The 72089-nt window shown below is 40.7% G+C and overlaps 2 protein-coding genes across 13 annotated transcripts; both read left to right on the plus strand.

Moving 5' to 3' along the window:
- Nucleotides 1-5683: 5683 nt before the first annotated feature.
- Nucleotides 5684-20681, plus strand: Cyfip (Cytoplasmic FMR1-interacting protein Sra-1). Of its 4 annotated transcripts, none has more exons than XM_022792488.2 (11): nt 5684-5871; nt 11413-11622; nt 11922-12101; nt 12799-14573; nt 15152-15337; nt 15578-15808; nt 16310-16505; nt 16955-17056; nt 17239-17361; nt 17733-18121; nt 18458-20681. In XM_022792488.2, exons 2-11 carry the CDS (start codon nt 11413-11415, stop codon nt 18888-18890), a joined length of 3825 nt encoding a protein of 1274 aa, XP_022648223.1. In that variant the 5' UTR covers nt 5684-5871; the 3' UTR covers nt 18891-20681. The 4 variants fall into 4 exon arrangements, with proteins under 4 accessions (XP_022648223.1, XP_086838205.1, XP_022648222.1 ...); XM_086982079.1 differs by lacking the exon at nt 5684-5871 and adding an exon at nt 9140-9408; XM_022792487.2 differs by lacking the exon at nt 5684-5871 and adding an exon at nt 9415-10572.
- A 3542-nt stretch (nt 20682-24223) lies between these two features.
- Rap1 (RAS oncogene family member Rap1) lies at nt 24224-59496 on the plus strand. 9 transcript variants are annotated; one of them, XM_086982083.1, is made up of 7 exons: nt 24229-24342; nt 29483-29580; nt 29893-31115; nt 46019-46252; nt 46517-46782; nt 49668-49850; nt 50247-52881. In XM_086982083.1, exons 5-7 carry the CDS (start codon nt 46654-46656, stop codon nt 50493-50495), a joined length of 561 nt encoding a protein of 186 aa, XP_086838209.1. In that variant the 5' UTR covers nt 24229-24342; nt 29483-29580; nt 29893-31115; nt 46019-46252; nt 46517-46653; the 3' UTR covers nt 50496-52881. The 9 variants fall into 9 exon arrangements, 8 of the variants coding, with proteins under 8 accessions (XP_086838212.1, XP_086838209.1, XP_086838210.1 ...); XR_002671444.2 differs by lacking the exon at nt 24229-24342 and adding an exon at nt 54900-59496 and having other exon boundaries at nt 26415-29580; nt 50247-51275; XM_086982084.1 differs by lacking the exon at nt 24229-24342 and adding an exon at nt 39356-39512 and having other exon boundaries at nt 26415-29580.
- Nucleotides 59497-72089: the final 12593 nt, after the last annotated feature.

The raw sequence follows: 72089 nt of genomic DNA on the forward strand, positions 1-72089 counted from the left end.
ATAGTTCGTTGTTTCTTTGTTTACTGGGCCTAGTTTCTATCGATTACGTAATCCTGCCCAATTTAATTTGCAATCTGAATAAACGTTATAAAAACATACAGGTCGTTTTCCGATTAACAACACCTTTACCAAAGATAATAGTACAAGATTGCTCTTAAATATACACCACTATTAGATGTCAAATTCGATCTAAATGAAGAATCAATCAAATCATCAAGCCACAGATGTAGAAGCAGCTGGAAAAGCACTACCAGTCTCCCATAGATGTCTTTCCCAGATGATTCAGTGCTGAGCGATGACATCGGTGGCTTCTCTTTTTTTCAGTTCTTTCGATAAAAATCCCTAAATGTAATATTGTGCAGGAAGAAGGGCTCTTGATGGATGAAGACTGGGCAGTGTTTAATTTCCACAGCTTCGTTAATGATTACTGATTATATGATTACTAAGATGAAGACGTATTAAGAAGAAGACGTAGAATGCAGAATAAAAACGAGTAATCAATCGATATAAGGACGCACATCGACTACGTATATCTGCTACACCACGAAAGTAATCTAAACCTGGCTGGTTTCGAGGTGCAAGTAGGTTTATTAACGTTCAAAACAAATACTTATAAACTGTATTTTAGTGAGGTAAGTAAATAATATAGCCTTAACCAGGTTGCACCGTGTGACCGCTCCTTGCCCAAACGTTGCTGGTAGCACATATATATATAGTAATTCCCTGCTGGGCGATGCCCCACAAAATATAAATGCTCATCAATGTTTGTACTCTGAGTACTACAATATATATACACAATACGTCTCCTAGGATTAGTTCACCAGCGCGTTGGTGACCCCACTTTGTAATAACATCGATCCTTTCTTCAACAACAGAGAAAAGCCTCAATTCCAAGTGCCCTTTACCATTTCGCCGCACCATCTGCGTACGAACCACTAGCGAAAGTCGATAAGCGGCGTTGCACCCAGGCCCACGAAAGCGTAATGTCCTATAAGAAATCAAAGTCGAGAGTTGTCTAGGATTGAAGAACCGAGGATCGCTTTAATGCGGTAAATTGTCGACGCTGACCACCGATGAACAGAACGCCCAAGATTAAAGGAAGAGAATTTCACTGGTATATTCAAGGCGAAAGCAGTTTAGCGGTGGAGGGTTAAATCCGAGAAGAATTGTGCTTATCTTTAACAGGCATCTTACTTGGACAGACGAAGTGGACGAAAAATACGCTCGGCCATGTTCCAGAGGAACGTTCAGAGAGTCGCTCATTTCTTGAATAGCAAAATTGAACATTCAGCGACGTGGCAACGAAACACAGCAATGGCATACACTCTATACTATAAAATAGATGCAGTAATTACTGGTCCTTCCTTCACCCAGGATCTCATGTAGCTTGTATGAATGTTTGCGTAACCGATACTTCAGCAACGGCATGACCTATGTATAGGGCAACTACCATTGGTAATAGTACGAAACAGTAGCGACGGATCGTATATTCAACGGCGGTGTAATAGACAGCACACTTGAAGGGTTACTAATACTGTTTAAGAGTTGCGTGGGCACAAAATTGAGGAGTTTTTTCCTGAATGGCCTCGACGACCACAGTTGCATCATATCTAATTCTTAACGGCTTGTTGGTATGGCCGCGTGCATTTAGGAAAGCGGCATTGAGATTCAACCCTTAATGAAGAGCGGATATTCCGTCCTTTTTTTATACAGATTCGAATGAAACCGATGAGAGCTCATTTCACGATACTGGTGTTTGTTGTAGTCGTAATGCAAAGGTGCTCTAATAGCTATTGATGGGAAGTCTAACCGCCTTCCTAGCCTCATAGTGGCTTCGTGAAGGGATCGCTGACGCAAATATAAAGTATCTACCAACCCCGATCTACGTCAAGAGGTGTAGCCATGTGACATAGTCAGCAGTTTCGCGGTACTGCGGACTGACTTCACTCAATAACGCCCTGACAGACTTGACAAGTCCCTGCCTTGGCCCTTTCCGTTTTGAAATTCGCTTTACAACCTTTCGCTTGGAGCTAGGTTCGGGGCGAGGTAACGGTACACGCGGATTGACCCCGGTCGCTGAAGGTACGAACATACGTGAACAAGTAGACGATGTTGTGCTTTAAGCATGGTGTTAATAAGCAGTCTGCAAGCCAACTGAAATGATAAACTTTAGATAGGTGATTCATAGGATTTAACGCGCATTTACTTATCAAGGAACAGGAAATACGCTTAAATAATATGTAGATACTGCAATATTGACATTTTAAAATTAAGAAAGCAGGGCGCTCAATTAAATCCTATTGTAGTCTATATTGTATAGTATAATCAAATACATGATATCGTTTACAAAAGGCGCCTGCTTATTGCGCTGACTACGTACCCTTCTAAAACGCGTCCTTCTGTGTTGTAATTCCGGTAGTGATTCAACGAATTAATCAGGAGACCGTCTCGATCTCAATAAAATCTTTTATTTACTGAAAAGGCTTGTTTCTTTTATCCGCTATCGAACTAATGAAAAAGATCAACAACGATATGACTAGAGATTTACGGAATAAAAAAGTCATACTAACTACGGTTTTGGTTAGGAAGACTTCCGTTACTCTAATGAGGAGCAAATATTTATTTAAAATTAGAAGAAATCGAATACTGCAATGAAATGCAAAATAATTTTCATCTTCTCGAATATGGAAAACTTCAACATTATTTAGTATCTAGATTTAAGCCCACTCCGCGAAATAAGCCATGTGTTATCTGTTTTACTTAGTTTTGACTTTGTATGTTTCTCAAAGGAAATACCGCGCGTGACCAAAAGACACACTAAAAAGCGATGCAAAGGTGTTAACGGTTTTTAAGCAAAAATTAAAAAAAACAATGTTCTATGTTTTATTCAATATGGTCGATATTACTGAACTAAATATGCACTTATTTGATCTACAGTTTCCTGCCACCTTTCTGGTAACGCTATCCTATCATTATAAAACTTCGTTTTCTTTGGATGAAAAATTGTAACAAATGCTTTTTGAGTATTTCTATCAGTACTAAATTAACACTATCCAGGGATTTCTGCCAAGACCGGAACAATGGCAGTCTGATGGCGCAAGATCTGGCTTATACGGCGGATACGTTCAATTCTCACCGAGGCTTATTCAATTTTTGCCAGATAAGTAAAGATGTATGTGGTCAGAGATAGAAGATGATGCTTCTTCTGTTTACTGGAAATAGCCAATTTTTTCAAAGCTTGTTCTAATCTTATTAGTTAATGACAACAGAGGTCACAATTAATCGTCTTTTCCAGGCGGAAACACCTCATAGTGCGTGATTCCTTTTCGATTCCGTCAAACACGTAGCATCGCCCTTCTTGGCATCAGTCCGGACTGATGCCAGACATCGTGAAGCATTTCTTGTCCCTGATCATAATTTTTTCGCTCATTATTGTCATATGTAAAACACTTTTTCTACGCGTGATAAACCAGTTTCAAAAAATTTCGCATACGGAAATAGCCGAGTAAATCTTGTTGCAAACATTGAGCTTTTCTTTGTTGTCAGCTTTTGTCAAGTGGTTTCGATATTAATAATCTAATCGACGTTTAGTTCCTTGGCAGTGTTATGGCTGTCCACGTGTCGGTCTTGCTCAACTTTCGCAATAACTTCATCAGCTCCTTTCGTAACTTGTCGACCATTTTTTTTTATTTCGAAGTTTACAGAGCAGAATGATCTTTGGTTTGTTTTTCTTGATGAGGCATACCTTTCGATTGTTTAGAAATGAACATGTCTTCTCATGTACCTTATAAATAAGAAACGTTGTCATCTGATTTAAATTTCCAACGGACTTGGAGTGTATAGCAATTGCTTATTTTTTTAATTTTATTTTATTTAATGATGTACTTTCGGATGTATCACTTAGACAAAGTTGCTTAATATAGCAAAGCAGTCCAACGATATATATATAGCCACTGTATATATGGACGTACGAACTAGTCCGATAAGCATTCTGCGCTAATTCTAGCATAGTTTTTAAAGCGTTGGGAGTACCTTCTGTACGATTTGCAATAGGCTTAATGTTAAAATAAAGCATTTAGATGGCAAATTCGTGTTAAGAGATCGGTACGCGACTTTTATTGATTTTACACAGCACAAGCACAAATAACGAGTACTTGTTAAATTTACTTCATTTACGATAGCGTTTGTCCTGTGCTCGACTCCGATCTGGATGGATATGAACGTTAACAAACGTGCATTGTGAAACAGTGGTTATCATTTCATCGAACTGGATTAAACCAATAATTAACACTGGTGCGTAGAATTCTTATATGTTCTAGCTTTCGAAGATGAGATATTTTATGAAAAGGGAAGATCTATCGTTATAATTAACCATGTACATACATAGTGGGTTCCTGAATACCAGTATTAAATCCGATTAAGCTATTTAAGGTTTCGCTTGAATTATTTAATCGTTTGTTGCGTTCGTTTTTAGAATATTTCTAAAGGTCATGCAATCTTGTTCCATTTCCACGTAATTAAAAATGGTCCGTCATTGCTTCAGAGATGTTTTCATAGCCTCGCCGTATGTCTGACAACACGTGAAGTATATATAACCATATTCTATCTATAAACTGAATGACCAAAAAAAATTGGTCATTTATTTTAGTACACATTGATTAAGAGCATAGCAAGGCCTCTCGGTGGCTCAAAAGTTATTTCTCTGCGTGTTTCGATGCATAACAGCAGACTTTCGCAATTATAAATAAATTAAATAGAACAATAATAATAGAAATAAACGGTTAACTTTATACTGAATGTCTCATTGACTGGTTAAATAAAATTATCTTTTATGATGGTTGCAAACGGAAAGTGCCATCGCTATACTATCTTATTCATTAGGGCTACTAGCAATAAAGAACAATTATACGGCAAATATGGGGGAGAGATTAACTCAATTGATTGATTACGTTTCTAGAAAGGTGAAAAGCACAGATGAAAAGAACGTACTGAGAAGAAAAGGGTCATTCAGAGTAGATTGATCCAACTCATATTTTGTATTTGTAAAGTAAGCTTTTCGCACAGGAATAGAGTTATGTGCATTACACTTAACAATAACGGAAACTAGCGATTTCTAGCATTTGCGGCTAAATATTCAGTAATAAAAACTACTCTGTCAAAACACATTAAGTTAGTGTGATGAGTTAGCTCTTATTTGTACTTCTTATTATGTTTGTCATTAGCGTCCTATATTTTATGTTCTCCAGTGCCCTTTCTGTGACAGCTATAGTCATGGTGGTATTCTAGGATGCTGATTTCATTGGAGATCAGTTGGTATATATATATATATATATACATTGGACAACTCGTTAGTAATGGACGCAGGTCAAAGGGATTTTGATAACATAGTAATATTACTCAATTTTTTAATGTTTTTACGAAAAAAGAAATCTAGCGACTTGACAAATGATTCCACCGATGAGTGTTCCAAGTTTTTAGTCTGGTCCTGGCGGTGAACATTGTTTCAGAGTGTCTTGGTAGGCTGCTCAAGCCCTGTCGTCCCACAAAACCAATTCAAATCCATGCTCATTATGTCACAGCCGGTGAGTGCGGAGCAGTGCGACTTCCTCCGTGCGATAATGAGGTTTATAAGCATGGGAATACGCCGCCTTCCGTCGCTTTCGAAGGTGCGGAATCTGGACAAATAGTAGTACTATGTGAATGTAACAACTGCTTGTGCCAGCGATGAGGATTGTGTGTGTGTGTGTGTGAATGTATGCATTTGCTATACATTTATTGTGCCATAAGAAAAATTCTATTTTTCACGAAGTTGACGTTCGAATAGATTTCTGAGGGAGCTCAATCAGCCTCTGCGACGGCGCAGCCTTCGAGGTCAGTCTTTGTTGAGGGTAGCTATACTATTAACCTCCTCAGGAGCATGTGCCAATGCTGACATTTCGAAACCAGATTCAGTGAAGTGTCAAGATGGGACTTTCTTTATCGCCCCTGTTTATCTATGCATAAAGAGCCGACATATAAAACATCAGCCAAACAAAGTTCTTTGCGAGTCATTTCTTTTTTTCTTAGAATGTGCATATCGAGAATAGGCTAAGTATCACCGCATACAATCTCGATGCTTCTTACTTTCCAGAACGTTGCAGAAATAAACCCAATAAAATTCACCCAAATCGATTAAATGACAAAATGGTTTTCACACTTAAAATAGTAGATGGAAATAGATCCGGAAATAATGCAGACCCGGTCAGATGTCGCCTATCAGCTGCTAGTACATTTGTATAGCTAACCGTTGCTACCTTAGCAGTTACTTTCATATATTTAACAAATAGAATAAACAGCAAGGGAAAACGAATAGAATAGAAATAGCAAAATACAAGCGTGACACAGAGCAGGTAGTTGGCGTCGGTTGCACAATATTATATAATATCAGCTTGTCTTTAGCGCTTTGTTATTCGAAAGCCGTTAATGCATTTAACGATGGTTTAGTCGATGAGTTTGAAGGTTGGACCTAAATTAGGCAGACACGTCTTGCTAGGCCATCTATTATTTCATTTAATATTGCTATCTATGAATCTTTATAGATTAACATATTTACAATTATGGATTATGAATGGTCCTTGAATATGAAAGACCTTACATATCTAATTAGTTCAATTGCGGTTCTCGATCAGTTAGCCATCAATTTAAATTCTGTGAGTATATTTTACACTAACAATAATGAATACTAAAATAAAAGAACTAAAACTAACTGTATTTTTTAACCGCGAAAAAACGTCGTCTTCGTTCGATTTTAGAAAGTATGCAACAAATTCTCGCTTACACTGTTCACCACAAATTACAAAAGAAATATCATATCTTTATTACTTGAATATGTGGAGTTGTTGGAAAATTATATAATTAGCCTGTATCTTTTCATTTTGTTGTAAACTTTCGAGGTATCAAACTTAAGCCGATAATCAAATTGTCTGTGTGAAATGTATGAATATTGTATATTCTAGGAAAGATAACCTCCATTCATTAGCGATATGCTGATAATTTGAGCACATTTGTCTCTATCGCACACTAAATCCAATGTCTAGATAAAGGATGAAGTGCAAGCCCTAACAATCCAAACAAGGTGCACTGAATCACTCCTGTTGTTTCCTTCTGTGCTTTCGTCGGTCCGTGATTTTCGAGTGATAGATATCATAACTTCAGCATACTCTCCTTTGTGCGTAGCGAAGTAAAGACAAATACATTTGGTATGTTGTCCATATTCGTTTTTGAAAAAAAAAATGTTTTCGGTAGGCGTTGGTGGCTTCTTAGAGCCAAATTACACAAAATTGCCCAACAAGTTTGATGCTTTTTATTGCATCGACTTTAACAAACCTTCATTACATTATACAAGACAATTGCAATCGTTATCTTCATTTATCAAGAGACACTCAGGTAAACTCCTTTTCATATATATTCCAGTCGTTCGGAGTTCGTAAGTTTGTGTTCAGATATTATCCCGCTAATAGCAGGTCATTAAAAAGTTCCTAAGGCCAGCATCGTGCTCAAACCAGACGATGAGGCGCCGATTGTTGTGGTATTGGACTGGCTAGTATTTTTTTTTTACATTCATTAAAGAAAACAACTTTTCTACACCTTTGAAATCAGCACAATGTATCGGCGGAAAAATGTTGAAAATACTAAACTTTAACCACATCTTCAATCTAAATGGATAGCAAACTTCTACGTTATAGCCTTTTTCGCCCTGGGTGCCTCAGTTTGGCATATAACTTTTAATAATCGGACTGCAGCATCTCCAGTTCTATTTGCGACACCGTGCCCAACCCCATCCACTTTATCGAGACAAATTAGTCATGTACGACTTGCATTGATCACACAACCAATCACAACTTCTGTTAAAAAGAAAAAACTTGGTTGGAAGGTGCCCCTGGAACCGTTAATAACAACTGGAAAAACGTCAACACGAATCATATCGTCAGCATTTACAGCGACATCTATAAGAGCAACATCCTTACAATAATTATATCATCGGCAGAATGAACGATTGCTATTATGAAGTTTCCAGTATTTACTGATCTGCTTGGCCATTGGCACCAGCTTAGCACGGTGACACGTTCGCTGCAATCACCGTCAGTGCGGTTGTTACTTAATGGACATTCTCGTGTTACAACCTTCATCGAATCGTTGCCGGGGGACTGGTGGGCGGCTTAGTCGCATATAGTGTTTGTCTCTAATGGCCACCGTCACAGGCAGCGGCAACAGTAACAAATAAAGTAAATTAACCAGCAATTCCCGTTTGTAGCAGCCGCAGCAACCAGGATGTCATTTGCCCGTGCCTGTTTTGCTATTAAACACATCCTATTTTACGTTTTACACGTTTGCTAGAGGCACTTACAATTATTATAAAGGTAATATCGAATAGCAGCCGGCTATTGCCAAATAGACATAACTTTATACGTTCCTCCACAATATAGTTTAAAGAGAGTTCTCCATGAATGCAGTTTTCACAAAAATAAAAAATTGCATATTCAAGTATGACGCTGATGGTCGTCTTGGTGATTCTAAACGGTGGTGCAACATAGATTTTGAACGAAACAAGTTGCTGGTTTCAGTTTAGCATGATTAGCTTAATCAACATTACGCTTTACGTGGAAAAACATGACCTGCCTTCTAGGCACAAACGTTTTGGCCGAATTCCTAAGTGAGACCCTAGCGACTCACAAAAAACTAGTCCGATCCGTGTGTTGTAAGGAATTGCTTTGTATCGGTCAAGTCTCTTAATGAACAGTCTGAAATAAACTGGTCGTATTTCTTAAACGGGAATAGGTTTCAATAACCTTGTAGTGCCAGCGACATGCTGCCTACTCCCTTCCTGCTGGTGATATTCGCTGTCGCCGGTCCATAGCTGCTTCAGCTGTAATAGAAGAAACGTGTGCGATTCTTCATTTGGCTTGCCACTGATTGAATGTGGTTAGAGCGTTAACAAACTTTAATCCTGCAGCGCCAGCTAACGAACGCGGTGTCAATTACGGACGAATCATCCGGGCAGGACACGTAAGAGGAAGAGAAATGGAGAGTGAAAAGCGAGCTGGACACTGTTGTGACTCATATGAGCGCCCAGCGACGTGTACGTAGATCGCGAATGTGCTTGTTCAGTGAGCCAGCGTGCTGTGTATGCGCCTCTAAAAAAGAGTTCGTCGTCATTGCTGCATTCCGTTACATGAACTAGAACAGTACGCGAGAGAACTGTCTCTATTTTTGCGGTGAAGTAATCACCCTCGGAAGCCGGCGCTGGCCCATCATCACACTCGCCACGTCAGGGAACGTACGCGTTCACCAACCAACCACCATTAGCCCCAAAAAGGGACTAGCACGAGCCAAGCCGAATTTAATAGTGCAGTATAGCCACAAGCCGCCGTAAGCAGCTATATGTCTACTGTTAATTGGAGTTTCCTGAGGATGAGTAGCGGCTGCATGTAACGCTTGCTAAAGCACTGATCGGTCCCCATTAGCAAACGATTAATGCCAGCGTTGCAATCCCCACAAATTAGCTTAGAGGTTATGCTTATATATGATGTCGGTTCGAGTGAGCTCATCCAGACAGACCCATATTATTACGGATGTGTTTTGGGCGCGCTTGGTTGGTATTCGATGTGGCTTCGTTTAATAAATGACTTCGGGACGATACGATCTACTGTTAACCTTGTAACTCCCTATGTCAGCTTCTAAATGAAAAAAGAAAGGAAACAAAGAGTTTGACTTAGTGAAAAATTTGTTCACTTGAAAAGTGCCCGCTATATTTTTTGTGGTTTTTTATGCAGCTAACAACGTTCATTATCTGAATCTTGGTGTTTGTTGTTTTACTATGTGTGTGCTGCTACGAACATCAAAAATTTTTCGATGCGTCCCTGAGCTACTAGCATAGACTGGTTGTGCGTCTGAAAAATTCGTGCTGAAACCGGCATGTCTTCATTTAATCCCCCTGGCCGAACTTCGCCTCCACCTCCTACTCCGCCACCCCCGCTAATTGATGTTAGAGACCTGTTAATTAACGCCCTGGATTTTCTACCGAAATTCCCACCTACGTCAGGCAATCCCTCTCGTAACAAGGATGCGTCTTGCTCTTTGCTTCCCCTACCTTCTTCAAATGATGTGTCAGATGTTGAAACAGAAGCTATACTAAGAACTGATGAAACATCTTTAACTATTAAGCCAAACAGAAAAGGCCCTTACAGCGGAACGATAGGAAACAGTAGCACCGCCACCGATAGTACTGCTCCGGGAGTATCTATCGAAGTGGAGGACCCTGCCTACGATGCAGTATATGATGGTGCTGGTCAGAGAGCTGCCAATCTCGTAGAGCTCGTTAGTGCTCCTGCAGACTTTGAAGACTCGCTTGGATTGCCATCTGACAACGTCCCGATAACACCAGCCTGGGGCAGGGGCAGTGAATATGATCAAACAGACACAAACGATGATAATAGTGAAGGACCTTTATCGATGTTTCTTCGACAAGATGCTCCGACTGAACACTTATATTGCGAGCTTTCGCCGAGACATGAGTCTAGATCTAGCGTCAAGGTGACCCAGCTTAACAGTTCAATATATCCCTATTTTATCGAACATTTAATCAATCGACGTTGCTGTATAGTACATACAAAGTTCACTACTTATTTATTTTACAAAATAGAGTAAGCAGAAAACAGCATACTGAACACCTTGAAAATTGCCGATGAGTTAAAAATAAAACTTCTTCAGTCTTTGTGGCGTGATACCAGCAAACCTAGAAATCTGTTCTTTAAACGAAATTTAAAAGAAAAATGTTCTTTAAACAATCAGGGTCTGTTTTTAATTATAGAAACCTGTACGAATGTGTGAATTTCATCGATCATCATTTGTGCTAATATATGTGTGTATTATACATAAGAGGTTACGCTTAATGGGCAGATTGATTTGAGCTAAGGCAGTGCTTAATTTAGGTCTGCTTTTGTTAGTACTTGGTAATATAACTTTCACATTTATAATTGTGTTATTATATAATTGATCGGTACATTTGTCTTCGTAATAGTGCAGCGGTGACGTATTGGCTTACTAATCTCAAGAATATGATTGTAGCCCTGGTTTAAAAACTGGCATAAAAACACTTTGTTTCGTACTAGGGGTTAGCCGTTTTAAACTCTTCTTATTGGCAGTACCGGACGTAAAGCTCAATGCTCGATTATTTGACTGCTGTGTACATCTTAATCTTTGCTTCATGAGGTGTGTTGCCATCATTTTGTATTACTAACTTGAACCTGAATAAATTGACCGTGTGTATTTCTACTGAGCAGATTAGAAGAGATCTTTGAAGTGCGAATATGCAATGCACTTAGAAATCGTAATCTAAAATAAAACTTTTGTCTTTTCTTACCTTAATATTAGATGGCGGTTGCGGAGGTAACATTGGGTGATGCGTTGTCCAATGTAGATGTTTTGGATGAGCTTCCTCTTCCGGATCAGCAACCCTGCATCGAGGCCCTACCATGTTCAATTGTTTATCACGCCAACTTCGACACAAACTTCGAAGATCGGAACGCTTTTGTGACCGGCGTCGCCAAATATATCGAAGAGGCTACCGTGCATTCTGAACTGGTATTTTTATCTTCAAAGAAACACATAGATAAAAATAAATATTTGGCTAGCAAGTCCTTTTATTAAATGAGTATTATCGGTAAATGTCACCAACGCAAAATTCCACAAATATATGTAGCACAATCAGGATATAACACATCGATCTGGAATTATAACCGACATAGGTCACATAGCCATCATTTATATGTGGAAAACGTATACGAACTTAATTTTGCAAACTAAAAGTCTAAACTAAAAGTAAATCTCAAGTTACTCAAACGTGAAGTTGGTTATTACCTGGTTATTTTTTGATACTTTAGAACGAAATGTTAGAGCAAGGAGAGCAGCATGCGGTGATGCTGTATACCTGGCGCTGTTGTTCGAGAGCGATTCCACAGCCGAAAAGTAACGAGCAGCCGAACAGGGTCGAAATCTATCAAAAGACTGTGGAAGTTCTCAAACCAGAAGTGCGAAAACTACTTAATTTCATGTACTTCCAAGTGAGTATTTGATTTAAGATATCAGTTGAATATTTGTACAGTAAAATGTAACACCTAGGGGTTAGGTATATGAAAACTGCGTACATATAATTATAGCAAGTTAACTTCGTTCAGATAGAAAAAGCTTTTTAAGAACGAAAATATATCAAATAACGGAATAGCCGTTGTGAGGATGAGTTGTAGATTTGCTCAAAATATGCGACCTTTTTTGAGAGAACTGTCCGATCACTTTTCGAATCAATTTCTCTCAGTTCAGACGTCTCTGTAGCTATATGACTTTTGCAGAGGTTGTCAGTTTGAAACAGATATTAGGGAATCAAGTAATACAAACTTTCTGAATGTTCTGACCGATTCTGAATTTTCTGTTAAACGCGAGCCTATTACAAACATTAACAGATGTGCCATTGTTTAGTGTGGGATACAAAAAATCATTTTATTTGTAAAAGTAGCCATTCAAGAGAGCTCTTATATGATGATGTAAACTGGAGGCAAATGTCATATTTGATTTTAACTTATGTTTTATGTGCGATTTTCTTTACACATGGGCTACTATAAAAGCTGATCGCTAATGCAATGGGAATTACGTTTCTTTTCACTATCTAACATACATCTCATATGTGTTCCCAGAGGTCGTAGGAAAATATAATTGACAGTGATTAACATGATAGCGGTATAATGTTTTTTGTTTGGTCTTTAGCGTAAGGCGATTGAGCGATTCACAGCCGAGGTGAAACGGCTCTGTCATACGGAAAAACGTAAAGACTTTGTGTCAGAAGCATACCTGCTTACCCTCGGCAAATTTATCAACATGTTCGCTGTTCTTGACGAGCTCAAAAACATGAAATCTTCTGTAAAGAATGACTATGCTACCTACAGGAGAGCCGCGCAATTCCTTAAAGTGTTGGCGGATTCACAACAACTTCAGGAATCACAAAACCTATCAATGTTCCTGGCCACCCAGAATAAGATCCGCGACCAACTAAAGGAGGCTCTTGAGAAGATCCCCGGATATGAGGAGCTACTGGCGGACATTCTGCACACATCGGTACACATGTTAGAGACGCATATGTACATGTTACCATCAGAGAAACACATGCTCGTCAAAGTCCTTGGGTTCGGCTCATTTCTCATTGATGGAAACGTGGCTAATATAAACAAACTGGATCAGAAGAAACGAGTGTCCATTGCCAAAATGGACCGCATATTGAAGAACCTTGAAATGGTGCCACTATTCGGTGACATGCAGATTTCGCCTTTCCACTACATTAAACACTCGGCTCACTTTGACGCGAAAAATTGGCCTTTGTCATCTTCGACGAATCCATCGCCGCAAAGTGACCTACTGAAAAATCTGCAGCCGATCCGCGATGAATATGCGCGTTATATTAGTGAGTTGGCTCGCCACTCAAACGAAGTGACCACCACGGTTAAGGAGTCACCTCGCACTGATGATGAAAATCGTGAGCTCTCGGAGTTGGCTTTATCGGGACTGCAGCTGCTGTCCAACTGGACTTGTCATGTTACGGAGCTATACTCGTGGAAATTGATGCACCCTACAGATCCTACCCTTAACAAACAATACTGTCCTCCAGACGCTGAAGAGTATGAACGGGCAACCCGATATAACTACTCACCCGATGAAAAGTTCGCTCTCATCGAGGTAATCGCAATGATTAAGGGACTTCAGGTACTTATGAGCCGTATGGAAACAGTATTTACCGATGCTGCGCGCCGGCATGTTTACTTCGAGCTTCAACAGTTCGTCCAGTTGAATCTCAGGGAACCACTACGGAAAGCCGTGAAAAATAAAAAGGAAGTAGTCAGATCTATTGTGCAGTCTGTACGAGAGACATGCGCCGACTGGATGCGTGGCTATGAGCCAAGCGAAGACCCGGCGCTCAAGGGGAAAAAGGATGCCGAATACGAAATTAAGGCACCTAGACGAAACGTAGGACCTTCAAGTACTCAGTTATATATGGTTCGTACAATGTTGGAAAGTTTGGTCGCAGACAAAAGCGGAACCAAACGTAGTCTTCGAAAAGACTTGGACGCCGCGTCCTTGGCTGATATCGAAAAGTTCCATAAGCAATCATTTTATTGGAATTATTTGCTTAATTTCTCGCAGACATTGCAGGAATGTTGTGATTTGTCCCAGCTGTGGTACCGCGAGTTCTATCTTGAGATGACAATGGGTAGACGGATCCAGTTTCCCATAGAAATGTCTCTTCCGTGGATCCTTACGGACCACATATTGACGACGAAAAACCCTGCCATGATGGAGTGCGTTCTATATCCGCTCGACCTGTATAATGATTCAGCTTTCTACGCGCTGACCAAGTTCAAAAAGCAGTTCCTTTACGACGAAGTCGAAGCCGAGGTTAATTTGTGCTTCGATCAATTCGCCTATAAATTGTCGGATCAAATCTTCGCGTATTATAAACACTTAGCAGGCAGTATTTTGCTCGACAAGAGGTAATGAACGAAACCGTTAGGTATTTTTATGGCTTTAAGTGTTAAGTAGTTCTTTTACACGTATTATTACTGTCAGTAATCGTCAAACCGTAGACCAGTTAACCGACCGATACCAAAGGCAGCAAACAAATAAAACGTAATAGAACAAGGATTCACGTTACGAAGGCGGTTTTGGGTCTCCCCTTTGAGCCGGCATATTTAAAATGTCCGTTTGCCCAAAAGTAGCATTCTTTATAGAGCAAATTGGACGACTATCTCTAATATATATTTTAGCTTATGATTGACTTGGTCTATACGGTTAGTAAATTTTTGTCTATTCTGTAATCTGAAACAAGAAAGAAGATTATAGAAAGGGTAGGCTAAGCGGAGAAGATAAATTTCCTTCTTTAATATAAAGAATTGAGTACTAGTAAACATCTTCATTTATTAGTGGGCCGTGAAATATTGGGTTAGGTTACTTTTGTTTCTATCAGGTTGTCCGCCAAACGAAACGTTTTAATGATCAGGTTCTAGGTGTTCCGCTTCCTTTTTTAACTATTTATGTCGCATTAATTCTTGTCGGTTTCTGTTCCCTGCAGGTTCCGTGCGGAATGTATGATCCAGGCTGGTGGAACATCGTTCCCTTATCCACAGGCGAATCGTTACGAAACTCTTCTGAAGCAACGACACGTACAGCTGCTTGGCCGATCCATCGACCTCAATCGACTTATCGCACAACGCGTTAATGATGCTATGCTTAAAAGCCTTAATCTTGCCATTCAAAGGTATACATTCTACATTTCAGAACGCGACAAAATATTTGCCCCTCGTCATATCACAACCTGTTTGCTAAATCGATCGTTTAAACGCAGCAAATAAAAATTCTAGAGAAAATTGTCTGTTTTGGCTAAAGTATGAAGACTAGATCTTAAGAGAGAATAGGATCTGTGCAACTTTAAGCAGTTGCTGTGTGCTACACATTTCCTTTAGTAAACTTACTTCTTCAGTATATTTCTTCTTTGCAGATTCGAATCATCAAATATCACCGGCATCGTAGAACTCGAGGCGCTGCTGTCGATAAATCGGCTGGCGCACCAACTACTTTCCAAGCATCTTCAACTGGACTCATTTGATGCGCAGCTTCGTGAGGCTAATCACAACGTTTTGGCTCCGTATGGTCGGATTTGTCTACACACGTTCTGGGAGCTCAATTATGAATTTCTTCCTAATTACTGCTACAATGCCGCTACAAATAGGTATGAAAAGGAGATAATGACAAGACGACGTAATTATTGTATGTGGCCTTAGGGCATTACGAGACACTGCTCTACTGTTTAATCGTACAAACAAATTTATGGGTACAAATAACGGTTTTATTACTATTTTCAACTAAGCCACTGCCTGAAATGAACTTTCCTAATCGAAAGACCATAGAAGATTTAGGTTGCTGGTAATTTTTTCACTTCCGCGTGTACGATAATGAGTAGTGAGGAATAGATCTATTTGTCGTTTCACCTGCACCGGTCTTCTTTTCGCTGGATAGCTCTTTTCATTGATACCATTTGTACGGCAAACGGTACGTACGACGCGATAATGTAAGCAGCAAGCAAACTAAATATTTAACAATAAGGGTAATATCTATTGTGATGTGCTAGTAGCAGATCCATCAAATTAATTCACAAACCTTGATAAAGAGCAAAACTGATTGTAGCTAATACCCCGTAAACTATTTGTTTCGACTGTACTTCGTGTTCCAGGTTCGTCCCTGTGAATATCCGTGGGCCGATGAGTTTCGGCCAGAAACTTGAGCGGGAAAAGCCACCATCAGCCCAACCACACTGTTTGTACGGAAGCAAAAGTTTGAACGTCGCTTACACAGCTATTTTTGCCGTCTATGCCAAGTTTATCGGGCCACCACACCTTCGCTCTCTCTGCCGCCTTCTCGGATACCAGGTAGCAATCATGTACCCTACTTAGGACTTACGTAAAGCAACCGAAACCTGCAAACTTAAAGATTCAAAAATACACTCGGAAACCTACATAAACGGAAATACAAAAATTCTACAAGACACAAAGATGCCTGACGCGCAGAACACTTAGTTGACACATTGAACCTATACGGTGTAAGGAAACTGACAACTAATTTGTGTCAGAATTTATTCAAACAGACCTTTTTAGTGAAAGCTAATATTTTCGGGACGAGCCTTGCTACAATTTAGTTCATCGAATAGCAGAACTTGCATGCTCTTTCTCTAAACACATCATGTGGAGCATAAGCTGCGGCCAACGGCGTACATAATTCGAAAACTCAACGGTGCCCCTCTGAAGCGTCACTGCAACGGTTATGTGTATACACTAGCCGAATTGACCACCAATTGTTTAAATGTGTGTTTCACTTTTAGGGAATCGCGGTAGTCATGGAAGAACTACTTAAGGTCGTTAAATCTCTCATCCAGGGCACAATTCTACAGTATGCCAAGACATTAAAAAATGTCATGCCCAAGGTGAATGAAATAAATCTATTGACTGAACTAACGATAAATTTTGCAACGCGTACAAACAACTTTGCATCACAGCACCAAAAAATAAATATCTCGATTTGATTTGAAAGGAACCATCCAAAGAACGTCATTAACCTAGGCTTAATTGAATTACTGAAGCACGTTTTTTACGCTACTTTTCACAGGTTTGTCGTCTACCGCGATATGATTATGGCTCACCTGGAATTCTTGGTTATTATCAGGCTCAGCTAAACGACATTGTACAGTTCCCTGATGTCAAAATGGATATGTTCCAGAGCTTCAGAGAGGTTCGTTTGGATCGCAACACAGTTAGCCTTGACAATGGCATTTTTTTCATATGTAAATACAGTCAACTTCTGGAATTATATATTTAAGAATTAATTAAGCTGGCTACCATTCAGCTTAACATGTATTACTGTTTTCGAATCTGCTTAATATTTTCGACGTCGTACTGCTTAATACGACCATTCTGGTTAGGTGCACTCCATATGAAGTTTTTGTAACTCTTAGAATACTTCTATGCGCATCCTAAATAAAATATTCTTAGAAAATTACATAAAGGTTTATATTATGATGTCTGTCCTGCACTAGTCGCTGATTCCATGTCACTATAGGTAGTCTTCTAACGGATCTATGATCATCGCGCTTTATTTGATAGGTAGGCAATGCGCTACTTTTGTGTATGCTAGTCGAGCAACTGTTGTCACAGGAAGAGGTGTGCGATCTGCAGCATGCCGCTCCATTCCAAAACATTCTGCCTACACCGCACTGCAAAGATGGCGAAAAGCAAGAGACCAAACTGAAAAGGCAGGAGCAGAAGTACGCCAGTTTGCAAGTTGTGCCAACCATCGAAAAATTGGCCAGTCCGAAACAAGCAGCGATTGCCAAAGAAGGTGATCTCCTTACCAAGGAGCGACTGTGTTGTGGCCTCAGCGTTTTCGAAGTGATCCTAGGCCGAGTACGATCATTCCTGGATGACCCGATTTGGACCGGCGGGCCGCCACAGAATGGAGTTATGAATATTGATGAGTGCGACGAGTTCCACAGGTTTGTATTGTGGTCCTGTATTCGTGCAGTCTAAGGTGACATTCGTACGTCTCTTTTCTTGAAATGCTCACCATAACCATAATATATATAACTATATATATATATATATAACATGGTAAGTGTTGTTCGCGGCAAAATCGAGCTGTCTGTAACGTGTTCATATTGCCGTGCATTCTGTGCCTCATTCATTATCTCGACGCCAGGTCCAGTTTTTCATTTTACGTCAAAGAACTAGATTTCAAGAATTTTCAGCCAAACGGACTGCCTTGTTTCACTCTTGCTGCATTCAATCCATTTAACTTCGTTTAACACGCGTTTTATCGTTGTGTGCTATAGATTGTGGTCGGCTCTCCAGTTCGTCTATTGCATCCCGGTGGGCGAAAACGAGTTTACTGTCGAACAGCTCTTTGGAGAAGGGCTCAATTGGGCGGGATGTGTAATGATTGCTCTTCTTGGTCAGCAGCGTCGCTTCGAGGCGCTCGACTTCTGCTATCACATACTCAAGGTACAGCGAGTCGATGGCAAAGACGAGTTGGTGAAACAGATCCCACTCAAAAAGATGGTGGATCGCATACGCCGCTTTCAAGTTTTAAATTCGCAAATTTTTGCCATTTTGAATAAGTTTCTTAAGAATGAGGCCTCCGAGGGATTCCCACCTGTAGAACATGTCCGTTGTTATCCACCACCGGTGCATCAGAGCCAACAAAACCGAGCCAACCAGCCTGCTACAATATATATGCGCTCCGATCAGCTCGTCTACAATAAGTAGAAAAGCGTTAAAGTACTGAAAAGTAGCAAAAAAAGCCATTAAACTCATAGTACGTACAACACCGTCAATAACTATCATAAAAAATAAAGTCATAGCTGGGTAACATTGAATATCATAACAGAAATTAATTAAAATATGGCGCCAAATTTGAACGTGTTCTTTTCGCAAAAATCTGTTTGCCGTGCAGGAGGGCCTTAAAATGCACAGTGACGGGATATCTACACTGAGCAGTGCTGATCTGCGAAACGATTTCCAGCGCAATAACAAAACTTGCGAATCAAATGCTAGGCTCAGACATACACACAGAGACGCTGATGATACGGGGTGACGAATACGAATAAGACAACTTAAAAGCACAACTCCATCTTGTACAGATTATACGTAACGAGATGAGCCTTTAACAAAACGTCGAGCTCGTTACGATGAGAAAAAAGGTGAATTAATATAATTGTAATGATACGAACTGCAGTTCATGTCCGCAGGTTCTCTTCTAGTGTTCATTTCTATGGTGTCACGAGGTGCAACCTTACTCTTACATAGGTGGGGAAGCCGTGAGCTGGCATTGGCTTTGATTATGTGGATATTAATGTCAAAGGATGGCTTTGTGCTACCTCTTAGTGCTTAAGTGAGTAACTAATACCGATTGTACAACCCATCGATTACTATCACATTATACTGATATGCAATAGAACAGGCGGGCTCAATTTAAGAACGTTTTTACTGTTCTTTATGCCCTATAAAAGATATCACTATGGAGACGAGAAAATAACTTTTCGACGAAAACTCAACTTCTATTATTGTGGATTTATAAAGTATAAATATATAGTAATATCTGTAGCTTAGCTGGCGTACGTCGAACATATGAAGGTGTTCAGATTGTGTGTATATATACATACGCATGTATTCGTGAGAAAAAGAGATAATTTATCAAAGTCTCAATGCTACTCAAAATGATATCAGTAATTGTGAAACAATAGAAATGACAGACATTATTTCAGTGTTCTTTTTCTCTTTCTAGAATTAAGGTACTTTACGTTTTTCATTACAGTAAGAATATAACTATAATTTACTTAATTGTGTGTTAACATATGGTAGGGCAAATCGGAGCGGTGCTTACATTATCTGGCGAGCTGATTTACTGTATTGTAAATGATGATTTTGAAATATGAAGCACGGAAAAGTATTCTTGCCAAAAGAACCACACGCATCTGAGATCCGGCCTTGTTGTAGATTCATGGACAGTACTATAACACCTTGCTTGCACAATGTCTTATTCTGTCGCAAGTCGTTCAAAATGATAAAGGCCTACTGTGTGTGGAACTTCATTCTACAACAGGTTACCAAGTACTCAACAATGTCTAGCAAACACTGTCGAAATTAGCTATTTGACGAGATGACACGATGCAAATGTGAATGCGCGAAGGCAGGTTCTAGTGGCGCAATCGGTAATGATAATAAAAAAACGAGGCTTCCTCTTTACCTCCGTGTGTATCAGTCAACGAACGAGTTAGCGTTCAATGTATCCACAAGATTTGGCCGGCTTATTTTTATTTATCATTATAATAATAACAATTATTACCACTATCACTGTTATTATTATAAATAGAGAGGACAACGTGTACGCATCAATGTTTAGACGCACGAAACACAATTCAAACTATTGAAAAAATCTGCTATTCTGCGCAATATTTCCGTCCTCGTACCTTCTGTAAGATAAACTATGTTATACATATTATATTAAGTTCAATAAAGTCGAAAAGTATACATAGAACAGAAGCGCTTGGCACTCTATTCGTTCGTCTTGATTTCCATTTAAGGTTTGTCACTTAGGCAAGCCTGTCAATTCAACTTGGTTCGCGCGCTGCTGATGCCAATTTCTCTCCTTATTTTATTGCCGTTTGTAAACTACTTTGAAATAGAGCACGAGTAGATATTTTTTTGGTACACTTCAAACGGTACGCAAGTGAAGGTGTTTTCGGGCCTGCAACATGCGCTATTCATAAATCTATTAGCCTTATTATAGGGTGCGACTGAGCCTAATTTACTGCGATGTCGTATCCCTGTGAGTAGTAACGGGGTCGCCTATTATCATCAGGAGTGCCTGCTCGTCTAGTTTCAAAGCTAGCAGAAACCATTCGTGTCAAGCAGTACTTAATAATGGTATCAGTCATAGAACTCTATAATGTCCTACAGGGATTAAAGTCTCAGTAAATAATGCAGAACAGAAAAAAAAGCTTAGCGATTCTGGTTTTATTTAGTACAGCGATAGTAATGCTAATTTTTTGAAGCATGTCGGCGAACGCTTTAAACACAATAGTAATACGTATAAACAAAAAAAATCGTTTAGTAGTACGTATACATAGCTATTTGTGTCTAGCTCAACGCTGTACAAATAGCCCTTTATTTATAATCAAGGGACATATGATAATAATAAGTGTCATATTTTAATCACCACTCGAACACCTATTCGCCACGAAACTTCGAAGGCAGGTTTTCCAAATAGGCAGAGTTTTTTTAGCGATAAGGATTGACTTCATGGACAGACAGGTTTAATGATAACCTTCGTCAAGGTTTCATCCTGTTATTGTGAAGTACATGGCTGTTGTCGTTCTTCGTGGTAGTATTATCGATTCAGATTAGCGTAACGGAAAGAGCCGAGTTCTCGTATCGTTTTCTTGAATTTATATTGGAAACTTTTATGTGCCAAGACATTTTCTAGCATTTCAGTATTACCATGCCGATTTTTTTATCTTTGTTTGCATATGATTGTCATATGACATACCTGACTTTACTGAACAATTTTCTCCGGGGTGTGTTAGGGGTGCATATTCCAGGATCTGATAAATTCAGCTTTGGTATACTAAGGACCACAGAATTGATAGCTGCTTGTAGAAACTCGATTTATAAAGTTCTTTAAAAGTTCTAAAAAAAAAAAAATTTCTTTAAAATTTAGCTATTTCGTTACTTACTGTTAGAGTTTACAAAAATGAGAAATATACAGCTGCACGTGCTATCCGACTGAAGGTTCTACGAAGGCAAGAAAAACGAATCATAGCGACAATCCTCGTCTGTCAAGAAGCCGCCACTATTACTAAACAGGAATATCTGTAAGTAGATCTGTTTTGTTTTCTAACAGATCTTTTGGTAAACCTAACTAAACGTATCTAACTAATTTTTTTAATTTTGAGCCGCCATAAACAATTCCCATTTCAGGGTTTCATTTTCTCGAATATGTCGTTTAGGTTAGTTGCGTATTTCTCGTGAATTTATTGAAGTTGATAATTATAATAAAACGTTCCCACAAAACGTTTTATTATTATTTAAATTTTTTCAAGCTAAGTATATCATTCCGATTTTAGTTCCTTATCAACCGCAGAACAATCAGAGAAAAAGCTGGGCTTCCAACTGCTTAAAAATCCATCTACCTATCTATCTCCCGTGAAATTCTATAAAGCTTGGTCGTAAACAGTAGCATGACAAACCACGGCCTTAGGGAATGCCAGGACCTGTAGTCGTCGGGCAATAATAAAAAAAATCATTCTATTGATATTATCACTGAAAAGTGGTGCGCTTTATCCCAGTTGTAATATCGATAGCTCCTGAAGTGCTGGTGGGCACTCGGATCTAGTTTCAAGCTAAGATATCACTCCCGTCAATGTTTAAGGATCACGTATGAGAAAAAAACTCGTTACGATAGAGTGTTTCTTGCATTCACTCTACCAAAGACAAAGTGGGTGCAGGATGCACTCCATCGACATGCGTTTTACCCTCTGACCACGTTCAGAAGTCAGTTTCTCCTCGCCAAACCTGAAGCCGAGGTCAGTTTATACTTTGATTTAAAGAACGATTCGGTCGACTAACTTTTATAGCCTATTATTACATTAGATACTTACTGAAACCATTATGCCGGTTCCAATAGTCATGCAATTATAAAGTAAGCCTTCTTCAGAAGTTTCCTAAAATAATTATTGCTGAACTGATGTATTTAAAACGAGGACGTTTTCAGATTTATTGTTTGCTTTTAATCAGCACCTCTCAAACTTATGCAATAGAAAATCAATCTGTCTAGTTTCACTAAATCAAAAACAGGAAAACTAGCCGATTACGTTAGATCGTTGAATACGATACTACTGTGACAAAGATATTTGAGACTGACCAATATGTATACCGTGATTTATATGGTTAATAAGAGAGATGTTGCAAGGACACACTTTAACAGAAAAAAGCAGATGCACTACTAACGACACTCATGCAGACAGGACGTAGACAATCTATTTTTGTCAGGGAAGGTGCCCTGAGCAAGTGCAGCTTCTATCGTCTGAGTGGAAAAAGCTATCGATAAAGTGTAACGCAGGAAACTCTTGAGTTTCATAGAATACGCGAATAGTTGAATTTGGGTTTTATATCCATAATAAAGCATATCCGACTAGCCTTAGAGCCAGGATTGTCTTCCGACGAGCGTGTGAACCAGTTCATGGTGAGCCAAGCATACATGCAGAAAGTACCCGTTTGTAGAGAAATAACGCGTGTTATTGCATCGTACCTTGGCTGTGTGTAAGGCCACCATTGGGGTTACGAAGCGACTCATCGTGTCGAAACTATTATCAGACGTAATGTTTTTGTGCATGCTCCGCCTGATCGGCTTGAAGGACATAGAGCCTGCTCTATATAGAATGAAGCCGCTTAATTACACAAATAATCGGGTTCGTGTATATCATACCTGCCGGAGAGAACGGGCTACAGGGTATATCATTTTCTAAAATGTGCTATACCGTATACGCGATTGTCAGACTTTTAAATCCCAAGTATTTAGTTTTTTAAGCTAATTCCTGAAAGGCAGAAAGTTCAGCGGCTTTTTACCAACCGATAACGCTAGTAAACAGCGACAGAAAGATGGTTTCCTAATGCGATGTATTCATTTTTAAATAGTTTCCACTTTTCAACAGTATTCGCTCTTGTGCCATACTTGTACATTAAAATCACACCTGAACGTAACAATATGATGTTTGCACTTCTTAATACAGAAGATATGTTTCCTGGCTATAATCGTTAGTTATTCATTATTACTACTTTGTTTCGTTTAGCCCTCTTTTCTCCACCACGCTGCCGCTGTCACTTCGTTATAAAATTCGTAAACTCGATTTAAATACACACTTATTTACTTTTATTGTTAATAAAGGCGTGTTTGTGTTCCAATTTCACGTATTCCGAAGTTGTTTTCAATTTAATCCAACTACGACAGTTTATTACGTACTCAGAGATGTGTTATCCAAATAAATAGAATTTCGAGTTTTGTTTGGCACTGCCGTTAGGCGTTACTTGCGACGGATGTCTTCCGCAATCAACCGAGGTATGACTCTGCGTAGTTTCGAACGTAGATCACCTGTCCATGTGCTATTAAGTTGGCAAACACGTTACCGCTGCACCATTTCAAGAAAAATAAATTACTGAGGTGAGTTGAACAGACCTGTTCTTAGCGAAGGATCTAGAAACGGCTAAAGCCTAGAATTTTAACCAACCATCGCTGGTATTAGCGTCGCTGAAAGATATCATTGTGCACGAAATTGAATAGTTCGAGAATTCGCTTCGTTTTATTGAAGGAATTTTCTTTACTTGGTTTCCTTTAATGAATATAAGTATCTATTTCGTGAATTCAGAGTACTGTTCGAAGTACCTGATTTACGCCGCGTGTGTAGTCTTGATAGTCGTTGGTAGTCAAGATAATCGTTAAGAAGTCCTTGTTGGCGACTAGAGGTTCGCTACCCTTCGAAAGTCGGAGTGGAGCTTAGCGGTTCTTCAGCTTAGCACTATTTTAGCAAGCGATGCTTGGCATCCTCTGAGGCTCCTTTTTCAAAATTTCATATTTCATTCTCGTTTCAAAAAATGTACATTTTTATTTTAAAGTAATAGTAAAAGGAAACGCCAAACGCCGCTTAATTTCCTCTGCGGTCGCGTAACTTCATGTAAAGTGTGTACATTTACCGGAAGCATTTATAATATGCATATTACGCTGCCTTACTCTTAAAGACGACCAAACTCGGATTGCAGGCGAGGCGGTCGCAGGAACGGGGAGAGCATTCGACTACCTTCCTCTCTAATGAGGAATAACACAAATGTTAAATCTCTTTAAAATAGATAAGAGACCACAAAATTTAATTATCATAAAGATATATTAACTTTTTTAACGTTAACTGTTTTTTACAATCTAGGTTTCCGAAGCACAGTTCGATAAAAATTTAAAGATCGCACTTTAATCTGCCAAAGTTGTACGATGTAGATAGTTAACGTTTTTACGAACTTCTTTATACATCGAAGTCCAAAACTTACCTCACCGGTAATTTGGCCAAATGCTGAACCTAAGCTGCTCATATGTAGGGCAATGCGTAACATCCCAATATAACTTACATTAAAAAAATATACTAATTTATTATTATAACAATCGTTTGTAAATGGATATTTTTTAAAGCTTTATAAAACCAATTAGTTGGATGCAAATTAAATTTAATTAAAATAGATCGGCTTTCTATAATAGAGAATATAGGAATAACCTCCAACTTAGATAAATGCTCGGGTTGTTTGGCAAATAACTGAGAAACGTATACGCACTGACAAGGCAAATCTCTCCGAGGTGGCAGCCATTTTGCAACTCTATAACCCCTCTATATACCCTCATTTTAATTAAGTTTTGTTTTAGCAGCTCCCACTTTTATGCGTTGTTACACGTTGTTTCGCCTTGTTCATTGTTCTGCACTGTATTTTCATCACGGTGTCGTTTGTAACGTGTTTGCCTAGCTTAGGGAAATACGGTGAGATAGGCTAAGCTTGAAACTGGGTTTAAATAAATACACCTCGTTTCGAGAAAAAGATCAATTGTCGGAAGCAATTCTGAAAAGTCGGACGAAGCATAACACTCGAAACACTTATAGATGCTTTCATTCGAAAATTAGTGTACATTTTTTTGCTGTGTTTTTTAGTCTGTTACCCGGCTTACCAGATATGACTGTACAGCATGTCTTGCCTTTAACATCGAACCTATTCACTATGTCAGTAACTGTTGTTATAATTATAGGCGACCTATTCTAGTACCTCTAAAGCACGCTATTTGAATTTCGTACATTTATTGCGTTGAAAACCATAAGCAAATTAGAGGACGCTCATTTACGTTTAGGCGCAACGTAGGCGGCGTATTAAGCTTGCATTTCATCGAAGATCCAACTTCTGCACAGTTTTATGCCAAGCATTTTTCCTTTTTTTTTTTTTGTGTACATAATGCTTTTTTTTTTTTTGCAATAACAGCAAGCATCTTGTTCACTCATAATGGAGTAAAAAAAAAAATGCTATAGATTTTCTGGGGAATGACAATTTATTGATATTGTAGTTTTCATTTATTACTCTGTACAGGTATGTACAACTACCTTGACAATACATTTTCATTAAAATAAAATGGAAATTCTTCATGGGGCAGAAATTGACGTGTAGTGAAATCTAGCGTTTTTGCTACGCTTTCACTACGATGCCCACATTGTGCGCATAGCTTTAGTTTTGATCAATGAAACTCTCCTACATGGCCATTATCCTCAAGGGATACGTATTTTTTTTTTAATATCTACATTAGCTTTAGATAACGACAGCTTTTAACAGCATAGATTAAGAGCCATCTATATAAACGGGCTATCAACAAACATTACTGCTTATCGGGTAAATCTCCCGCAAAACGAGTTTCACTTCGGGTTTTTCTTTTCAGCGCTTTCTGGTTAATTCCGTCGCGATCGCCATCTGGCCCGCTCGTCGCTTTCTATCCTCTTATTGCATTTACTATTTGGCTTTCCAATTGGCCCCTAAGCATACACAAGTTGCTGTTGGTCGGCTCGTGTGTATTGCTTTGCCTTTTCTCCATGTACAAGCTATGCGCACAATGTGGGCATCGTATTTGTTTTACCAGCACGTACCAACAGCTAACCAACATATATCCCTAGTTGTTTATGATACTAACATGGACACCGCCTAATGTTCTCTGCGGACGGCTTAATACTGAACTACGGCGTCCGTCATCAGCCAGCCAACCGGCGATATCGCCTCCATCACGGGCTAGGAGTGCGACGTAGGTGTCCCGCTTTCTCTATTCCGCCCTCAATCTGTAGTAAGGCGCTTACCCGTAGTGCGCGTCTACCTGTCATTATGGGCAAGCAACGTCCCTTTGTTCATGCGCATATTTCTCTGCACGAGTGCATATGTGCATGTATATTAGAAGAGACTTGTCGAACTCCGATTTTATCTTTACGGCCAAATTTTACCGTACGCTCCAGGTCGCTCCCTCCTACGGTGAATGAGTGGCGTACCATCGTTTCTGTCAAGCTTCGATGCCTTTTCTCGGCCCCTTTACCCTTCACCTGTCACTCTATCTATCTGCGAGTCCACATTTCATTCCGTATTGCCGTTCCGAAGCGTTATGTCTACCTGTTTTGAACCTATGCCGGCCGTCGAGCACCTGGCCACCGCCAGTGGTCACGGTCCTTTATCGGCGTTACCGTCCTGCTCAAAAATGAGAGTAACAAAATAGTAGCATGTATTAAACTAATGAACGATCCAACATTTACCGCCTATCCTTAACAATGATTCAATGAGTCGAGGCTCTTCGAGACTATGTAATTGGATCAACACCGCTATCTTGTTCCGCGCTTACGCCCACCGTCGCTGTTATCTTGCGGCGGAACGGCGATGGCCTTCGCCACTACGACTGCCCTAGTTGCAAGGTTTCTTCGCGGTCGTCACGAAATTAAGAGAACACGATCATTGTCGTATTAGTGGTCCAGATTAAGGCGGGTGCAATAACGATGTTGGTTGTAGTGGTGGACATTGCTGACATCATAGTCGTTGTTGTTGTCGGCCTAGCGGGCGCGGGCGGTCGAGCGAGCGGATGTACGATAGCCAACATCGTCGTAATTGTTCCGGGAGTGCCAGCGGTCCAACTGGACGGAATCAACGAGCGAGTTACCTCGTTCCCGTGTCTGGCTGTCTACCGGTAGTCACTTCAACCTATGACGCTTTCAACGGACAACGCACCGTGTCCAGCATTGCCGACTAACTTAAATTTCAAACAAAAACAGTCATTTTATTGAACACCGATTCCAGTGGAAGACCTATCAAAGACATGATGTCGTCAAGGCTTCACTGACATATCAGTAGTTGGAAAAAAACATAACCTTCCCTCCGAAGCAAGATCGACAACAATTTCTGGTGATTCACCGCTGTTACCGCTAAAGCCAGCTGCAATCAAGCTACGCTTTAGGTCGCACACATCGAGTCCTAGGCTATTTGGCTAGATTACGCGGAATGTGGGTTCAACATTTTTGTCACCAGCAACCTGTAGAAAGACAAAAACGCCAACAACCCTTCGGCCAAATCCTGTCTCCCCCTTAATTCGGCTTCTCTCCGCACCTCACCCTTAGTTCGGCTCTTGGCCAGTGCCGAGTAGCGCGTGTGTGGGTCGAATCGACGGCACCATCCGTCAATTTCGCGAATCGGCCAACAATAGCACCGACAGCGGCTGTTGGTGTGGTTTCTCTATGCCTGTTTATGGGTGATGCTGTATGTAGGCCGTAGGCTGCAGTAGGCGTGTGTTGCTCTGCAAGAGTCGTCCGTTCGTTGGCTGGCTTGGACAACCTATCTGTTTCTAGCTAGGCCGTGCCCGTGTAACCCGTCGTAAGAGAGTTCTGCTGATGAAAGCGATTCAACAGTGAACGGTGGGTCGATGTGTGTTTGGTGCTGATTCCTGCTGGGCCGATTGCTACGCCGTTGCCCCTCCTGTGGTGGCAGAACTGGTTGTTGATTAGGAACGAATCTTCGTCGCCGTCATCATCCGAGCAGTCTGAACGACCTGCCGCTGCTGCTGTTGTTACCGAGAGATTTAGACCTGCCGCTGCTGCTGCTCACTTAATGCTGTTGTTGGTGTGGCTAGTGCGAACAGCCGCAATAGTTACAGCATCGGCGGCACGGGCGCACGTTAGGCGGTGAACAGTATCTGTATTGTTTGCCTGCTTTCGGCAGTGTAAGTAATACTTGTAGTACGATAGCATTACAGTAGCGTGCTAGATGCTGAGGACCGACAGCGTTGCAACCGATAGTAACGAAATCATTGGCTGAAAAAAGCAGCAGCAGCAGCAGCAGCAGTAGCAACACGAACAGAGTAAGCAACATAAAGGTAGCGAAGCGGCGGCAACGAGCTAACTGGCTCGAACTCCGCTAATTAGTATCAGCTTTACAAGCAGCAGGAATTGTGAAGGGAAAGCCACTCGAGCAGTGTCTGTTGACGCTAGCTAACTAGCTAGTTTTAGCCGGGGGTTGATCTGTTGGCCCCCTTTTCGTGGACGAATCTGAACATCTAACGTAGTACTAGTAGCAGCAACCGTCACGACGCTTGCGGCGGGCGCGACGACAAACATTCGTCGTCGTCGTCGTCGTCGTCGTTGTTCTTGTCTTGTTGTGCCCAACATCATTACCCACTCGTTGGCTGTTGCCGCTGTCGCTTATTGCTATAGTGGAAATTGTTGTGGACGTTCTTATAACAACTCTCTGGCGATTATATTTGTTAGTCGCTGTGTTATCGATGCGGTGGCCGTATGGACTGGGGAGGTGCGTGCGTTGCGTGTCGAGGCAATAGGAGACATTTTGCGTGACGTTACATCACTAGGTAGGTACATTGGGTGGTGATTGCGGTAAGATCTTGCTACTACTCGTAGGATTTCTGTTCAGTGAATCTACCGTCTGGATAGGCTGTGTAAATTAGCCATTTACTTGCTAGACAAAAGTCCCCTACTCGTTTGCGTAGAGAGATTAGATATTTTATACTTAGCAAATTGGTCTGCTGTTAAGCTAGCTAAGGCAACAACTGTTACAATTACTGCTGTAATCACAAATCTAAAGCCTAAAACTAAACAGGCCGTTACGACTAACTGCCGTGTGTCTACGTATTTGTGTTTCTTCTATATCTAAACGCTTGCAGTTGTCATAGGCGACGGCGACGGCGGCGAAGGTTTTCGTACGAGAAACGACCGTGAAGCTGACTAACGGAGGAGGTGGATAATTTCGCTCGACGGCGTCAAATGTAGCAGTAAGGCCGACAACGAGAAAACGATGCAAAGTTATCTCCGTAAGAACTTACACTACTGCTAGGTGGAATACAATCGAAGTCATCACCATCATCATCATCATCATCGTCACTAGTATCTCTGCGTGGTACGCACGCAACAACCCAGCCCCACCGGTGGCTACCGTTCGTTCTGGTATCGACCATCATCAGAATCTAATTGTGGCCTTAGTGCGCGTCCCGTGTTTTCAGTCTGCCTGCCAGTCGTTATTCAACGACAAAGACATTGCATTTAGCAGCATTAAACTGTAGCAACGCGTTGTCGTCGTATTTATCGCGCTGTGTCTCTCTCGAGCAAAAAAAAATCGATTTCCGTTGATCAGGACCGGTGCCTAAGTGCAAGTGAAGGTGCCGCTAGCAGGAACGGCGTCATCGTACGACGTGAGGGTTCCATCGGGTTTGATCGTTTCCGCCGAAATTTGTGCTTGCTTATGCGAAATCGTGATTTGTGGCCGGTATATTGTAAGGTGCCAACTAGACAACTTCAAGAATAACACCAAACGATCCGGAGAAAGTGACCGCTGCTGGAGAGTGTCAGCAAACGCAACGACAATACCGACGATAACGAGTAAAAAGAGCAAATCTGCACGACGACCAAAAGAGAACGAGGCAAAAGAAGCAACAACACATTCAGAGAGGTGTCGACGGCGCGTCGAGCATTGACTGCTACCTGTCTCAACGAGCACTTCAGTCGGAAAGAACATAGTGACAGTGACGCAGAACGGCGTCGAGTAACGTGCGATCCAAACGTGATCGGTGACGCTAGCGACGCGATAAATATCTAGGCAATAGCGTCAAGACATTCGTGATTTATTCACCGGTGTTCACTGCGTGTTTTGTGGTCGTTCCCGCCCGTGTTTAGGGTGTGTACGTGCATGCCAGTGACAGCGGCATTTGCCGTGGAGTTTCAATAATCGGTTGAAGCAGAGTAGTGTGTGAGACATAGCTCGTGGTGATTTTTCGTGGCACCTGCTCGCCAGTGTAGTAGTTTGTGCGCGTGGAAATAGCCATCCAGCACCAGCGTTCCAGTAGCTGCAACGCTGCCTGTGGACTTCGCAGCTGGTAAAAACGAAAAGAGAGTAAGTTCGAGTCTTCCTTGAACAACAAGGTCGCTCCTAGTACACCGACACTAAATAGAAATCAACTGTCTAGCAACAACGAAAACACGTTTCTAAAGATAAAATAACAGCCGTATCAAAAGAAACTGAAACGCCGACGTGAGTACGAAACCCGTTAAGTATTTCTACGACAGCCAATAATTGACCGAGTCCCAAATACTGATACCGAAATAGCTTGAGGATTAACCGTCCTATCCCGTCCCGTTCGCTCCCATCACGTCGCATCCGTCTGCTGCAACGGATGGTTGCAGATTGAGGTTATTTTGCTACCACAGCCACCGCAGTCAACGGTAACTACCAGGAGCTCCTGGCGGCAGTCTTACAAGCGGTTTACAAAATGCAGACACAGCCTCCCACCGCCAAAATACAGACACAGCCGCCATTGGTCCCTCAGCTGTCACTTTTGTATCCGTAAGTTCAACCGCCGCGCCGCTTACTCGTTTATTCCTTTCGACGCCGGCAGCAGCAGCAACAGCAACAGCAGCAGCAGCAGCAGCAGTCGCCAGGCGACCCACCCCGCGACAGTGCCACCGGCCTTCTCGGCATTTTGGCCGCTCGTCATCGTCACTGTTTTTACGAGGGAGAGCATTGACAATGACAAGATCATTGCAATGGCAACTACGGGAATGTAACCAGTCACAACGGCTGCGAAAATTACTGTTGTATTTGTGGCCCATACCATCCACAACAGCGGACGATATCCGTACGACTGTGAGAGCTACTGCTAAGACTGTTGTTGTACACTCGGGTATCAGCTCCCGCTTGACTGCTTAGCTGATAATCGGGACCCGGAACCCGGTAGCTATCGAAAACCGATTGTGTTGGGACGAATGAATACTTCATACAATACAGCTGCAGCTGCAGCTGCAGCCGCAGCCGCAGTTGTCTTTGAATGACTCATCTGTTAGTGTGGGGGTGATGGGCAGTTTGTTGGCGGTTTTATCTGAAAGCTAGGCCAGCTAGCTGTCACGGCCTGAGTATCACAGCTTTACATTTAAAGCTCTACTCGTGTATATCTACAGATAACTTGAGCTAATGATGTACATGTATTATGCATATGTCTGAGTGCTTGTGTGTGGAGTCCCTACTCCTTACGAAGAGAGTGTTGTTACTGTACAAATAGATAAAAATGTGGAAATTATACGTATAGAGGGTGACGTATGAACGGCTGCATATACATAGGCTCTATTAGCATACTCTACATAGAGGAGGTAATGTCGTGGGTTTCGGTAGTTTGATTGCTCTTAGTTCTATGGATTACATCGATGGCAGAGACGGCAGCAAATGTATATACATTTATAGACGATATAAATGTATAGGTGATATAAATTTGTAGGTGTAATGGACATTCGTTGTTTGGACATCAGTGCTGGAGTTAATAGTCAAAGTAACCATTAGCTACTATTTGTGGATTTCTGGTAAAAATATAATAGTAGCTCCTGGAACCGCATCTTCCGACTGGATGTCAAAAACGAAGGTGTTATGATGTGACATCTATATCCTCCCGTTGGATGTTAACGTATGTTTAGCAATTTATCTTCATACAATGTTAAATCGAGGAAAGGTCTGGATAAAACACCGCATTCTTATGAGATTTTGGCCATGACATGTTTTTATACGCGCATCGCAAGTACTTAAAAAGCGCGCGCCAAAATGCTAGAACTCTCGCGGTATCCGCATAGCGCACAGGTTATAGCTTTCTCCTTTTACGCCAAATCATAATCATCGCATGACCGTCAATCATGTATTCAGCAAGCACGTACATGTAAACAACCTTACATATATATATACTACCAAAAGTCTAACTTAGCACGTTTGTCCGACCCAGAACGATCCTTCAGAGGGCACGGATTGCGCCGGTCTTGTGCATCAATACAGTTCCCTCCTGGGAAGATGTCAGAAAAAAAGATAGCGCTGCTTATCCAAGTACTTAAAGGATACAGTTCGCCTTTCTCCATTTTGTTGTCGTAAATCAAAGCCAGGATTGTCCTTTTCATTCTGCACACTTGAAAACAAAGCCGCTGAAACTACGCTTCACCAATACCAACACGGCCACATCTCTGAACAACGTATTTCATGATCAAGTACGTTCAACGTGTGTTATACGAGTTACTGTGTTTAAACTGCATTACGGAAAGGGGTTAATGGTTTCTATTCAACGTTAAATTTCTTGTAAAATAAAATTTGCTTCGAACCTCTGTAAAGGTTAAATAAAATGTCGCTAAACCGCGGATGACGCACCCATCATTCATCTCTTTTTGCCAGGTCGTGTTCAATGCTCACTTATTGCCTAACTATTTATTATTCGCTCGAGCAGCACCAGGAAACTTCATAAGAACGGTTACGGCTGTGCTTTACCTAGCTCAGTTAAGCAGCAGTTTTCCCTCAGGGGTTGCCGGTTGGATCTGGCAACGTGATGCAAATGGCTGACTCCGCCGCTACATTACAGTAGGTCCCCGTCCGAGCGGCGATTCCCTGTCAGCCCTGGCGATTCGTTCAGCCTGCTACCGATCAGCCGATCCGGCGTCCAATCGAGCGTCTGATGATGAGTCAGAGCCAACGCAATTGCCGCTAACGGCACAGCGGCATCAAAAGCCTGGCGGTCCGCAGCGAGTCACCATCAGTCAGCAGGGCTTGCTCACTCTGCCGTCGCCTGCGCCCGCTGTTTCTGTGTGAGAGGAAGGCAGAGAGAGAGAGAGAGAGAGAGAGATCTGTGGAGCGATTGTAAACGAGCAGGCGACTTGGTGGCAAGCCGGATCGCGGACAGCGGACAGCATCGATGCGCCATCCGCCTAGCAAACTGCTTTCCAAAGCGGCGGAACATTCTGCGCTCGATTTTATCGTTCAGCTGTTCCGACTGATATATGTTGGCATTGCTGGCGTGAGCTTTGGCTGCAGTCGCGTTGCGCCGCGCGTGGCTGTAGATACTGCTGCCTTTGATGTGACGTTCGGCACCATGTGCTCGTATCGTATAGCTCGAATAGCATGTTAACCGCTGCGTTTGTCGTTTGGATCGGCAACGGGCGTGGCAACAGTTGAGTCTGCCCGAGAGAAGATTGGTGTTAACAGCTAAATGCTTCCGTAAGTGATTACATATACATAATATTGATCGCAACGAACGCAGCAGTGCAAGGCTAACCGCAGGATGTTGCGTGGTCTCGCAGTATTGTCCTGGTCTAGCGACTAGTATTCGTTCTAGCCGTCATGGCAATGTATGAAGCTGTTGGTTAAAGCGTGCGAACAGCTGGTACTTCGTACCAAACACACCCATTCGCATGTCGGTTTAGCCCAAATGCTCATTGCAGATGTACTCTTCGTTCGTCGAATGGAGCGAGAAGCTGACAATGCAATTGCTACGATTGTACGCCCGCAAATATATGATGATGATATGCATCGATATATGCAAATTTATCTTCTCGACCGTTTCACGACCACGCCACACTTAATCACAAACACCGCCAGAATCCCTGCTTCTCGAATACAATGCTGACCTATCTGATCACACTAAGTTTAGCAACGTAGCTTGGGTTCGAATCTTCAACAGGACGCTTCTGCCTAGTGATTGAGCTTGTGATCTACTGTAACGCTGGCTAGGCTCTTTGACGGCGTATTTTGAGCAACGTAAACCGAAAGCGCTCGGCACCTCTAGCAGCATATGGTACCTACCCATCGTTTATGGAACTATTCGTTGTGTTGAATTTGTTCTGGGTTATACTTTTACCATCGTTACGAATGTCGGCCGGGTTGGCAACTCCATTCAGTGGCCACGACGAACCAAGACCACGCGGGCCATCAAACATGGCGTACTGACAGTGATGCATACGACAAAAGATTGAAGCTGCTACAACGTTCAATTACCGATTCAGGTGATTAGTGGAAAATTCGCGTCTCGGTAAAACGTGTTTCGTATGGCTAGCGACGTAGCCCGTCGGCATTAAAGAGCGAACTCGTGCCGAACCAGTGTTGGACATTGAATCGTTTTATGCTACAAATTAGCGCTGTTTTCTACTGCTGCTAAATACCTACAACTTAGTACGAAACGGGGCAACGCCTGTATGATGTTTAATGCGGCGAACTCTGATACTGGCAATCAATATGTATTTTAATCAATATTCCAGATCGAGTAGCAATGTCCTGTATTATATGTATTGATATAGCACTATATATATATATATATATATAGATATAGTGCTTGGGAAAATATCCTCTAGCCAATTGCCGTTTGTCCGGTTAGTGTGGTGCTCACAAATGTTCCCGGATCTCTTGTAAATTCGAAACGTTCGCTGATACAAAACTATACTATGTAGCTATATATACATGTGAAATGTTTGTCCATTCATGGTCCTTGGGCTCGCAAAGGCTGTGCTGAAAGTACCATCTAAAGAGAGTGCTAGTAAGCGTGGACAACGCTACTCACGGGTCGCTGATTGACATCGGCTAGCTTCAGTGGCCGTGTAGGAACGGCCCACGCGTTTATTGCTTTGTACATTTTTAGGCAGGACGTAGGCTACAGTATGCGGCATTTACTAATGCGGGTTGGTATTGCATACCATCAATACACACTTGCCATATTTTCAAGTTCATCTAAAATTGCCACGTGTTCATACGGATCACCACTGCTGCTAAGCGGTCCATTCTTTTTACAGTCGACATATGAACTAATTGTCACTGTTTTCTAGAAATATTATAATAATGAGGGTAAGCAGAGATAAGGTTTTCTCTGCCTCTGCTAGTATATCAAAGTTCTTTTTACAGAACAAAAAAGGCTGGAAAAGATAGAGGGAAAAAGGCTGTTCAGGCAGTGTTCTGGAATCGCGTTAGGACCACCCGGCTGTCGGCTTTGGCGCCGCATAGTCTGCTGTTTTGGGTGCCAGTCGGCGTAGATAGACGCCTAACAGAAACTGTACAAATGTCTAAAGATCCTGCTCTTTGCAGTGACTCCTCGAGTGCCCTAAGTGGCTGTGCGAATACCAACACACAAACAGTACATAGGGACGTGTGTGGTAAAAAAATGTGACATGTAACAAATATATAGCCTTTCATCCTGTGGCATTTCATATGCTTTGGGCGCGCATTTCAAAGACGATCGAGAAGTGTGCCCGTTTTCCGTTTTCTGGCACTTGTAGGGGTGTTCCGCATAGGTAGAAAGTGAGCAGGTTGTTAGCTCGGTAGCGGATTTGCGATTTGACCGATGCACTATTATAAATCTTTGAAGTAAATAGCCAGCTAATGCTGCTAGTCGAAGCATTAAAAAAGGGAAAAGGAGAAATAGGATTTACAGGTGCTACTAGTCGGCCTCCTTTCCGACTCTCGAATCTACGGCTAGTTTTATCTCGACAGCCCTGGTCGCAACAAGTATATCACCCCACAATACTGACAGTTCTGAACTCCTAGGACAGGAAATATCAGTCTTTTAATCTATTCCGTTCGTTAGTTCTAGTTCAACACTGCATATAAGCCTGTACTTGTCGCTGCGCAACGCTTCTGTACTGCTGGTTGTGATAGGTTATGCGCGCGTAAACGTTGGCGCCTCACTTCGTTCTCGTTCAGGTTTCTGCCTAAATGCAGCGTCGAACAGTCGGGAGCAATGCAGCTCAAACCGTATGCTCCGACCCGCCTTCTATTTCACTCCCCTTTCTCTTTCTTTGTATCTCAGTGTGGACTGGGGGCCACTGGATCCAGTGCATAGAGCTGCCGAGAGCTCTATGGGTCGAAATCGTTAGCCGGGGTCGCCTGTTACTGGATTATGATGCTAATTCTGTTACTGCATCTTCTCAAACGCCGGCACCAGCGGTAGTAGCAAGACCTTGCTCTGTCTGGCTGGTACTTACAAACAAGTTCGCTGACTTATCGTCGGCTTGACGTGACAGCCATTTAAACAGGAAGGAGGGCACGCCAACGCCGAGAAGCAGACGAAGACAGATTCCTTTTGGAAAAGTAAGGATAGGCAGGTTAACGATAATATTGCTATCACTTCTATTGTTACTGCGGGGAATATCATAAAGGAGGCAAAAAATGGTAGGAAACTCAACCAGCGTCATCGAGAATCGGGCGTCGCCGCAAATCAGCGCGCCGCTACATGGTAACGCTATTTGACGACACGTAAGTATAAAAGCCGTATTGAGGCCTCTTTTAACAGACGGAGCCTGCAACGAATAAGAAAGCTGGCGCATCAGCAGCAGCAGCACTAATTATAATAGCCAGTGCTCGACTGGTTTTGCCAAGTTATAGTAGAACTTGAATGCTACTTTAATTGGCGAAGGGATTTCTTGGGTCTAAAAGTGCTCGATATCTGTAATGGCAATGGTCGCAGGTACGCGCGTTAAAAAGGCCGTTTTAATATGTTGCCGACCATTGGCTTTAGCGAACTAAACCGAATTTGATAATGAACTTGGAACATTCGCAGAACTCTAACACGGCAAATGGAACAAGAAAAAAACATAGGAATAGATAGATGCTTTAGTTTCTATGGGTAGCAGCCCCTCGGGTCTCGAATCTAGCAGCCGACTGTTGTCCATTTATCATTAGGGATCAAAATTAGTTTTTTAATATGACCTTAACCGTACGATTCTTATTCTATGTACGGGAAAAAATTCGCGGACTCTACATACGTGGGAGCCCTAACTTCTCTCACAATAGAACGTTTGTAGCACTTTTCCCGCAGGCTTTCTTGTGGTATCTGTACTCCGAGCATCTGATATAAATTAAAAAAAAAAAATCCTTGGTTTTCCTGTTATTCTATAACGTCTTGCGTTGGCCTATTGCGTTCTCTTCCTCGGTGAATTCTTGAACTCACTCCAATGCTTTAGTCCACAAAAAACAACCAATACTTTGTTTCGTGACCAATTATAGTAATATATCGTTCTAGCAGCGGCTGCTGCTATTACTGCCGCGGCGGCCCCTGTTCTTGTTGCATTGCGAACAGCGTTTCGTGTTCGAGCTGCTTCTAGCGATCATTGTTAGAGCTCAACAGCAACAAACCCCGGCGCCGTGACTGTCTCGATAAGGTCTGTCGGCGTATTCCGTAACGTGTCGCCACGTGACCACATGACGGCGTTGAGATTATCTCATTGCGGTGCTCACTGTGCGTTCGCGTCAACATTCGTTGTTGGCCGGGCCAAACTTTTATATACACTATATGTGGTGGACTGTTGAGTTTTGGTCGGTTAATAGGCCCGGCTGGATCATAGTGACTCTCTATGATCGACGAGTTGATAAAATATCGAGGTGCTCGTTGTATGTATTAGACTTGAGGCCGGTCACCAGTCCGCGACGTGGTCAGACGTTGAGTAAACTGGGCGGGTGGGTTGGCGGGCGAGTCAACCGGCGATTCTCAGCAACAATGAAACAATCAACGAAAGAGGCTCGAAGCGTGATCGTGACTGACTGAAAAAGCGGCAATCTTGCTAAATTGAAACTCTTGAGATACGACAAACACTGTTCTTACAAACTCCTATTATAAAGTTTGTGATGTTTGTATCATTCATTGCTATACAAACCATCCTAATTGTAAAAGATGGTGTTGTTTGCTAGCTTTTGTATTGGTGATCACCGCTCTAACGAAACGAGACATTGACACCGTATCCGTCTGTTCTTATTGAGGTGGGTAATCTTGAGTAGTTTTGTGATTTTGTCAGCTTTTGACGAGGACAAAGCATGTAGGCAAAAAATTTGTACGTTCCAAGGTAAACAGACCGAATTTTCATTGAATTAGTAATATAATAAGGCTGGTCGTGCTGCAAAAGATCTTTTCGCATCATAATATATAAAACCAAATGATGCAGGATATGGTTGTTAAGTCATTCATTGAACTGCTTAAATATAGGGCAAATGCTAAGATCATTCGTTTTGTAGCGAAAGAAGTGCGTTTGAAGACAAAAATGTTACTAGATAAATAGATGTCCTTTCTACAACGTTGTCGAGAAGTCTTCATGCTTTGATGATATCAATCGTACGAAGCTCACCCGAAAAGTACACAGCCAATGTCTGACCCGATGGGCATGCATGCATCTACGTACACTGGATACCCTCAACTAGGAATTATTACCAAACATTTGCGAGCTATTTTTAGTGCTGTTCTGCACTGTCTGGGATGTGCCTAATAGATCATCCGCAAACAAGTAAAAGGCATGAGGCCTTCAGGCCAATCCGTCCATTCATTTAGAGCTTCGAGAACAACCCTTCGTTTTTTCTTGTTTCAGGTCTCTATTGCCGCCACCGTTAGTTAAACTACGTGTTGGAGCGTCAACAATGATTCCATACTTGGCATAATGGCTTGGCAAAGGTGCCCGTAATTCGTTGCTACGGAATAATACATTATTTGCTGCGCTCTACTGCCTATTTTGCTTCTCATTCAGTGTACGTAGTGAATCTCACCGTAGCTCTTTTCATACGATACAAATGCCGAACGAGGGTAGTGCTTCGCATCATAGTAGACGTTATGTAATACAAGCTATTGGGGGACCCGAGACACCTGAAGATAAGTCGGTATACGAATAACATTTGTCACACCAATCTTCAGTGTGGTCTTAATCGGCTGAAGCTATTTCGACGAGATTCAAAGCGGAAAAAGGCTAAACACTAGTCGTCATACGCCATGGTGTAAGACTGGTTCGCAGTTGATTTTCAGAATGTTTTACAGATACTAATCAGTCAAAGAATACCTTGTTACTTAGATCCCAAAGTATTTATAGTAGGATAATGATAATTCGATAAAATTGCAGCTTTGGGGTACTCTTGCGATCGACATTGGGCCAAATTGTGTGGTGAATATAACATGCAGATATTTAACCCAATTCTGAACGTGTTACGCTATGGTCAAACCGAAATATTTATCGGTACAACGGCAACGCAGAGACGCGTTTGGATAAAGCGTTCGCTAAGCTGAAGTCTTTCAGGCAGCAGAAACGGGCATTTATATCTTCACGTTTTTCCTTGGCGGTTTACAAATATCGATTAGAAAATATACAGCACGTTATAGCTATGAAACCATCACAATCTGTGTTTCTCGACGTCGCTCTACATTTATAGAAACTTGATATAGTAAACTCTAACAAATAAATGTGGCCGGTGATGCTGAGTAAATAAACCGGGTCAATGAAGCCCAGATAGCCAAATATTGCTTAGGCTGAAGGTTGACCGTGCTGTGTAAAACTAGCGTCGCAATTCCGGCCATAAAATTAAGAAGTATTTGTCTAAGTTACTTAAGCTGACTTTTCGAAGTTTGGTAAGCTTCGCATTTTAATCGCGTTTTCTTTGTGGCAACTAATGTAAACTTTTCGAGCGACAAGGTAATCTGAACTGAACGTTCAAACAGTTTCTAGACGAAATCTTATAAAACCAAGGAGGGACGACATACGAATAACCGCCGTTAGCAGGCCTTCAAAGCTGCGATTAATTAGGGAAGTCGGCAAGGATCTTAACTTAGGACATAACATAGGAAATATACGGTTTCAGAAAAATGTTCGTTTATTATGAAGTAATAATTTAGGTTCAATTGATAAAAATAAAATTATACCGAAAAGTATAGTCAATTTAAGAGGTAGTATGCGATGAGTTTGTCACGAAGATTCAACAGAGTTCTGTTATGGCTCCAATTTTCGTGACATTTATTCAGTCAGGGCATATTGTAGTTTAAAAACAAAAGCAAATCCTATCACGTAGAGTGACGAAAAATTTCGAAGACGTACTTGGTAATATTTGCTATACTTGAAAAATTTAAATTGCCCGCGCTAGCAGTTTTACAGTCTACCTAGGCGTTAATATCTTGAGGGTAAGATATTAAGGCTTAGGTAACTCAGCCGCTAAGGTATCTACGGCACTTCCAGTAAAACTGCTAGTTCCTAACGCGAAACGACGTGTGCCTACGACAGGACACGGATTCCTGCCATCAAATGTTCCTAAGTTTAGCACTTCAACTTGCTACTTACACACTACGTTTCTACAGGCACAATCGATACAAACCTATCTCAGTTTGCCGAGTGTTCGATAATGTGGCATGCTAGTACGTGCTTGGAAATCATGAGTTAAAGCAGATCACTTCTATGGGTTGCGATTGGTGACAAAAAAGAATTTTATAAAAACGCGCGAAGCAGGTGACCTGGATTACTCGTAAGGGCTTCGAAGGGTAGCTGTTGCCACAGAAGCGACAAAGAGGTGATAATAACGAAAAGGGAATCGTCTTCAGTCAATCGTTTAGAAAGGATCCCTATGAGAAAGTCATTAATCTAGTTGGACTATAGGTGAGTAGCAGTAAGAGATATAAGAATAGAAGAGCTGTCAACATTGAAGAACGGACCCCATTTCACATGACTGGTTTATATAATCCCACTGTTATTAAATCGTCTTGTCATAATACTCTGGGATATCCAACAAATCTCGAAAGGTGGTCATTTATGATTAGAGCATGTTAGGCGTCGTTTTCTTGTGGGCGGTTTTTGCGGTCAGGAACAAAGTCGATCGACAGATGCCGGTGAGTGCGCCTCTAATTCTCCTGCTGAACATACTTAGTCGCATGTGTGTCAGCGATTGGCTTGACTTGCAAAGGACGCTGTAGCTGATTCTTCTTAGTAAGGCTTCTCTTCTAATCAGCGGCTTTTCTGAGCTGTATTGTAAGATTCTGCGGTCTAGCAGAACGACGTCGCATAGAACCGGTCTACAGGCACATAAGTCAATTTCGTATGCTATTGAAATGTTCATTGTTTTCTTCGATATCAGATATGAAACTCGTTCTATGTACGGCCTTTCTGTCCCATTCGGTAGTCTCCACTATCAACTATGATGGTAGAGACCACCACAGCTACCAATTAACCCACAGTCGAATGGTAGTCCAGCGAAGTTAATTTAATCGATTTCTTAATATTTGTGAGCAACTAGTCACGGCAGAAACTTGGTTGCAATAAAGAACTATTCTATGAAAAAGTTTTGGGTACTCGATAAGGGTTCTGCTCAAGAAGATTACTACAATATATATGCACCTATAGTACATTGACAATCGCGACAACTATTTTATATTAAGTACCCCGCGCTTAATTAGGGTTGCAATAGCCTGTGTTTTTTGTTTTGTTTATTGCACTTCTTCCGTCTAAATCTTTTTCTCACCTCCGTTTGAGTCTAGCAGTGTTTGGGTCTGAACGAATTCCAGCTTGCCTCCTCAAATAATTTATAATATTCATATAATATAAAAGGTGAGGTAGCCGACGGGGGTCTCTCCGAGAACAAACAATTTTGTTCTGTCCATGTACTTTGCACAGGGGTTTATGCATATTGGCCGAAGGCCAAATGGCAAAAGTAGCAGCGAATCATCATTACTTTGACCACGAGAGGAAGATATCACTATGTAACTTAGAACTAATATGTGTAGGTATAAATACCTAAAAGGTCCATTGTATGATTTGTCCCTGTAAAGATTAATGTACGGACATGATAACAACAATATGGATACAATTACTAAGCAGTCCACAACGAACAATCCCACTACGAAAAAGGCTTTTTGATCGGATTCAGGGAAACGCTACTTGACGTGCTTAGACCTTCAAAGGGAAGCCAGTAAGCGTCCGGTGTGGCTAGACGTGTTGGACCCGCCACGATGGGCAATCTTGTTTACGGGTTAGCGTGACTCAGTCTACCCTCGGGGTGCTCCCTGCCAGACCTGGTGAAACCAACGCCAAGCTCTAATCTACTCTATTTGTGGCAAAACACTGTGCACTATCATAGCTGGGTGGTTCCTATTGGCAGGTTCGATTCTCGATTTTCTAGCTAAGTTGGTTAATATGCAGGACGTCTTGGTTTCTTCTGTAGTTAGTTATGAATGTTATCAAATATTCCTTCTGCGTAGCTACATTCTGCGAGGTAACGGCTTCATACTAATTGGTTCTGCTTGTGTTTTCATCTTGTTATACTTATACTATTGCATACTACTTTTGAGGGATCACTGGACCGTGTATTCTTCAGGTATGGTAGGTCACTTAAGGTGAGGCAGTCTAACTTCTTAGAATGGCAATATAAGACTTTGATAGTGTGTGCGATTAATGGATCTTTTAGTGGCCTAATGGCTGCTTTAACTTCGCGAAAGTCGCATTATATGAAACCTTTTGAATCAGCTCCCACTATAACTTTCCCAGATTTTTGTGCGACTATTGTAGGATCATGGTGCAAAGCACGTACAGCCTGTATATGGATGACTACGTTTTTCGAACTTGCAGAAGAACGTGCAAGGTATGGATTGTGAGCGTCTATATTGGGTAACCTTTCATAAGTAAACAAAAAGTTTAGCCCATATCCGCACTTAAGTTTTCTGTGACAGTCAGTAAACACAGCGGTGCTTTCAGATGAAATGCGTCGCCTAACAAGCATTTTTAGTCGGCAGATCAGAATTCTGAGGTATCTGATACTGATAGCAATGTGTAGATGAACGTCTTTTTTGACTGTTCACCGAGCTGAAAGGTTGGACAGAACAACAAAAGGCGAGTCTTATAATACAACAATATCACAAATTAATACACGTTTAACTTGCAGTCATTGGCTAAATAAAGACCGGCAAGGCAGTTCGAGAAAACTACTGATGCTGGAAAATGTTGAGTGACAAATAGCGTTTAGTGGTCCATGCCGAAGACATGACGAATGAAGACAGCCATTACCGCGACCTCATAGCCGTTATGGCTATTAAACACTATAACGTTACCATTATAACTACACCATTAGACTACTTCTCGGCACTATTTCATAACTAAATATGGTAGGGTTTTTGTCTTTGGCATCTTCTAGCCGGACTGCCTGATTTGCATGCTGACCTAGGACTGTTTCTACCCGGTCTTCTTTGTCCCTTTTCACTCTGTTTAGCAGCATCGCGGTAATCCTAGGCAATCGAATAACAAGCGTTTAATTATGAAAACCGAAAAGGGTAAACGCGAGACTTGCAAATTAAAAAAAAAGGTTTACTAAATCGATGTGGATATCGTTGTCTGTCCTCATCTACCGTGCATGTAACACAGGTACGCTTACAGTATCTGTTTGTTTGTGCGGACTTATATGCTACACAAACCTATAAAATCGCTGCTCGCATTTTTGATCGTGCTGGCGGCCTAAATGTGAAGTACAGGTCGTTCACGTACGAAGTCAGTAACGCCCGTCGCCCCATTAACACGACTAGACATTTTCTAGACAACAAATTCTAGACTTATCTCTAGACAGATACTAAGTAACATTGACTCATATCGAAAAGAATACGGAAACATAATTAGAAAGAAAGCGACTAAAAGGAGGACAAGACCAAACTGGAACCAATAAACGAACGATGCCAATAATAAGAATCACTACTATAGTTTTGATCGTTATTATGGGTTTAACCGGGAAGGCAGTCTCACAACCGTAGCATTGTTCGTTTGTTTCACTGCTTTCGTTTCCCTAGTAGACTGATCCGTCAGGGCATGGTTGAGCGCGATCTGCAAACGCCATCAAGAATCGGGCTAGAGTACCAGCTCGTATAGCACTCAATACAACTGTTGCGTCGTGATGAGCTTGATTGCTGTGAAGTCCTCTTAAGCAAAGAGCCGCGAGCAACGGGGCGACCTTCGTGTTGTCGGCGCAGCTTTGGCTCTTGCAAGAAGCTGGGTCAGGCGTAGCTAGTGAAGTCAGATATGTGAGGACGCGCGGTAGTGCAGAGAAAGGTTTCGTAGGTTGTTACGGTGGTTAGAGGTGTTATAGGCTAATTGATAGATCCTTGATCGTCTGATATTGGTTATGTTGGATATTTAATGAAACAGCACGTGGCGAGAGCAGGGAAAGTACTTCGAAGGCTTTGACGACAGCTTACACACAACATTGAGCAAGTCGACTCGGAATTGTTTGTTATAGCTTATAAATGCTGGATTTTCGTCAGTCGAAATAAACACGAAATGTTTAGGCTATCTTGGCGCGCTACCTATTAAGATAACTGGGCCGGCTTGAAAGGACACTTCGAAAGCTTTTGCTGTCTAACCAACATTGACACGCTTGTTATAGTGAGTTGCACATAGATGGTGGTGCAAGCGGGAATCATTCTACGAGGGGCAATTTTAGATCCTGAAAAATAGCACTCTAATACCTGAGTGCTATGTAGTAGTAAGTAGCATGTGGATATACCGACATATTACCACGTTTCAATATTAAACTTTCGAGATTTCTGCTAGACGTTACCGTCGAGCATAGTTCTCATATTTGAGTGAAGTTTTATACTGATGTGCGGTATTTTTTTATGTATTAGTGTAGTTACTTCAAATACGTTTGACACGATTTACAGTGAGAGTTGGTGATCTCTGTAGCTTGGAATGACGAACCTAGCTAGCTTGGTAAGAAAAAAATCTCGAACGAGACTCGCTGTTAAAATCAACGTATTGTTTTATCTAAAACGAAGGTAGAAAATTAGGTACATGCCATTTTAGGGACCAAAATTTATCACGAATTATGTAACCGCATTTCATGCAGACAGACGGCGAATTTCAGGTATAAAGGAGCTTATTTTGTTGTTTGACTCGTTTGTCTATGGTCTTAAATTATCTCTCTAAACTTATATCGATGGCGTTCTGTTCCTATTGCCACTGTTCCTCTATGTTCATATCACTATATCCTATAGCAACACAACGTAGCACGATTTCCTAAAACCATTTGTATAATCATTTATGGAAACATAATGGTACGATTTGAAAACAGCTTTTCTCAACATTTTCCGATCTTTCTTTTTGTTTTCACTCAACTTTAAGGTTTAAATTCCAAGTAAGCGCTAGGTTAGGTCAAAGTGAGGCTAATTTAACTGATCACACTGAAACCACCACTCTTCCTTGTCTAAAGAGCCACAAGTACTAACTTATTTTCTTTTAATTTTTCAGGTCCTTCAGAAGCCCAGGCTGTGACCTTACCCGGCGACTTTATCAGCGCTTTGTCTTGCGTCAGAATTAAATGTCGGAACAATAATAACCAACCACAGCGAAAATAGAGCTATATCTGAGCAGAACACTAGACTACCCAAACGCTAAACTTCGTAAAAAAAGAATTTGGAAAAAGGAAAAGTTCTTCAGGATTTTTCAGTCTCCTTTTGTGTCTATTAAGAGCGATTGTACCAGGCAAGTATTGCTGGTATTATTTGATCTTTCTTCCAATCTTCAGCTCAGACCAGCAACAACTTACGAAATAAATACTATAAAGGTGAAACTTGTATACAGATAACACCTGTAACAACCTCTGTGACAATTCACCGAAATTTTCGGTCTTTTTCTCTTGCTAAAAGCGTCGTAATAAGCGCTCAAAAAGAAAAGTGCCGTTGCGAATCGTTGCCCAAAAGACAATTTGCATGCTTAAGACTTGCTGCTGGTCGTTTGTACTTTCAGCTTGACGAAACACACGCGATTCCGTGTACTACTGCTGCCTGTTTTCGCATTATTGCTAAATAGAAGCAATTTAATTGATTGGAAGACTATTGGATACGGCCTTTTTGGTCGTTGTGAAGTAAACACAAACCTTCAAAATGAGGGAGTACAAGATCGTGGTGCTGGGTTCCGGTGGTGTGGGCAAATCGGCCCTAACGGTGCAATTTGTACAGGGCATTTTTGTCGAGAAGTATGATCCTACCATCGAGGACTCATACCGAAAGCAGGTATGTTTTATCGCACGTCCGGCAGTCGGCCGTAGTGCGACTTCGGTCTCAGTCACTAGAATTGTTTCTATATGAATTTGTAAGTTAACGTTAATTGAATTGGTTATGACTGAATAACAACTATTTTATGGCAGATACATGACGTGTTGGGATAGAGGTGACGGTATTCCACCACTATGATTATTTAGCCTTGTGAAAATCTGCCTTGCTATTGTAAGGTGCTGCATGTACATGAGAGATGGTGAAGCTATTTTTATGAAATTGCATTTGATCCTAAGGGGTCGCTTTGATGAATATGTGCTGCGCTCTTTTGACGTAAATCAAGATATCTCTACCTCTAATAATAATAATAATAGGTTTAAATGAATGTTGTTACCATTATTGCTAGCATTGAACCGGCAATTATCCAATACATAGTAAAAAAAACAGGCGTGGGCTCTATACATGCGCTGTCGTTGTACGAGGTAAGCTTAGAGACTCAACAATAGTCACCTGGTGTCACCAGCAAACGTGCGCCCTTGTTGCCAAAGCCTTTCCTGGAAGTTGGTTTGAATCTCGTTGGACGCTTGCTCAAAAGCCGGGTGAAAACCTTTGTTTGTTTTTCCATGCTCTAATGGGGAGAGCGATTATTTATAGCTGCTTGAACGCTGGCGATGGCGACGCCGATACGACACTGAGGTGCTCAAACAGAGCTAGAAGTTGTGACAGCTATTCTCGATGGCTAATGGTAGACGACAAGTAGCTTTGTTTTTGTTAGCGCTGGTTGGAATGGTTAGTGACGTGGTTGGGATGGAACTGAATCATGACACGGCAGATCTACGCGTTCAGTTGGTGTTGTTGTTTTGGCTCAAAAAACTTCAGTGCACGCAATACCGTTCAGAGAGCGTTTATTGTTCTAGAACGACACCAGGTGTCGAAAGTAGGTGTTAGGCGACTGACTGGACTCTTTATGAAAACAACACATGGCGTCATGAGTACTACTCTATTGTATTGAAATATCTACATCAATATGTAGACGATATCGTACATACGAAGTGTCCTTCTAGTATGATTATTCTTACTATTAGCGTCGGCTTATTATACTCAAAAGACAGCTATCGATCGGGGCCAAAAAGGACTTCGCGTATCTCGTATAACGTTTGTGAATTGTAATCAGATTTTGGGGTAATGGTTAAAACGGGTACGGGGAGAATATTTGTTTTATATACACTGACAAGCCAACTGGTGTTTTCCTCTGATCTGTGGATAGCTAAAACATAAACCCTAAAACCGCGTCGTATTGCTACCGAACAATATCGGTCGAATAACTAGGACCAGGATAATCACCGATCGCTTTAAATCGTATCAATGGGGATACACGAGAAGTTTAAGCGTATTTCAGTTATTTCGAACATATACGTTAGTATAAGTAAATCCAAAAAGTCGTTAGACTTTATATATCTTTGAGATAAAGACACAAACTCATGCAAACCGAATTTGTACAACGCGTGGTCTTTCTCCTGTTTAGGTTCTGAAAGGGCTTCAAAGACATCCAGGTATTTAGGTTGGCACAGAAAGGAAGTTATGATTTGTACGGATGCTGGACGTGCTACACACAGCGAACTCTTAACCTATCTTTCCACGCTCGCTGACAAGGCAACAAGGGGTGCCACTATAAACTAAATCTGGCTTTTTTTTTCTACTCACTACTGTGCCATACATTATTAAACGCGGTTGATTTTTCCTCCTTCCTAATTTGTGAGTGATCAGAATTGAAGTCCTTTCAACATGAAAGTAGCTTTGGTAATACCTACAGCGAAGTGTTACCTAGCATTGGTTGTCGTAATAGAGGACTTTGTTGGTGATTTTGACTATATTCCTCTTCAAGTTCAATTTAGTCGCCTGACTTGCCCCAAACAGCGTCATCACGGCTAGCTGGCGAGCGTCCGCAATCAGTACCGAATTACGGGCGTTAGGTGATTCATTGTGACAGCGACGCCCCCGCTATTTCTTGCCCCCAGGAAACTGTTTGCGAAATGTTAGTGCATTAGACTTACACGTTGTGCATACAACAACGTTTATATACATGTCTATGTATGTATATGGCTTGGTCGATACCTCTTGTTGATCGGTCTGTTAGGAAGTGCACGCTTTGCCAAGGCTTTGCTAAAGGCTCTTATTTCAGAAGAGCTGTCATTTCTTGCGACATGGCAAATACGAGCTGGCTTATTTGGTGAACTTATCAAACTTGTACAGCCCGGCACAATTAACGAACAACTTTATACATTGTATGAATGGTACAGTGGAATTTGTTTTTACGACTGTAGAAGAATTACATTTGCAGACAAAATTTTACTTTCCTCCTTAACACTGAAGCTCACTAAAAGCATCGGATTGGGGCTTCACTCAGATTAAGGTGCCGACAGAGTATTTCTGGGCAGCTTGAGCTGGTTAAAATCTTAGAGAATGATAGCCTGGAGGATTTTCGATTGAGCCATTAAAGCAGACCATATCTGTATACAGCTGTGAGTATTCAGCCTATAACTATCCTAGTCACGTTCCTCGGAGTGGTACACAATAATTTAATTGCGTTATAATATTATAGATTTAAAATGGACGACGCTAACATGTGAGCAAGAGGGAAGCGTGGACACAGTCCGTGTGCTGGGTGTGTGATCTAATGAGCGTTACAATGTAAAATTGATTTAGGCGTATGTTTTTAATAATATTAATTCATTTCTATATGCTGTTAAGTTGTTTTCTACATAATATCTGTCTGTTTGTGCCACGTCTTTCTAAACACTAGAAAGTTCTCATCTAGATATCTAAGTTAATCATTAACTTTTTTTTATTATTTTGATTATTTTTGTTGCGATTTGCAATACGCTGCCGTACTTTCTGTTCAGGTGGAAGTCGATGGACAGCAATGCATGCTGGAAATCCTAGACACGGCGGGCACAGAGCAGTTCACGGCGATGCGTGACCTCTACATGAAGAATGGCCAGGGTTTTGCTCTCGTCTACTCAATCACTGCACAATCGACCTTCAACGATTTACAGGACCTTCGTGAGCAAATTCTACGTGTCAAGGTAGGGAAGCGTATGGGAAAAATTTATAAATTTTGAGTGTGGCCAAAGAAAAAACTGTCAATTATTAAATACAGCCTGTACAATGATAACGTAGAACAAGTTCCTCTACGTTTCAGAATTTCGGTTCAGTGGTCCCTGGCTCATTGAGACACCGGACAGCGCTGAGTGCCATCAACAGCGATCAGAAAAACAATTTAGTTTTTTATTTTTGAATAAGAATTACTAAGCTATTTTGCCCTATGTTGAAAGATGCAATTTATAGTAGTCTACGACTCCGAATCAGCCTTTCCGTTGCTGCTGCTGCTGCTGCTGCTATCTAATGTCGCTAATTTTCTGCCTTCTTTTTGCTGCTCTCTATTCCGGTGTTCCATTTGGACTATGCTCGTCCTGGTTCAGGACACGGACGACGTGCCGATGATTCTGGTAGGCAACAAGTGCGACCTCGAGGACGAGCGGGTGGTGGGCAAGGAACTGGGGGCTAACCTAGCGCGACAGTTTAACAACTGCGCATTCCTTGAGTCGTCCGCCAAGGCCAAAGTGAACGTGAACGAGATCTTCTACGACCTCGTGCGCCAGATCAATCGGAAGAACCCCGAGCGAAAGCAAAATCCTTCCAAGAAGCGCCACAAGTGCACCCTGTTCTAACTCCTTTTGTGCTGCTTGCTTCCCTTTTGAACCCTCATTTACTTGACTCTTCACCGCTTCACGGCTTCCTTCCTCCTTCAATCCTTCCGTTTTTACACTCTTATCAGCAATACCATTAAGACTATTATTACCATTTACAATGAATTATTCTATTATATAATAATTATACATATTAATACAACAGTATATGACAGGAAAACAGACAGATACACACGTAAAAACAAACGCATACACACACAGATTTGCAAACAAAGTCCATACAATATCAGTAAACACCAGCAACGACCGACAGAACTTTTTTCCGATAGCGAAGCAATGGAGGCATCACAGTTATTGATGATAAAGCATTATTAAAATAAGAATGATGATGTTATTACTACTAATATTATGACAAGCATTATCGAGTGTGACAACAGCCAAAATTAGTAGAACAAAAAAACTGGCTAAAGCCAAACCGTTTCGGTATAACAGTGACAACTTCTTGCAAATAGATAAATGATTCCACTAGGTAGGCTTGCTTCAATGACATACAAAAGCGACAATGATACCAGTTAGAGGCAGCAGAAGCAGCGGAGTAACAACTACCAATAGGTGTTGGAAACGAAGGCAAACTGACCGAGCATCCCACGATTACAAAAAGAAGGAATTAATATGGAAGTTGTGTAGTAGCTGTCGTCGGCGCTGGATTTTTGTGAAAATTCAAGGCTTCGTTGGGGCAAACGACTGAGATAGTCGGATCATCGAACCTGCTTGTCCGACGAAAGGCTTTCGCCTGCAAGGGTAAGCGCATGTAACGCACGAGCAGAAGCTACGATTAAGATGATGGCCTGTCAGTAAGAATTAAACATGATGGCTACACAAGTTTAAAAGTTTAGTTGTAGTGGAAAAAGAAGAAAAGAGCTTTTATTTGACAAGGGGCCGTCGTCTGACTGCCATTCGGCTGTTACTACTGCCAGCTGCGTTGGTTAGATGTTGTTCAGATGCGTACGATACGGCGGCGTTACGACATGCACGACGATGTTATTGAATCATGCAGGTAAAACAGCAGTAATAACACTTATTATTGCTGCTGGTAGTAAGGTAACGGCATAACTATCAACGATTAGCAGAAGAACTTGATACGACTTGATAGTGCCGTCTGCACATATAGCGGCCATAGAGTGAAAGAATGACCGTAAAAGTCTCTCTTTTGAATGGCATGAAAGGCAGACGACGAAGCAACTGGAAAAATGCGCCATGTGGCGCTGCTGTAGTAACAATAATGGCAAACTTTAAACAAACACACAAATATCTCTCCCCTCTCTCTTTCTCTCTCTCCATATATATATATATATATATATATATATATATATATATTAATAGAACATGTCAAATTAGCTGTGACGACAGAGAAAGCAAGACAGAACGAAAGCAAGCGAGAAAGAATGAATGAAATAGAGAGAAAGCGAGTGAAAAACTTGAAAATGGTGAGGAAAACGTCATGACCCATCATCTCATCCGCATCCCGCAATTTCATGCACACGCATGCAGCAAACAACTATAAAAGGGAAAGCCTACAGCGACGAGTGTTGTGCAGAACGGTACAATATATATATATATATATACATATATATATATATATATATATATATATATATATGGGTAGATAAATAAGTTAGAACTGTTTTGACAAAGATAGCGGAGCCGTCAAATGCTAAAAAAAGGTGGACAGACAGAAAAACATCAGAACGAAAAATTTATAGGTATAGTAACAGACGCTGGATAATGACGGGGGTCACTACTTCACAAAAGAGCATTTAGCTGCTCATTCAACAACGACAGAGTCTTACGTCAACAGTAATAGAATGATTGAAAAAGTTGCTGGAAGAATCCGTCTGTTTAAGATGACATTATTACAGATGACGAACATTAAATGTTAAGAAAGGAACGATGCAAGCCATTTTGATCAACGTTACATCGTCACCTCCTACTTTGTTTTATTGCTTCGATAATATTGCTTGGTCAAATTTCATCATAAAACAGAAAGAAACTTTTATAAAATGATAATTTCGGATGAAGAATATAGCCCAACTTTGTTGTTTATCTTATCAGACGAAAAAGGATCGTAATAACAACCATAATAATCAATAAGGATGAGTTAATGACATGTTTGTCGTCATCTTTGATGAGGGATAAATGCGTGATTGATGACAAAAAATCAATTTTTACTTTGCGACTTCAATCCCAATGACGATTGGGTACGTGTAACCAATAATAACGCAAGGCGTCGGAACTAAAGATGATTATAAGGTGGACCTAGGGTAAGCGATGTAAGAAAACAAAAAAGAACCAAATTTCCAACTCATCATAACTGTTTGAAATAAAGAAGATATTGGAAAAAGATGAATTCGTCTACGTTTTTGATAAGGCATAATACTTGACGGTAGTAACTGAGGATAGAAATATCAGACCACACGAGTGAATCGACAACAGGTGACGCCTGTTGCGATGGCAACACAACTCGCACTCGATGCTCTACCAAAATGACAAGCAATCACCGGCTCGTCACTTACCAACGGTTGGCAGATAAGCCAACTAAGATAAGAAGAGATATTACTAGTTCAACCAGCCGCATGCTAGCCAGACTGGGCATGGACCAACGTGCACGTACAGCACGTTTACAGAGGTTGTTCGACACCTGCGTGTCACTTCGCCCTCAATCTGCTTCCGATTCATCCTGATTCAATACGGCTTCGCAAGTGTGTGATGTTAGGCAGTGCCTGCCGTTTCGTTCTATTGTTGAATGAGCAGATCAGCAACTATTCAATCAATGTGATAAGGTTAATGGTAATAAAGATGACCCCCCAACGGTAGCAACGACCATCGAATGATCCAGTTCCTACTAATGCAGATAGTAACTCCGCTATAATAACCATATTTTCATTAGTAGCAATGCCCATACAATTGTCATACGTCATGCAATACGTATAGGCAGTTGGCTAAATAAACTGTCTTAAATAATAAACATTTCACATTTTGTACGATCACTACGTTAACTACTGTTAACTGTTGATGGGATTACCGGTACGTGGCAAAATATGTATACGGAAGATTTTCTACGTCGACCCGAGGGTAGAGCTGGGTGAATATATCTGTGCCAATTGGGTTGTTGAGGGTAATCAGCTAGTGTATTTTTTTTCTTCTCTTTGAAACCAGCGCCTTTTTCATCTTTTTCGATATTGTATTTGAATTGTATTGTCTATCGCTCGCCGGGTAGCTGTATATAATTGTTTCGCTTGCCTATCAGATGCTGTTCCGATGAAAATTCGCTAACAAACAAACAAACAAACCTTGTTGTTCCGAACGAAAGTTCGTGTGGTGTTTGGCCAGTAAGATCCGGACCAACCAATTTCTTCTGTGCTCTTACTAGAGACAGTAAGCTTAGGTGAGTGTATGCTTCCGTGACAAAAACGGTTCACGCCAATCATACTACTTCATCGTACGTGTGTCTGTCTGTCTATATACGTAAATGCGCTATCGACGGGTACAGATCAGCTTTGTACCGCGATAAGCTTGTATGGTTCGATGCATATTAAAATCGATCTTGAAAAAAAATAGTAGCTGCGATATTATCAACGCAATAAATGACTTCCTGTCCACTTTATGAAAGCGCACTCGTACCAGCGGAAGGTGAATCGAGAAGTCCTATTTTCCACTGCGAACCGTTCGTTTTTTTCATCTTCCTTACCCCCAACTTTCTCTGTCTATACATAAATGATGACAAACATCTATCTATACACATATATAATTGTTACAACTATTACCCTGAGAGCAGAACGAAAAATCTTCGTCGTCAGTGCTGTCATGTTAAACCTTTACTTTAGTTCGTCGACATGTTATTATAGAAAAGATGAAACGACTAGTAATCAAAAGTACATTTTCATCATTATTGTCAACCTGCACTGACATAGGCTGTTCATAAGCTTCTTCTATTTTGTGCCTGTTTACTCACGAATTTACGCTTTCTACAAGTATTAGTATTGCTTGAGCAAGACATGGCTGTTACACGTGACACAAAGGCAACAACAGTATGAACATCTGAATGAAAACGCTCGTAGACAAATTACCACCTATAGAAAACTGTTAAATGCGGATCTCCAATAATGAGCAAACTTAAGATAATGCATGTCTGCCCAAGTCGTCATTCCTAGAATGTTTCGTTCCACTTCCTTAAGGTCGCTGCGCACCGTTTGTACTAGTCACAATTTGCTGAACTTCATTGGCGCCTTTCTTGACGGCCGGCTCAAAAAAACAAGACGTTATATAAGTCGCGAAGGGGTCGCTGTTAATTGAGGATATCAGGAGGAAGGCATCGTTTGCGGCAAAAGGGATTGACTCAAAATTATTAACTTGTTGATTTCCTAGGTTGGCCCCTACCCCCGTCACCGCACTCCTCGGCCAGTCGCAGCACTCGACCTCTTGACAAGTGCCGTACCTTTTGCTGCTTCACAGGGCGAACATAGCAAGCCCAAGACCCAATACATTAGCTAATGCAAAAAATAGAAAACCGATCTTCAGGCCCGACATTCAGGGAATTCATAAGTAACATTTCGGTATCGGGAAGGAAAGCTCAGCTGTACGTACAACACGTCCTCATCATGTCATCAAAAACTGAACGCTTTAAGATTTTATCAAAGACGATGACGTTCAACTGAGAGACATTACTCAGGACGGCTGGTACAACAAACGTTATCTGTCTCTGATCCTGTATAACAGAAGAAAACGGTGCACGGCTCAATATCGACGGCAAAATGAAAGACGGAAAATGGGTCTGCTATTGATCGCGAAAACACAGCTGCACAGAGTCGTCACACAGACAATTCAGCGCTTCATGCATTAGACCGCCATGTTGTCCGCCTCGCTTCATCGATTATAATAATCGTACAAGCAAAACTGTATGAACCTATGCTCACCTACTCATAGCGTATGCTGAAGCACATAAGTGTAGTATTGGCTGCCGGCAGAAGACAACTTGTGAACGATATAACGTGGACAATTGAAATCAGAAAATTATCACGTGGCTGTTCCATACGTCAGTCAATCGCATCAGCGGACCGAAAATTTTAGTAGATCTGTAAGCACTAATCTTCTCTTCCTGAAAAGTACAATCATCTATTTTTGATCCGAGAGTTCAGGATCTGCAACGTCGCCATCATTTACGAGATCAGTCCGCATTGATGCTCATCCATCGACATTTTTGTCCTACCCAGCCCAATCGCCAACAAACAACAGAAGCAAGCTTAAGCCACTGATATTCATTGATATTGGGAGAAGCGTTCAGTACTGAAACCAACCGCTATTCCCTAACATCGAGTGAGCACCAACGTCATTCTCATATGGATAATTGAAAACGTTCATTAGTTCGATGAAGTTGAGAAGGATAGCGTCGACTTTACTTCGCAGAGAGAACATATAAATAAGCTCAAACGTTATCTATGGTTAGAGGTCTATAGGGGTTCAGTGTCTGTCAATATCGACATGTGTTAAGGGTGTTCTGCAAGAATCGCCAACTTGAAGTTTTCTAGGGTGATTGGCACAAGTCGAGCAGATAAATGTATACATGCACACAAACAAAAGAAAGACCACGACGAAACATTAAATCAAAGGGAGACGGACAAGACTGGAAATGTTTGCTAAGCAGATTAGATGCTCCTTTAGATAAGGGCTCCGACAAAATATTACTAGTGGGATTGATCTTGGCCGTCTCTTCCTTTGGCGACAGAATCTTCCTAGCCATGATGAACGCAAAGACTTTCGTAAAAAGACGCGTCTTGGGAAGAAGATATGGGGAAAGACAGACAGAGAAAAACGTCATGTTCTAACAATAAACAGGTAACGGATACCTGCTAATAATAATGGTACATACAATAGCTGGAAGCTGGCCAACTCTGGCATCGAGATAATGTAGAGATAGAAATAATATAATAACAACAACAAGAGTGCGATGGAGGAGTCGTACTGCCTCATCGATCGATATTCCGTAACACAGCGAACACAGTAATCTTAACGGTAACTTTCTAATATTGATTAATGATAATGAAAATGAATAATGGAAATAAATAAGGTTATGTGACTATTTAAAGGTGATTCTTATCAGTGTTACTGAGATAATTAAATGAAGACATGTGAAAACCGTTATATATATATATATATATTAAGCAAATTTACATAGAGAAGTCAGGGCGGGAATTCACGATCTTGCAAACCCTCTCGAACAAGCACGCTTTTTAGTTGCTACATAACACGTTCACTAAAACTACTACTACTACTACTACTACTACATCTAATAGTAATCGTTTTTATTGTTATAATAACAACTTTGAAACAATGAAGACAAACATCCAAGCGTTGATTAGTGGCTATCGTGAACAGTCTGAATGAAAACCTCTGGTAAAAAAGGTGGCTGGCTGCAAGCGAGCGACAAAGCGTGCATGAAAATGGACGGGCAGAATGTGAGGCACACCTTACTTTTCCTAAAAGACACTATAGGCCACTCAGCCCTACTTTTTTTTTTTTTTTTTTTCGGAAAAAGAAATCAGTATCAGTATCAGCGCATTCTGCTCTGGACGAAGTGATTTTGTCGGTGACGCAGGTTTCGTTATCATAGCATAAAGAAGTAAGCTTCTTTCGATCTGCACTAGTCAATAATCATAATGATATTAATGGCATAAATGCCATTTATCTAAGGCAGAAAACTGCAGTGTCCGAAGTGAAGCCGTAAAACAATATCGATCTTCTTTTTTTGGGCGTTTGAAAATTTCACGTAGTCACGCATACAGCGGTGCACCGAATGTCACTTGAAGAAATTCTGAGACCTGAATAAAAAACCTGAATTCGAGTAATATGTGATGACTGCAAAAAAAAAAAACATGATTGTGTGCGTATTCTATCACCTGTCGCCTAAGAACAGCAACATGATAAACATTACACGATGAATCATTCTTAGTAATTTTCAAACAATGAAAATCTCTCCGACTTCAATGACCTATTTTTCCTCTGGTAGGCTTGCTATTCATTCACGTTTGAACAGGCGACACAAATCGACAAAATCGAGCTCAAGCTACGTCTATGAATCGAGGGCAATAGAGAATGGGACCGTGGCAAAACGAGTAGGAGAATCTTTCGTAAAACGAAAAGCATCGTATTAATGCACACACACCAATGTTATACTAAAAAAAAACTTGTGCGGGCAACACTTCCTCCAATATCGAAACTGGGAGTCATCTCGTTCGGTTTAAGTTCGAGCCCGTTACGTTTACTCTTCGTTGCTCTGCGCGAACAGATCCGCCTAGATTGGGTCGGAATTCATTGCCACGCCTGACCTCCGAGTCGAAACAGTGATTGTAACTTCGCCCGCAGTCATAAATCATATATAGCTAGTAACTAATAAATAATAGTAACGTCTATGGATAAGTTCGTCAACTCAAATAAAGCCACACGCATTACGGAGTTTCCCACCCACATTGGCAGCAGTATTAATAGACCCATAGCCCTATTTACTGAAACAATGAACAGCGTACTAATAACTTATCAATCTTCAACATTTTCGACGGTGACCGAAGCAAACAGTTAGGGAACAAAGTCTTTCTTCCGCCGAAAAGTCGAACTTCTTAGCGTCTACCACCTCAGCGTTGACAAGAGAGCAATTCTTTCTTTTGTACGCTAAGCTAAAATAAGTATGGCAGTATAAATCGTTAATGTACTACCATGATTGAGCAGATGCTGGAAGATCGTAAAGAAAATAATCATGAGTGACGGCAATAACCACAATAATATAAATCGCACGTTTTTTTTTCTCACATGAACGCAATAGATATGCAATTAAACTGTGGCTGGACAGGCACATACATGCATCCACATAGAAAGCTATAGAAAGAAAAGTTCTTGCCTTAAACTATGTTTGAGCAACAAATGTAAAAGGAAACAGACGTTCTCTAGGACAGCTAACATCCGATTCCGTAGCCACGTTGAGTAATACCGTAACCGTATTTGATGTACTGGTTCGGACAAGCTTGAAAATACCATGCCGCGGCAAAGGGAACTCCGCTTTACATTCGTTATTTATTGAATGCACGAACTAGTTAATCGGCACACCCCAAATCGACAACATTATCTTCACTCTTCTCATAGTTTCGCTCAATACGTCAGCTACAATATGATTAATTGTAAAACTTTGATCTTCTATATACGTCCCTCCAATATGTCGAAAAAACACGAAACGAAAAAACAGCCATTTCGGGGTCTTTGCCATTTCGGGGGCATTTTTACCGTGTGGAATCGGGGTACCGAAACAAAACTGTACCATCAAACGTGCTTCAGGCCTATACTGGAAATAACAGAATAACGAAAAGAAATTGAATACCGATAATAATAATTATAGAACTGATCGATAGGGCAGTTCGCCCGTGAGGCATTACTATATAATCGTAACTATACCGCAGACTCGGGGCGATATCAGTAAACGTTGAGACAGCACCGGGATCGTTGGCCTCTCATTCAAATTCGGAATAACAGGCTGGTAATTGTTGACGTTCACACGACGTAACTATCAATCACAACTTCATGAGGACATAGGTAATCATCATTGAATGTATCATGCATACATTTAGTGGAGAACAGGGATCGTTTATAAAGACAACATCGATTGAGTCATACCATAGCACACGATTATTAATCCTAGCAGAGCGGCCATTGTTTAGTCGTGTTAGCTAGCGTACGGCACAATGTGAGGAGTCACAAACGTCTTTTGTTAGAAAGATTTGTATGATGATTCTTAAACAATAGAAGGTCAAGAGGAACAGCCAGATGTGGATGCGAAATAACACGAGCCGAACAAGTGGCAGCAAAGCAAACAGAGTCCACAATAATAAAGAAGCAAACAATAAATAATTATGATACTTGTATAAAATAAGTGAATTTATTGTATATTTACTAAATAAATTAAAATATTAAGTTAACTTTATCTTGCTTGCATTTAATATGGGGCTTATTTGATTTTTATCGGTGTACATACAAGTAATTTGTTCGTCAATTGTTTCTGCTTTTCGATTTTCATATAACTTGCAATCAATTAAATGACTTACAGTAAGTTAACTTTTCATCGGATACTAATAATATATGTACGATATAATAAACACCAGGGGTTTGTATTTACTAGAGAACTGAAAATGTAGTTGCAGCATTTAGGGCTACTCGGTGTTATGCACCATAGGGCAATACTGAGAGATTTGATCCAGTCCTCATAAAGAAACAATGAATAGCATGAAAATAGTACTTGTTAAGTTAATCGTTTATATGTAGCGTAATAGACAGATAATGTCACTGCTAATTAACGATGTGCACCTGAAATTTTTTTGGGTTAATTAAATGTTTAATAGGGTCGAATTGTGTATAGAAAAAAATCGACACAAAAACCTGCTTTTTCAGAAATCCTTATACCTAGAAGCGCAAAACACCCAGTGAGCAATACTGGGGTCGAAGTTCGTCCCTAAATCTATCAAATGGACAAAAAATCAAGCACTTTGTTTTTTTTTTATATTGCATCTGCGCTCCGGAGCATCGTTTCCAACGTCGAGTTACGACGGTAGACCCAGACGCAGGGGAACAACGGATCAAAAAAGCTTGTCGCATCCCACTTCACCCCCCAATCGTTCTCTACCAGGTTGTATTTTGACAAATTGTACTACGTTGAATAAGTTCGTAACCCTCCATATGTCATAGCAAGGGAATCAGATAACGATGTTTGTTGTGCACGTCGGTGTTTAGTTCGTACTTTTCGACAGAACAGTTGTACGGCCTCATTCCGCTGTACTCCAATACTGTGCGTCCTTGTTTCGATTGGCAGTGACGTGGTAAATTGTGCCTTTAGACGTCAAGTTTATAGAAGTTTTATAGTTTGACTTTATTACGAACGAGGCCTAAGCATCTGAAGTACAGTGGCATTTCCGTAGCCTTCGGGTCCATTTTGAACTTTCACGATAATTGATACTTCGTTACGGAGACGTCAACTGAGCCTCGCCATGTTAAGAATTTCACTGAATGGAAAACTTTGATTGTTTATAACACCGAAGGCAAAAGCATCAAGGTTCGTCCTCGACTCTCCGCGTATTACCTGCCGGTCAGGTTGACAAGGCCCTCGCATGTGACCTCGGCGCTGAAAGCAATATCTGCAAATCAGAGCTGAACAAACAAGAACAAACTGTTTATTCATATCAAGATAATAATAATCTCGATAGGCGATTTTTGTCGTTGTGGCTGTCTCCGCGAAACTTTTTGTTGTATGCAAATAAACGTTTTATTTCAACAGGACGATAAACACAGCCTTAAGCGAGCTAACAAGAGCAAGAATATATAATCATTGTATGAGTATATATGGTTTCGTGTTAAGCATCGTGTAATGTCAGCACGAAGAAAGCTTACCACGGATAGTTCAAACCAAAAACCTTCGGTATATATGAGACGTATTTCTTCTGTCATCGCTATGTTTTTAATAAACATATGTGCAACTCTTAGTAAACATCCGAAGTCGATGTTTTAGCAAAGCGTCATTTAAACGTGCCCGTCATTAGTACCAGACAAACGACATCATAGGTAACAGATGTCCCCCAAGAAACTGGCTCACTAAAGCTAGTTTTAACAGTTAGTAATTATGCTTTAGTATTTGCTTAAGTGGATTTGCAAGTGTGCTTAGTAATGAATTCGTTTGTAATGTATGTTTAAAAAAAAAGCTCTTGCAGGTTCACTTATAGGATTGCAGGTTTTATACCCAAGAAAAAGCCCAGTGCTCCATTAATGAGAACTCTAAACCCAAATGAATTTCTTTTCGAGGTCACTACCAAGACGGCTATTATTGGAACGGAATGAGGTGTGTGAAGAACAAGCATAATTTACATGACAAACGTGGGAAACAAGTTGTTTATAAATATTTGACAAAATGGTGACTCATAAACGGACACAACTAATTTTTGGAGACAGTGCCTATTTTACTTATTTATATTACAATACAATATATATTTTTTATATTATTTTTTTATATTATAATACAATATATATTATATATTTATATTATATACAATATAATATAAATAATACTTATTTATATTTATTTTATTTATATTATAATTTATCAATTATTAGAATTCAGCGTAAACGCTTTTTAATAAATCTATGTAGAAATTTATACTATATATATCATAGATAATCTATGTAAGCTATAATCATAGGCAAAGACAGAATATTGCACGCAACGTTACCTGTGATGAACTGTTACAGGGCGTCTATTCTAATGTTGATACTGTGTAGGGCGTCGGCAGGCGAACGTAGACTACATGGGTAATTCGAATAATTTCAAATTTGAGCGTGGGAAAAATGAAACACATTCTCCAAAGCTCTAGGTATATACAAGTTAGCTTGCGAGTTTTCTGCCCGCGCACGAAGAACTTCAAGCTATATGTGATTGATACCGGAGTGGATATTGTTGATGACGATACTTAGCGTATGCTGTACTCCGATAAACTCGAATGTTAGAATTTCATTCTTCTGATCGCATAGGTTACTTGTTTTTGCAACGTTTAAAATCTATGCTACGTTAATATACAAGATCGCCATGTTAATACCAATACGACTTGCGACTAACTAGTATCTGTGAGTGCTGTTGTAAAACTTAGGCAAGGTCAATCTAAATACTACGGCACCACATAAGAGAAATCCTATCGTATGTACAGACAATGGCCTAAATGGAGGCTTCAAGAAGATGCCTTGCGTTAATCAATCACGCCCGAGGCGGCCACAGGGTGTCGGCTTCTGACAGCATTGCTACGATGATTATATCCGCAATAGAACGGTAGCTCGCAGATCGAAAATGTCCTTCAAAAAGACTTACGAATGAAACTTTTATTGCATACATAAAACATGTATACATATTACGAGGTCACAAAAGAGGAAAAATTTGCGGTACGTTTAAATTTTTTTAAATGTATTATGTACTATAAATATGTGCGCCGCAAGCAATGATATTACAATTAACTAGGTTAACGCGTCCCAAATCTTTACATAAGGAGCTTCTTAAGCCCGAATAAATCGCGGTTCGTCGGTAGTAGCGGTGTTTGCAGCGGATCGAATCTCGAATGCTAAACTCGGCCCGATGGACGTTACTGTTCGGCAACGAACGAGGTTACTGCGTCGGCACACTGCTTCAACTTCGAGGGGCTTGCGAGACTTCCGTAAGCACCGGTGCTCAGAAATGCGCAGTAGAAACGTGTAGCGTGGTTCCTGCGCAAAGCACCGTAATTTCAAGGATTGATACCCGAAGTTTCGCCTCTATCGGAGGGTGAGTTTCTTAAAGGGGGTCGCCAATGACGGATTTGCGCTCGAAGTTGAACTTCTCTGTGGTAAGGCAGTCACAGTACGCGATTCTAGGGCGGACGTAAACGGAATCTCCCCGCAGTGAGTGAGTAAGCTATGCTCGCTAGATACCGCAAGGTTTTCGAAACTGTATACCTGCACGGCGCCCAGCGCGCCCCACTGATGATTCTGGGTATGGGTAACTTCGCGTCGACGACGGGCCAGAAGAGTCGTTTCTCATCGTCGATAGCCTCGCAAAGGATTTAATTCTAGGCAAACAGCTTTTGATGAAGAGCTTCCAACTGATGAAAACAGGTAATAATTCGCCCCCATTCGGGAACACGTTTTGTTAGCGAGCGTAGCAATCTTAAAATCACCCCAGCACTGTACTGCAGCTAGACAGGGCCACGAGCAAATACGGCCATGCCTTTGAGCAGCCGGCCAGATTCACCTATGCAGATCTTGCTCAGCACATTATTTAAATCAGAAATTGACGTCCAATCCGCCCCCGATGGTGAGTAACTATCGAGGAGAAGCAAATCGTAGAAGATGAGGTTCAAACAATACCCTGAAACGGTGTCATCGAGCCGTCATCCAGTCCGTAGAAGAGAAAGAAGAAAAAAAGGAGTAGTACGTTTCTTTGCCGACTACCGCAGGTTAAATTTTACCACGAAACGAGACCTGTACCGCCTGCTTCGTGTTGACGACGCAGGGTGGTGCTCTTGCCGATGCTCGGTACTTTAGTGCCCTAGGCCTGATCAACGAATATTAGCACCTCAGCATTCACCGAACGGCAATAAAAAGACGGTATCTTGTATATCGGGGACGCTTTACCAGTTTAAGCGGATTCTATTTAATCTCTCCAATGCATCCGCGACATTCCATAGGCTGATGGACAAAATCTTTAGGCCTTTGAGGTCCAGAAGGCTGTCGTTCACTTCGACGATGCCATAGCCTACACCTCTGACTTCAACACCCACATAACTTTGCAAAAAGTACTGGGAGTTATCGACTTTGTCAGCCTGCAGCTAACAGCAGTAAAATGCTTTCCGGCAACTTAAGTTGAAGTGTGTAGGCTAGAACTTCACAGCTGTCGGAAAAACCCTGGATCCCTATAAGGTTCAGGTGCTGATTTGCCTATTGTTGTATGTTAGGAGTTAGAAAGCTTTTAAGCTCGATCTCGTATTAGTGGTCGTTCATGTGGCAATTTACGCGGATCGCAAGCGCACTCTACGGCAGTTAACGTAAAGGACTTCGTTTGGAACGCCAACGATAACAGTACCTATTGGTCGTTGCAATCACAAAGGAGCCATTCTGTCAGTTTGCGCATGAGCCAGTTTTGGCAGTACTGGGAGAATAGGTTGTAAACGGACGCCAGCGAAACCTAGAGAGAAGAAGGGCAAGCGGACCGTCGCCTCCGCTAGGCGCCGTTTGACTGACGCCGAAGTTAAGTGCCGCTCTCTGAGTCTGAGTACTTGACGGTAATATGAAGCGTTGAGAAATTCCAATCGTGCAATAGGCAATCTTTACGGCTGCTACTAACAGCATTGCATTAGAGCATTTGAAGGAGAAGGCGAATCGTTGTACAAAATTAACGCATTGGACTCTGACCTCATAAGAGTACGGCCTTAGGGCATCTACAAGGGTTCTGCAAACGTCAATGCCCTTTGCCACGTCTGGCTGTCCCGTTGGAACAAGGCAGCCCTTCGAGTTGGACGAGGTCTTAAAAGCGCAGAAAGAGAAACCTCGCCTACGTTACATAATTGCCTACATAACGTAATTAGGGTACATGACAAGAGGAAGAAAACGCTGCTCTATGTTCTATCGTTTCAGGTAGTAGGACTTTCGAAGTTGGTCAACAATTGCACCCGATTCAGATTCCGGACGCTCCGCGCTGCTTTTAGGGGGCTTCGACGCCGTCTTCACGAATAACGCGACTTGGCTAAACTCGCAGCAATTTGAATAAAGTCGCTCTATCGATTAAATGGCGATTTTTCTGTTCACAGCGAAACGTTATTCCACTTCTTCTGGTTGAGTACTTTGCCAGAGATCATTTCCTCGATCGCTTTAGCTAACTGGCTGAAGACATTATCTCATATGTTTTTCTCGTTAGCCCCCTGTGACTCTGCAGTGCCATTAGGAGTAATTGTATTTCCAGTAACAAAAGTGCCTTTAGGGCAAGTAGCTATTTTCTAAATATGAATTTTTATATATGACTTTTCAATACTAACATTGCTTCAGTAACAAGAGTACTATCAAGGGTAAATAACTACATACTATATTCTATTATTTTATATACCGTCATTATTCCGTTATAGCGTGACGGTAAGACGGATTTGCTCTTCGGACGGACAGCTTCGCCTACGGTTACGATAAAGATACCTTTGATTTAGACTCGCTACTATCGGATGTTCTAAAAACATATGTTTATCTACGACTACCTCTCAACCCCCCTATGATAATTTACGAAACTGTCAACTTACAGGGCCAGATCGCCGACATGTTTGTAATAACGTGAATGACTAATTACTTTATGTACTATTATATTAATCATCGATCAATAACTGCTATTCTTTTAAAATTAAGTTAAATCGCTGTGAAACGGTAGCAATTCTTCTATAAACGACAATTTGACTTAAATTTAATTGACATGAAATTAATACAATCGTACCATTTTTACATGCGATGCTATACTTTGCTCATACGATGCTCTTCTTGCCTCCCGTTATCAACGCAAAGACGTACTTGATTGTTTTAAAAAATAGAGCCTTGGTTATTTTTCTTTGCAGTCGGCTACACGTGGTTGAGCTTGTACGACGTTCAAATGGCTCTATATAGACGCAAGGAACCAGCATCAAGCATAGCTGATATAACCGCGGCTGTACAAACCATCATCTGCCAGTGTCTGAGACAGCCGGAAGACAGATTAATTCTAGTTGTAATTAGACTCCTGTGAAAACATGGTACCTGGGCCTTCTGCTCGGCCCAGTTTGGCAGAATGAAATATTTGATTGTGTTTAGGGGGTTTGCGGTATCGTCAATGCATCGTTAGTCAATACCGTACAAATGTTTATTTACTATTCGTCACTACGTATAAACATTAATTACAGATAATACGTGATAAGTGTTCTTGATTGCCGCTGCTAGCCTATGTTGAATGCAGTTAAACTATATCAGGTCACGGGAGTAATGGGTATCATAAACCGGCCTACCGTAAAACCCGTACGTTTTTCGAGCTGGCAGATTTGAGTCACCTAAATGGTAAGCATGGGTATCGGAAACAGTATATTTCTGCTTTTGTAAACTAAACATCATTTTAAAGGGGGTTTGAGACAATTAAGAGCTTTCATGGACGCGATGGAACAACCATTAAACAGATTTGAATGGAAAGCATTTGGATTACTCACTACAATTGTATAGAAGGGAGTCAATACGATATTTAGCCTTAAGATAAACTTGCGGAAAACATAAATTGGACTTCTGTGTTGCGCTATCTGGGCCGGTGGACAAATGACATTGGCACTTTCACAGAATGTCTTGTTAATAAAACGTATTTGAAAATCGAGCGACCCAAATAAAATAAATGGGACTTGAAACTGTTATTGCATTATAGTAATTTACGTGTTGTTTTTATGGGCGAATTTGTTTCGAACGATTGGTCATATAGTACTTTGAAGGCACGCAATATTTCCTTGAAGGAGAAACCTCAGTACGTCCGCTAAAACCTAATTGCCTATCACCACTCGAACAAGGAAAGTCATTCTTCTACAGTTTCTTAGGTAGGGTAAAAGCCCTTCTATATTGTTTTGAATGCCCTCATCCTTAGTATCCCGCTAAAGGTTAACCGATAATCGATAAGAACTTGTATTGCAGTCAAAGTGTGTAAAAATATTACGACAGCACAATCATGCAGCAGGTGAATTTTCCGAAATCTACAGAACCTAATTAGTGGGCAGTCAACCGACCAAATTTAACTAGTAAATATCGATCTCCAGTAGCTCTTCTATAGTTTCCTAAGCTACCCCTTTGTTTGTATAAACGGGCCGCTACTACTAAGACGGATTACTGAAGTCCACCAAATGAAAACTACAAACTTTGGTTCATTTCAACTAATTCTCGCCAAATTATATATTAATTGGCTCAGACCATGCAACTTGTTCTACTTGAAAAGAATCTTTTGAATATCTGAAAGGCAGAGAACTATGTCCGTATCTTATAAGGTAAGTCGCAAATAAGAGAAATAATTCTCTAATAATAATAATAAGAAATAATTCTCTAAAACTATACCGATTTCTCATCTACGTCACAGCCTCTCTTCCCCTTCAAACCTCCGCTATATACTTTTACATACATACAGTAATAAACAATCCATCCCAAATATTGTGTGCTTTCTGTAGAGGATGAAAAGTAATCTAATTTATGGCACGCTCAAGATACTCCTTAAATGCTTAGCTACCCTGATTGTGTGTGAGACTATGGTTCTTGAGGCTGACAATTAACTTTGGGGCGATACAATGCTCCGTTTACAGGAACTGCGGTTCTGACAATGATAAGTTCTCACACAGGTAACATAAATTAGAACTGCTTTCGAATCATGCATTTTATCTTATTAGTCTACGACATAAGGCAAAAATATAAATCGGCCTTTTATTGGAAGAAATTACATAATTTACTTCCTCAAATGGAGTCGAATGATTACTTATTGGCGAGTTGTGTCCATGAGGCGCTACTGGCCTTTTTTTATATCTATAATATATGACGCATGTGCTCACCTACGTATTCGGACATCTCTTGACAAATGATCGTGGTTGTTTTCCAGGCCCAATGAATGTATACACATAATTATTACGTATCAAAAACATTTCTTCTAACAAGTTGAGGGGCGAGATGTTATCGTCGTAGCTTTTCTACGTAAGATTGCGTGGTAAACCTATCACTAACATCAAAATGTCTTGTCCGGTTGTTCCTATCAAGCCTTAATCTTCTTCCATATGATTTTGGCCGTTGTATTGATATTTATGCTTCCCTCAGTTATATAGTTCCGTCTAGCAACACCAGTATAAGGTAAAAATAATGATTATTACGAGAAAGCTTATTAGTTGTGCAGCTTTATTCGGGTCGACTCCTCAGTCGGTTTAAGAAAATCTTCAAAGTTGAGCAGTGACTGGGTGTTTTCGCCGCAGATTCTAGTCTTCTTTTAACAATTGTAATAAGTCTAGGGTGACTTGTTCTGCGATCTCTCAGCGTTTTTAAAGATTACCGAAACGTCTACTGGGTGCGAGAGGCATATGCATGAGGATTAATGACTCACGCTGGGAGTCAGTCAAACAAATTCATGTGAGGCATACGATTGCTGCATATGTTGTTGTGAAAGCCCAGCTTTAACGCGCTGACACGCGAGATCAATTGTGCATCTTCAATGGGGGGTTGAATAATGATAACAACATTTGCTGTTGCTCGGAAAATGTCAGAGACTCTGAAGTTTTGAAGCTTGCAACATAACGTACCGGCGTAGGCGTCATTCAAAACATAGGTTGCATTGACTGTCATATGCTTCCTCTGTATATTGGACTGTAGTTTAAAGTAGTCGGACACGTATTATTATGATTAATGCTATACGGTCCTACTTTTAGGTCTTTAGAATAAATGTAATATACTAAATTTGAAGCTCTGAAGAAGAGTATCATGACAACTGTGTATGTTCACCTCTTTAGAGATGTTTTTTTACCGTAATTTTTTTTTATTAAATTATAGTTTAGATTTTGAATAGATAGTTTCATTTGTTACATAATAATCGAATTTGATAGATGTCAATAACATTGGAAGCGCCTTCTTCAAAAAAACTGGAACTACCCACAATTACGAGAGGAGCGAAATTAATCACTTACAAAGTATACCTAGCAATTTGATATAGCCAAGTAGAAAATCCCTTAGTTACTGCCAAGCATACAAAAAAGTCAAGAACCTAGAAATTAAGTTAAAATCAGACTACCCTAAACTTGTCTTTCAATGATAGAAAATTTTTTATTGCATCGCACATCGGTGGTTTCCTGTATTCGACTCATATGATAATCTAAATACTACGCAGTGTAGTCGTAAGCAATTTCGTGCCCAACCATAGTAGTAGCCTGACAGCTAGCAACAATGTTATATTTTGACTATTAAAGAATACAGAACTTTTTAAATACATCCTATGCGGCATTTCAGGATCTCGTTCTTGGCCTAAGGACTCAATTTTTCTCTTTGCTTGTTATGTGATATTGGCTTGTATTTGTTTTACCCATTTCTTTATTTTATATATTATGATCCATCCATCCCATGAGGGCAGGCTATTGCCAAGTTAATGGAACGTCTGAAGAAGTTTTGCTTGCAGTTATTGTAGAATAGTTTAGCCAATTGTATCTCCGTCTTACTGAATGCCGAAACGGAATATGCGAATTCAGACTGGACTGACATGAAGGACAATAAAAAATTAAGTTGAATCGCCACAAACAAACAAAGATCCTTAAAAGATAACCAGGCTCGTTTGTAAGCGATACTTTACGGCTTCTTCTGGAAATAGCCTTAAGGCCCATTCCTCTTTAAAATGTTTTTCAATGATCCAAGGGCCTGATCCAATATGAAGTCAAAAGTTTTTGCCCTTTTTCAAACCTCCTTCATTCGGTTCTCAATCTCGATTTTTTCTAAATTTTTCTGACCTCTTTTAACATCAGATTTTAGCTTGGCCTTGACTAAGTGACGATACGTTGAGTTTTCAAAGAAGGTCAGTGTATTTGCACGTGGTTTGTTCAAGGTAACGCCTCGAATAGAAAGTATATGTGTAGTCAGATTGAAGAAATTCAACCCGTAGAAATGTTACTCAATGAAATAAAATTCAAAGATAATTGTATTGCTTAAGCGGCTATAATAATAATAATAATAATAAAATCGTTAATAGGTCAGCTTGGCCCAGAGAGCTAGAAAAGTCGTTTGTTGCCATACAATATTAATCATAGTAACCGAATTTTCCAGGTTTGCCTTACTGAAAAATATACGCTTGAAGCCTAAATATCTGATAACTATCTAAGTAGTTTTCCGAATTCTCTGGTTTCTAAAGAAAGTATAAGGACACGCTTTTTGCAGAACGGACGGCAAAACAGTTTTTTTTTTTTTTCACTAAATAATTCAAGAATACTTCTCCTTTTTATTAGGGAATAAATATAACGAAATAATAGTATAATTAGTTTTATGCCAAGATTACCGCTAGTGGGGATCAACTTGTCGAAATTGGTCCGGATCTCTATGTATAAAAATACTGGCAAAATACGGTAATTTCTTTCTGTCTTGAAGATAAATTTGCCAATTTGGCTCCGTGAAAGACTTATTTGGGCTTGTAGTTACTAGGACCGCGTTGATAAACATGAAATTAAATTCTAGTATGCATGAAATATCATGCAAATTATTGTATCAGTTATGCAAAAGCCTCTCTCAAATTATACTAAAGTAAAATCTAGCAATGCGCAAAAAAATTATTAATTATTTGTTTTTAAATAATTTGTTTATATAAAAGGATAACGTATAGTTGGCTAGAAACTGTGCTGAATGCATGGCTCTTTCTTCTAGCCAAGTCGTTTTTTTTTTATGTATATTATGAAGCTTTCATTGTGGAGTGAACTTATTTACTGTGGATTTAGCCAATAAGGTATAATATGTTTTTCGATATTTTTAACGGTACTGACATAAAAATACCTATCTGCTGTATAAATGTCCTAAATGAAACGTCAGATGCTTTCACGTAATTCTCGGAAAGACTGTTTAGTTGAGATAACATGCGTTACTGTCTCTCACCAGCAAACAATAGGCAGGCACGAAAGAGCCGATAGGCTTGTCAAACAATAGCAATTCCTGAGCCGGAGGTCCTTACCTATTTCACGGCTTGCAAGTTTTACTCACGTGCAATTAAATTGCATTCGTTTTGCCTCGTCCTCTTTGTTCCTCTGACGCATATGTCGTCGATGGTCCTTTTTCGGCGGCTCAAAATACTGGAATTCATTTTCAGCTGCGTGTTAACGGTTTCTGCCAGTAATTCTGTCCATTTATGCAGTCCCACAGCGTCGTTAACTGTTCCTATTTGTAGCGAAAACATAGATGATAAACATGAGCACCAAAAATAGAAGAAGATGCTGCCAGTGATAGATGGAATTTTTCATATCAGTCTTAAGTGGGAAAACAGGGAAGACTGGGCAAAATTCAGTACTAAATAGTCTAAATAGTAACCGTTTTGAGCCCTATGTTCATTAGACACTGCGTAAGATGGCTGATCCATAGCATAGAAACGTTTGCTGAATAATCTTCGTTTCAAGTACTAGCTAGTTAGACGTTGCCTAGCTTAGATGATCTGATTTAATCAACAGGGTATGGCCAATGACTAATGAATGTTTCGAAGTTATGGTACTTTCGGTACTTCCGTTGAGGATTGCTACAAATGTGGGGCTCTTGCCGGCATGAAATAAGTTTTTCTCAAACCAAATTTCAGACTTAGATCGTCTCACGTGTCCTTAGGGTTAGTAGGCAAGCGCGCTACCACTGAACCCCCATAGGGACTACTAATTAATAATAGCCATCCAGATTCAGATATATCTCGACTTTGGCTTAGAAAAGCCTTGCAATTTATGTTAGCTTACAAGTATTATATATTTGCTCGGTATTAATTAAACACATGTGTTTGTTTGAAATGAAAAAAATCTAATAAAATAACTATGGACGAAGTGTTTCATTAAACAGTATCTTCAATTAGCAACTTCACCGAGTACATCAAGTGAGGCATCATCATTTTCAAGTTAGTCTTTCTTTGTTAATACGTTATTATTCAAGGTTATATTAATCAATCTTAAGTAACCACTATCACAGTCTATATTGTGTGTTGTGAAAATTTCGCTAATTTAACTACAACGCTTGTACAATATTTGCAAAATGTTTTTTTTTTTGTATATCCGCAAGACCCAAGGGATTCTTTTGCTGAGCCTCCTCGAAGGGATCTGCAGAGTGCTTCCGACAATCTGGTCGAAATGTCTCGCGAAATTATGGTATTCAAAAAAGAAATGCCCTAGCATAGACAACGATAAAATCTTTAGCGATATATATACATTTTCGTGATGACTTTAACAATTTAATATATTAATAATATGTCTTGCAGAGTTCCTAACATAAGCATGACGCAGATTGGCTAAAAGC

This window comes from Varroa destructor, unplaced genomic scaffold, assembly GCF_002443255.2.
Source record: "Varroa destructor unplaced genomic scaffold, Vdes_3.0 BEIS01000002.1, whole genome shotgun sequence".
Taxonomy (NCBI): Eukaryota; Metazoa; Arthropoda; class Arachnida; order Mesostigmata; family Varroidae; genus Varroa; species Varroa destructor.

Bases quoted from the DNA above. Each gene is read 5' to 3' on its own strand.
- Cyfip (XM_022792487.2), top strand. From the start codon at position 9,955: ATGTCTTCATTTAATCCCCCTGGCCGAACTTCGCCTCCACCTCCTACT. The intron at 17,057-17,238 runs GTGAATGAAATA...TACTTTTCACAG, and splicing joins TAAAAAATGTCATGCCCAAG to GTTTGTCGTCTACCGCGATA. The intron at 18,122-18,457 runs GTTTGTATTGTG...TGTGTGCTATAG, and splicing joins GAGTGCGACGAGTTCCACAG to ATTGTGGTCGGCTCTCCAGT.
- Rap1 (XM_086982086.1), top strand. From the start codon at position 46,654: ATGAGGGAGTACAAGATCGTGGTGCTGGGTTCCGGTGGTGTGGGCAAA. The intron at 46,783-49,667 runs GTATGTTTTATC...CTTTCTGTTCAG, and splicing joins AGGACTCATACCGAAAGCAG to GTGGAAGTCGATGGACAGCA. The intron at 49,851-50,246 runs GTAGGGAAGCGT...GTCCTGGTTCAG, and splicing joins AGCAAATTCTACGTGTCAAG to GACACGGACGACGTGCCGAT.